At 44.7% G+C, this 72,089-nt stretch overlaps 1 protein-coding gene across 2 annotated transcripts; it reads right to left on the minus strand.

The window, feature by feature from the left end:
* Window positions 1-12,811: 12,811 nt before the first annotated feature.
* On the minus strand, window positions 12,812-48,243 carry LOC144797582 (cornifelin homolog A-like). Of its 2 annotated transcripts, none has more exons than XM_078668250.1 (4): window positions 47,939-48,243; window positions 23,835-23,953; window positions 15,816-15,994; window positions 12,812-13,308 (listed from the first exon to the last, which is right to left on the minus strand). In XM_078668250.1, exons 2-4 carry the CDS (start codon window positions 23,944-23,946, stop codon window positions 13,147-13,149), a joined length of 453 nt encoding a protein of 150 aa, XP_078524376.1. In that variant the 5' UTR covers window positions 23,947-23,953; window positions 47,939-48,243; the 3' UTR covers window positions 12,812-13,146. The 2 variants fall into 2 exon arrangements, with proteins under 2 accessions (XP_078524376.1, XP_078524374.1); XM_078668248.1 differs by lacking the exon at window positions 47,939-48,243 and adding an exon at window positions 45,290-45,426.
* Between the last annotated feature and the right edge of the window lie 23,846 nt (window positions 48,244-72,089).

Genomic DNA, 72,089 nt, shown 5'->3' on the forward strand with positions numbered 1-72,089 from the left:
AAATGTGTTAAGCAGCAAAGCACGTTTGTCCGCAGTCCTGGCACCAGATGGCACCAATGGATTGGTGCGTGACACTCCGAAACTGGTCTTAGGATGCTTGTTTCCAGTCCAGAGAGGACCTGGCCTGTCAGTTCGGGCGAGCAGGGTCAAGACTGGTTTGCATATGGCTGGGCCTGAACTGTAATGACACGGTGAGCAAAAAAACAATGGATTTAGGCCAAGATCTCTGTACTGGGGTGAATGTTTGCCATTGTGCAGCATTCTGTCCATCAATTTGTTCTTTTTGCATTCATCACCCCGAGTGGTATGGGTATTCCCCGACGTGTGTCCTGTGCTCTCCATGCCACTGGAATCAAGCTATCCTGGCTGATGATGGGTGAAACCCTAAAACCGGTCTTAGGATGGTTGTTTCCAGTCCAGTGAGGACCTGGCCTGGCAATTCGGGCTGGACTGTTCCCATGAGACACAGGGTCAAGGCTGATTTGCATATGGCTGAGTCCAAACTGGAATGGCATGGGGAGCAATAAACAATGGATTTAGGCCCAGATCTCTGTACCGGGGTGAATGTTTGACATTGTGCAGCATTCTGTCCCTCAATTGTTCTTTTTGCACTGCACCATACAGTGCCTGTCTCAAACTGATGTTAATGTTAGAAGTGGGATTGCTATAGTACACTCCTCCCACATACACACCAACACACACGTGAATTAACATTATTAATCACAGCCTTTCACATGCAGATTGACGTTTCTTCGTCCACACCAATGTAAATCTATTGCTATGTGTTTTTCTTTCCTTTCCTTTTTTTAGCGTTGGATTATTCCTTTATTGTGAAACATGGGCCTGAGAACATGTCGGCCCGCTTATTTGGCTCAGCAGTTTTTGGATTCCCAATACATTGCTAAGTGTGTAGCTTGTTTCCTAAAATCATGTTCAAAAACTCGCTGTAATTCTTGAGTGTTCTAGTTTATTTTATTTTTTCTTTGTCTGCCAACGAATCACTGTTAACAATTGGATAACTGTTTTAAATCGTACTTTGTCACTGTGAGTTTTTTATGCACTGCAGCGTTTTATCTTTGTACTTTTTATGGTTTCGCTAAGATGTAACCGAATAAAAGTTTTATGAATTGAATATCCCTTTGTATTCTCCGGTTTCAGCTTTTATATCATTTACACTTCTGAACTCCTGCTATGTTAACCTTTTAAATTACATATCATAGCTTTCCTCGTGTGGTTCTCTGTTTCCTCCTCCTCAACACCAGGGTTTTTGTTTCTCGTCTTCATCAGTCTTTGTTCATTAAATATATCCTATTACAGAGTGGCGCCCTCCTCCTGTGATGTGACGGGTTTCCTCCTCTATACAATTTTGAATCCCTCTCTCTGCGTTACTCTCCCGTTGTCTTGGCGACCTCTTTAGTTTTCTGTTCTCAGTAGTAGATTTAAAGATACACGCTCTACGTGCGTTTCTCATGTTTCCTCATACAATTCTACCGCTTTTCATGAGTCTTGTTGTTGCTTTCACAATTTTTCTGCACTCTAGCTACATTTTTTTAACATTTCTTCCCAAATTTTACTTTTCACCCACAATAATTGCCCTTCCTTAGACATCATATAGAAACGTGAAATGTATGTGTGAATGTGTGACATAGTTCTGGCGTTCATATTTGTTTTCTACGGTTCTGCCCCCCTCTGAGACTTCTCCTTGACAAAACAATATTACGTTCATTCCGGTGCATGCGCACATTTTTTCTCTTTTGATTATGTGGTTATAATTTGATGTCTGTCCTTTATGGCTCTAAGGTGTGCATTTGTTCTGCCGTTTGACCTTGTTTTCAAGTGTCCTTGCCACCCCTGAGCCTCACCTTAACGCTTAGCGCTTCATATACGTTTCTGGAAGTCTTCAATTTTCTCCAAAACAAAACGACGGCGCCAAGATTTTCACATTTACAGAGCCGCTTGCATTTCCATCTGTATTTTGAGATGTGTTTTTTTGTTATTCTTTTTTTTTTTTTTAATAATTATACTTTAGACACCATAGCTCCTGCCTGTAAAAAGATTTGTAGCTTTATTGTTCAATCTGCGCTCCATCTGTGAGGAGCGTCTCAGGTGCTGTATTCCCTGTCCTGTGCTGCCATCTTGAGGAGATTCCGCGTCACAGCGCTCCCTCGTCCCGCCTCAGGCACAGGGGCGCTTGGAAAGCTGAGTCTAATGCACATTGACGGATGCAGGAGGTCTGTCTTTGCTCTAGTGTTATGAGCAGGGAACAAGTCCTAAACAAGCATTTGCAATGCAATAGGTCTCGCATTTGGGAGAGTTAGTGGTATTGGGGTTGTAAATGATAATGGGGCATATTAACAAGGAACAGGGAAAATTAACGCTAAGGGCGCTTAGCGTTAATTTTTTTATCACCCGCTATCGCTGGATAATATCGCCTGGTTATCGCGTTATTAACAACGCTAACCACCTAGGCGATAAAAAATCCAGCGATAGCGGCATTTTGGGAGGTTATCGGTGGTAATGCAGCGATAACCCTACAAGGATAGGGATATCCTTGTTGATAGCCCATGGTGGATTTAGCCATGTAATCCACCTCCCATTGGATTACATGGCTAAGTCTTAAAATTAGCAGATGTAAAAAAAGCAGCGTTAACCGTGGTTAGGCTACTTTTTTTGTCTCTAACAGGGTTAGCGTGAAGCTTGATAACAGGAGAAATGTCGCTAAGCGACATTTCTCCTGTTATCAAGCTTCATGCTAACTATTTTGCTCTGGAACGCCCACTTTGCATCTCATTAGAGATGCAAAGGGAAGCGTAGTGGAAAAGGGTGCTAACATGCGATTTTGCATATTACCACCCTGTTGTTGATAGGGCGATATTTTCATCTCCGCTTCTTTGGCTTTTGAAGCCAAAAAAGCGGAACTAAAGCCCTTGAAAATATGCCCCAATGTCTTTTACCTATTTGTTTTGGTTTGGAGTGGAGTGAAATTATATGGGTTGCATTGGAATTTTTAGCTGAGTAATTGTGTGGTGTTAGAGTTGTGGGTTAGAGTAAAATACATAAGGGCCCATGCATCAAGTTAATTACTGGTTGCAAACGAGTCGATTCACAGAATCGGCCCCTTTGCGACGGGTAATTATCCATTTGGGATGCATCAAGCCCAAAGCATTTTGCAAAATAGGTAATCTCAAAAGTTATGTTTACCTATTTTGCGAATTTAGTTAGGGAATCACAATTTGTGATTCCCTAATTGCAATGCAAGAAGCAATCTCAGAATGCGACTTTGCATTAAGGAATAGCAAATTACCAGCAACTTCAAGTTGGTCATAATTTGCAATTCCTTAGAAAAGTGCAAAAAAATAATTTCCAAGTGCCATGTGGTGCGCACACATGCCCACTGCCAATTTTGGGGGTGCATCAGGGTGGCCTTTTAGCCCTACTGGCACCCTTGAAATTGCATTCGCAATTTGCGATTACCTATTTAGTAATCGCAAATTGTGAATGGTTTCCCATTCAGTCCCATGGGCCTCTAGACCTACAGGAATGAAGGGGAAAGCATTCCCTATTAGTGAATTGCAATTTGCGATTCGCTAATAGGAAATGTGTAGGAATCGCTATTTTTTAAGCAAAACCTACATGCATAGGCAATTACGATTCCTTAAGAGCTATTCCTTAATAATCACTATTAAGGAATCGCAAATGCTTACCTTGATGCATGTGCCCCATAGTCATCTAATTAAGCTTGTTTCTTAAGTCCCTCAGATTCTCATGGGACAGCAGTCCAACAAGCATCATGTCCTTTACTGCCACATCCCACGTCCTCTGGAAACTGGTGTCCTAGCCAGGGAAATGCTGAACTTTTGTTATTTCCAGGGATGTCTTTCCCACCTATGGCTCCTTTACACAGTAAATCTTAGTGATGTTCAAAATATTGACTGCTGTATTAGCATTATTGAATAATTTCACCACTTTTTTCAGAACAGTAAACATAGACTACAATCTGGTGCCAGCTGGGGCCTTAATCATGATCCAATTAGCCATTTTCTTACTAATGTGCCTATCACTGTGGAATGACACCTGAACAATTAAGGCGCACCACAGAGTCCTTGTGAAGAGTGACACTCATGGTTCATTTGGTAAACAAACAACAGAAATGTAAGACTCATTGGCATGCCTATCACTACTGGATGACCCTTGGAATCTGAAGGCACACCTAGAATGTTGTAAAAGGTGTGCCCATCACCGCTGATAGATAATGAATGATCTCCAAAACAAAAAACAAACTTTATTTCCTATAATGGCCCCTTCAAACATGAAGTACAGAGGTGGAATCCTGATGTCAAAGCCGAATATCCTCTTTAGAAAGCCTAGTGCACAAGTCACTGTCCTCGAGGAAGTCTGTCTCATGCTGGCAGTGAGTAGTACACTGGAACATGTGACACGCCAATCTGGGTAATGGGCTCTCCAGTGATGTGTGAGCCTCAATGGAGTGCTCTCACTTGAGGCCGACAGTTGTTCTGGCTCTGTATTTAAAACTTACTACTAGTACTTCTCGAAAAATGTATGTCCCAGCGGCCTTTGCGAGGACCTCCAACACCTCCACAATAACCTGCCGTTCCTGTTTCCAGGGAGACTCTGGCTCAGGTAGACACACTTGACTCCATGTCTTGTTACGTCTACCTGCAGTAGCCAAAGGCGATTTTGAGGAGCAAAGTAGGCTTCAAGCAATCCTATCCCTTGTCACTAGTGTGCGCCCGAGCCGGCTGGAGCCGTGAACATGCACATCGCCTGTCCGGGCGCGTGCACAGCTTGTGAGGGGAGGGGAGCAGTGCGCCCGAGCCAGCCAGAGCCGTGAATGTGCACATAGCCTGTCTGGGCGTGTGCACAGCTTCTGTCCCCTTACACCAAAAAAGTCACAACAATAGATCTTGCCAAGGCGAGCAGTGCATCGCTAGGCGAGACCTAAAAAAGAAGTGGGGGGGACTAACTTAGTTCATCAGTATGCAAGTGGCAATGCAGTGCGTGGCATCGCAGTGCGTGACATCACAGTGCGTGACATCACAGCACATGACATCACAGGAACTGGCATCACAAGAAATTACATCAGATCTTAAGCCCTCACGTATATGGTTGGCGTGTGTATCATGAGTACATTTGAGCACATTATTTCGAGTATAATTGCAAACATCCTGATTTAGGCAGAAGATTCACACTTTTGTACGCTACACATAAAATAATGTTACCTTTTGTCAGCATTAAGCTTTCTCTAGCCATAGTACTTTAAAAGAAACAGTGATATTTAAATTATTACAACGCCTCCTCAGGGGTAGTAAGCGCTATATAAATGCTATTTATTTTGTGCAAATACTGGGAAAGATCAACACATCTGACATTCTTACAGTGAATAGTATACATATCTCCTAAACAGGGACTGAACAAAGTGAAAAGCTGCCTCTTTAAAGCATGTGTAAGTGCTAACAAGGTGTGAGCCTTTGTTTCCCCTCTGCTGAATTTGCACCAGGTGTGAGGCTCCTGACAGCTGCCAGCCAGGGGACTCCATCAAAAGGAGGCCTGATGACCCCTGGATTCGGTCTTTGTTATGAGCCCAGCAGGAGTCAGTAATAAGAGAGCCTGTCCCCCCTGCACGTTGTTGTAGATCGAAAGCAGATAACAATGTGCAGGTGCTGCTGAAAGTGTCCCGGTGTTTGGAAATTACACCGGGACGAGCTCAGCATCTTTTTCAGTGGGGCCCAACATCTTGGCAGGGTGGACTGCGTCCACCCTGTGAAAAAAGTGGGGGAACGCTGTCCAACCACGTGTACCCCCGAATTGTGCCCTGGTAATGAGATATCGCGCGTGCTGCGCCTCTGTGTGGCCCAATGGCACTAATGGACACTGGGAACTCGCTCACTGAGGAGTGACCATAATAATCAGTTGTAGTGCTGTAGTTTCAGTGCTGTACTCTTCTTGTGATGTAGTCCTTGTGGAGTTGTACTGCTGCACTGTCGCATTTGTAGCGTTGTAGTTGGTGTGCTGGTGTCGTCCTCAGTGCTGTAATGTAGTAATTGTGTCCTTGTCTTGTTATTGTGGCGCAGATGTTGTCCTGTGGTGTTACACTTCTAAATCTGTAAGTGCAGTGTTGTATCGTTATGGTGTTGAATTGTGGTTGTAGCCTTTTAGGGTTGTATTTGCAGTTTTGCTGAAGTAATGATGCAGTATTGTTGTTGTTTGAGCAGTACTGGAGTGTTGATTGTGCTGGTTTCGTATGGTGCGTTGGACTGTCAGTGGTAGTGATACTAATTCATAGTTACAGTCGTGAAGTTGTAATGCTGTGATTACGTTGCTCCCCGATGGAGTTATCCACTCGCAGCAACACCCCGCCCCTGCAAGATATGCTTAAGGGACCCCCGCACTCACATCAGCAGGGGCTATGGGGGGCCCCCTCTAGTATGTGTAAGCCTGCCCACTTACACCGCATAGTATGCGGGCCTCTGTTACGCCCCTGTCTCGGTAGTATTACTGAGTGGTCGAAGTGGGCGGGATCAGAGGGGCACTACGTGCCCATACTTTTTTAATTTAAGGAAAAACATACCCCTACTTTCTGTGAAAAGAGAACCGTCCCGGGACGGTTCATTCTGAGAGCGGAATTGCTTCAGCTGCAGTGTAAGGCAGGGAGTCTCCTGTGCTGTGAAACAGAGGGAGGGGCAGACAGCTAAACAAGCCTCCTTGCCAGGGTGCTGTTGCCTGAAAGAAATGTAAATGCACACAACGGGTCAATCTGCAAATGTATAGGGTGCCTGGGAGCCGGAATTGGCTTTAATTGATGGAATCACTTGGCACTTCCTGATGACACAGATTTATACTTTTTGAGTGTTATTGGGAAGGAATTACCAGCTGAGCTGTGAAGTGTGGGCTTGTTAGGCCCCTAACTAGTCTCCACTGCTCCAACCAGGAGTCAATTCCATGGCTCTCTGGTTACAGACACAAACCTCTGCAGTGCATTCATTAATAGAGCTTTCACAAAGTGCTATAGTGCCTTTTCCACTGATTAACATAACTTTAGTTCAGTTTACATTTAAGCTGTGTGTCATTTTATGTGTATATACCTGACTATGAAAGACCTAAAAAAGTTACAGAATATTTTGTATTTTTAGCCGCACCTTTGACCCTGCTCCCATTGTTCACAGCATCACAGTTCCCTTACTGTTTTTTAATGCACTTCGACCTCTGGCATTGCTACAGACTACAGCGCTTGCCTTCCACTTTTGTGACGTTTTAGTACCCAGGAGCTCTTGTGTACACCCTTAGGGGTCGATTAGGATTGCGGTGAATACTCATCCTCCGGGCCAGCGGAAGCCACCGCCGGCCCGGAGGATGCGGATTCACCGCTGCGGTAAATGAAAAGACCCCCCCCGCCACATTAGGATGGCTGGGGGGTCATCGGCAGATGGGAAGACCGTCTGCCGCTTTTTCGCCGCGGTCGCCTTCCGACCGTGGCGGAAAAGCTCTAATATGGTGGCGGCGTCTATCAGACACCGCCAGCTATATTAGGATGAGCTTCAGGACATGCCTTTCCGTGGCGGCAACGCACCCACGGAAAGGCATACGGTCTTTTCTTTGGGGGCCCGTTGCAGGCACCCAGGGTGAAGGGGGAGTGGGGGGTGCACATGGGGGGTATCTATTGTAGCCCCCCTGCATTTGCATGCACAATGTGGCAGGCACCGCGCGGTGCCTGACGCTTTGTGCATGCAAATGCACAGCATGCATATTTAACTTTGCGGCGGGTGCTGCTTAAAGCAGCACCCGCCGCAATGTTAAATATATAGGGGTGTGACCGCCAGGGTGACGGTCACATCCTAATTCCACCGGAGGGACCGCCGCTGCCCCTGCGGATGGTCCCTCCACCTTCGGGGGTGGCTGCGTCCGTCCGCCATCCTAATAGGCGCCTTGGTCTTGTTTTTCTGGAGTGTGTATTAATGCACATTTGTTCCTGTCAGTGCAGTCTCTGGGGTGCCCAACGTAGGTCCAGGAGTACAGGATCCAAGATAGGCTTTCAGGACATTAACATGAAATAAATGTACAACCAATGATCCCAGTGGGCCCTACTTACAGGGTCAGTGGGTACCCTGAGAGTCTGGCATGCGATCTGGATTGGACACCCCCTGTGTCTTTGTAGAATTATTTTGATATTGGATACTATAATAGTCACTGCCCACTGCTAATCTCATCCCATAATGCTTTGCAGGGCCTTTGGTTGGGATTGTATTTTTGCCCAATAATAACTGTGCTTGGGGTGGTCCTAAGAGGGACCACCACTGAATCGTTCAGCAAGATGTGCTCTTTGTTTTCAAGGCATCTGCTTGGTTCTCTCCCTAGGTTAGGGAGGATCCCAAAATCATCACCTCTCTCACTGCTTGCTAAATTTTCATTTTCACTTTTGTGAAATGACTCTATGCTGGAGCCTGTGCACAGGGTTAAGAAGTATGATTTATGGCCCTGAAGCCAAAGTAGGATTTTCACATTTGACCTTGCTCAGATCCCACTAAAAAGCAACTTTATGATCTCTGCCTTTAATTTAGTGCCACCTAGTGGTAGCTCTCTAGGGTTGTTAGTGTTACTCTATCTGGCTTCATAGAAGAGTTGGTCCTGAAAGTGGTCACCCATGCAATGGCTGCATTGATGTAAGCAGATGTGCATGCCAGGAGGCAGAGCCAGAGCAGGGGCATGGACGGTCCTCTGCTGCCCCCCTCAGGTGAGATTGATGCACTGCACATTGTGAGGTCACCAGATACAGGTCTGTTCTTTCCCAGGGCTCCTCCGAGTCTGTGCAAAGGAGCTTCCGGGAAGTATTACACTGGGAAGGAGAAAGATGTCTGCACATGCGCAGGCTGAGGCACTTCTGCAATGTATGTAACCCTTCCTGCCTGAGCTCTATAAGAGAGAAGGGCCATTGAAGGTGATTTAGAGTGGGGCAGAAAATGCAAAGACACCAATTGGTGAAGAAAGAGTTCAGTTTGGCTCTGGAGGCTCCTCGGTCGTGGCCTTTCTTCCAGCTAGAGTGTCCAGCTCTCCATTATCACTTCGCAGAACACGCAGGTCACTGAGGAGACCCCTTTTTTTGCAGTTTTTATTGAGCGCAAACTCGACCTGAAGGTATTGGAGCAGTTTACATGAGCACCAGTTGCATTACAGATGGACACATTCATTTTTGGTAGGCATGGAGAGATTAAGTGATTTGCCCAGAATCACAGAATGTTCAGGGTCATTGCCGAGACTCAACCCAGTTCCCAGATTCGAGGTCGCCTGCCCTAGCTGTTAGGCCAACTCCTCTACAGGAATCACTGTAAAAGCTGCTAGTAAGTCTTCACCTTAAAAAGAATTGACAAAATAGTACCCGGGCAGGGGAGAATGGGCCAGTTTCCTGGTATATTTACAATAATGCAATTTGTTGCAAATGTATAGCCTTTGCAGCAAGTAGCAGCATGCTGCAGGCATGAGTCCATTACTTTAACTGACTGACTGATTCTAGGCAGATCATATTCTGCCAGACTCTGTCCACTGATCTGAAAATATGTCAGCCCTCTGACCCAGGCCTAACGAAATAAATAAACACCAAGCTGCATGCTCCCAGGGCAGGTCCATACCATGGGTATTCATTAACATATTCAGGACTATTTTAAGAAAATTAATTTTCTTAAACCCTCCAAGTCACTAAATTAAATTGAGCCCAACCCCCTGTTAGCTGTGCAACAGAGCAGGCAGGCTTAATTTAGAGCAATGTTTAAAGCCTTTATTGGGTACCAACACAAAGGATAAAGTCAAAATACAAAACATTTATAAAAAAAAATGAATTAGAAAAGACTTTAAAAGTTAATAAGCAAAGTGACACCAAAATGAAAAAAGTTCCAATAAGAGGAACCAGAGATAAGATGTTTTAAAGCTTTTAGTAGAAATAGCGCCTAAAAGCAAATAGCAGCAATGCTAGTCAGTGGTTGCATAGATTGGGACCGATGTGCAATTTGATGCTCTCCGCGATGAAGTGTGGGCCGCATACATCAACCATGGTTATCCTAGTTAAAGATTTTACCATCTGACTTAGCCATTTAAGTCCTAGTCCACCAGGGAATATACTTCTATAGCCCCCATGCACCCTACCTCGTGGACTACAAGGCACACATAGGGATGACTGATTTTTAAAAGGGAGGTCTTTACTTGTCATAAAGGATCATTTTAACAGGTCGCACTGCAGCAGCCATGATACACAGGGTAGGCCTGAAGCCTTGTTTCCTTTGTCACTGTACTGGATGGCACAATAGGTGCTTCAGTCCACTAGAGGCACGCACTTTCCAGGCTCTGGGTGCACCTTGTACACCATGTACTAGAGAGTTATTGACCAGTTAAGTATACCGATCAGGAATAAGCCAATTCAACTGTGTTTAAAGGGGAGAACAGACACAGAACTACTGGTTAACAGGGGTAAAATGCACAAAGTTCTATAGCCAGCAAACAAAAATAGGGTACAGCAAATGCAAGGAAATGGGAGTGACCACGCCGAAAATGTGGATTTCCTACAGCTGTTTAGCAGAAATTGGCGGGATCTGCATCTCAAGAAAGTGTTCCAAGCGACATGGTGCAGGACCATTCCTGTGCTGCACCTCCTTCCTCCTACCCACAAAAAGGGACCTCTTTCATAGGCTGGGAGAGTGGGAGTGGTTTGTCCTTTCCTTAGAGAGAGTCAAAATGGGAGGGAACCAAAGGGGCACAAGAAGAAAATATATTGCAAGAGACTGGGTTGAGCAAAAAACCTTTTGCTGGAGACATGTTAGAACAGAAAATGCCTTGCAGGAGACTGCTTTGAGCAGAAAATGTCTCGCCGGTGATTGCTTTGAGTCAAAAATGTCTCGCAGGAGACTGCTTTGAGCAGAACATTTCTCACCGGTGATTGTTTTGAGACAATAATGTCTCGCAGGAGACTGCTTTGAGCAGAAAATGTCTCACCGGTGAGTGCTTTGAGTCAAAAATGTCTCGCAGGAGGCTGTTTTGAACAGAAAATGTCTCGCCGGTGATTGCTTTGAGCTGAAAATGCCTCACAGGAGACTGCTATGAGCAGAAAATGTCTTGCCGGTGATTGCTTTGAGCCGAAAATGCCTCACAGGAGACTGCTTTGAGGAGAAAATGTCTCGCCGGTGATTGCTTTGAACCAAAAATGTCTCGCAGGAGACTGCTTTGAGCAGAAAATGTCTCGCCGGTGAATGCTTTGAGTCAAAAATGTCTCGCAAGAGACTGCTTTGAGCAGGAAATGTCTCGCCGGTGATTGCTTTGAGTCAAAAATGTCTCACAGGAGACTGTTTTGAGTAGAAAATGTCTCGCCGGTGATTGCTTTGAGACGAAAATGCCTCACAGGAGACTGCTGTGAGCAGAAAATGTCTCGCTGGTGATTGCTTTGAGCCAAAAATGTCTCGCAGGAGACTGCTTTGAGCAGAAAATGTCTCGCCGGTGATTGCTTTGAGTCAAAAATGTTTCGCCGGTGATTGCTTTGAGCAGAAAATGTCTCGCCGGTGATTGCTTTGAGTCAAAAATGTCTCGCAGGAGACTGTTTTGAACAGAAAATGTCTCGCCGATGATTGCTTTGAGCCGAAAATGCCTCACAGGAGACTGCTTTGAGCAGAAAATGTCTCGCTGGTAATTGCTTTGAGCCGAAAATGCCTCTCAGGAGACGTGTTTGAGCAGAACATATCTTGCAGGAGACATTTTCTACTAAAATCACCCTCTTGCCGATATATTATGTAAATTTTGAATGAAAGGTCTGTCCTCACTTTTTATATTCATATGAAATACTACAAGGTAAATTCCGTGAAATTTTGTCTGATTTTGTATAATTTTTGTCTAATTATTATCACAAAATGTCATGAAACTTTGTGAAATTAAATTTCGCACAGACCTATTAAATGACTTTAGCTCCATAGGGATTCTCTCTTTCGCGGCTGTGGTGTATTATTTGTGTTTGGTATTTGTTAGAATGGACCAAGGCAGTAATGGTGCATTCACTTTCACACGCAGAGAGGCACACACAGGCACAGATGTCCACAAAGACCAATTCACAAGCAAAAAAGTTTGACATGTCGGCAGTCATATGCACACCCATGTACAAAAGTCCACACACCAAAAGATACACAGCTAAGGAGGCACACACAGCACATCCGAACACGCAAACACTACAGCACACACGCACACACACTTCTCGCCAGGGCCAATGCTTCCCTGGTTGCTGGTTGGTCAGCACTTTATGCACCACACAGGGCAGCTTGGTGGTGTTAACCTGTTTGATGCGGGTGTCGGCCAATGGCCGTCGCGAGCACTATCTCGGTAGTGTTGCGCACATCCATTGGCTGTCACGGTCCTGCCCGTTTCTTAGAACGTTCTGCACTGGCGCGGAACGTTCAAAGCAGTTAAGGCGTTAAATGTCCTCCAAGAGAATGGGCCAAAAAATTGGAAAGGAAGCACTGAAGAGTCAGGAACCGCACAGCATTTGTCCAGGATACTCTGGAACAGTGGTTCTGAACCTGTGGTCCGGGGTTGCTTACAAAAATTACTATAAGTAACCGATTAATAAAGTGCATATATAAAAAGAACCAAAATGTACCAGCGAAAATTTGAAAACGTTTTGTAAATGTGAAGGAATTTGCAATTGGAGGCTAAAAATTAATTTAGTATCCTCAGATTGATTCATGGGAGCAGGTCAGGTGCACGAAACAGAATATAATATGGATGATGAGGGGCCTCACTTGAATTTAGAAAAGCTCCAACCTTCATATTAAAATGGTATAAAATGTTTCATCATTTATGAACCAGTGTGCTTGATGAATTCTTGTTTCTGTATTTTTTGTGTATTGTTTTCCAGTTCAAATCAAGGAAAATGCTTAGGCTGGGGTCCCCGGCCTCCAGTAATGACCCAGTGGGGGACACCGGATTCGGATAATGATTCAGTGGCGGTCCCCAGGTTCCAGTAATGATTAAGTGGGGGTCCCCAGAAGTCAAAAGGTTAAGAACCACAGTACTAGAATATTGGGGCTTGCTTTACAGTAACTGTGGACCGGATTTTGGAGAGCCGCGTTGGATTCTGTGCCCTCCAAGTGATTCCGATGACGGCTACATGGGCGCCGGTGTCGTCATCAGTGGCACGGTGGCCATAGTGGTCTGGGCGGTGACCACGTTGTAGTGGCACTTTCTCTTCTTGACCTCGCGGGCCATCTGGCACCAGGCACAGGAGTAACTGCAGCAGAACACGGTACAGTCACTGCAGATGGAGCCCTGCAGGGGGCGACAGAGGAGGAAGGGGTAAGAGACATCGTTTTAAAGCTTAGAACCCTAGCCACCCCTCCCCCACATCATTTTGCACCACCTTGAGATGAGGGTCCCCTGCATACTGCCTGTGCAAAAAGTGCAGAGACAAAGGTGGGTGGGACTTTCATCAGAGAGTCTTCAGAACAAAAAAATGACAAAACTAAAGACATGTTGTAATTCATAATTAAAAGTGTTCTAGGCTAAGCCTTAAAATATTTGCAGATATTTTTTACTAACAACCATAGCGGTATTCAACCTTTTTAAAGCTGTTTCATCAACTAATAAAGAATATTTGGATCAAGAAGCCCAATTTCTGCTTAATATAATTTTGCCTCCTTTCGCAAACAATCCCAACCCTTTAAACCCCATTAATTAAGTTGTATGACTTATATTTAGCCTACAACCTTTATTCCACTTTTCAGTTAAGAATGAAACCTTATTTTACATTCCTGAACACATTGTTTTACCATCTCTGAAACAATTCATTTTGTTGAATTTTTCCAAATAACTTCTACGACCTTTTACCTAACAGTGCTGTTTAATAGTCAGAATAATATTGGTTTAAACACAATTTCATTCCTTTCCTTTCATCTACTCTGACACTCGAGGATATATAACAGAGATAAAGGGGCATATTAGCAAGAACCTCGTTAAAATTATCGTTGTTTTAGCGGCAGGAAACTGCAGCGAAAACGGCGCTAATGGGCTTGCTAATAAGCGTTGTAGAATTCCAATAAAGGCCCAGGTTAGATGTGCAGGACATCTAACCTGGGCTTCTATTGGAATTATATAACGCATATTAGCAAGCACAGTATCGCCGTTTTAGCGTCAGTTTCCTGCCGCTAAAACAGCGATAATTTTAACGAGGTTCTTGCTAATATGCCCCACTGTTTTTAAGTGAAGTACTCTTTGTCCAATTTCCCTCAGAAAAATACATTCAACATTCTAAATTTTCTATCCCCAGCAGAGAAAAATTGATGATCTGAAAACAGGTGAACTATTTTGACCCCCCCCCCCCATCCCCTAATAATGGAGCTAGCCCTCTGCCAAGGTTGAACTCTGCCTGCTCTGTGTCCTTCTAGGGTCCCATGAGTGAGTAATTACCAAATTACTTTCAGATCAATACCAGGGGAAAACAATTGACCTCTGAATTCCATCACAAGCATGTGGGTGGCCAGAGAGCTCTGAATGGTCATTGGACGGGCAGCTGATGACCTCACAAGTCCCCGCCTCTTGGTCACTGTCATAAACAAAGCCATATGCGGTACAGTGAACATGTATGTTTATTCTATGAGGCGCTGCGGCCATTTTAAGACATGGTTGTGCAGGAAACAAAAGTAGGTGTACTAGTACGCAAGACTTTGATGGACTTATGGGGACAAATCAGGACATGGGGTAACGGGGGTCTATCGCGTGATGAAGCACTGGTAGCTTTGATGGCTCCTTGGCACGTTCCATGCTTATGATGAAGGAGCTTCATGACTGGTGCCACGTGGGTATTTAGTGGTCAGTGGCACTACCACGACATTCTCTGAGAGGACTGAGTCCCTTGACTGACTGACGTCATTGGAGACATTTAATGACTTAGATGATGCGTTGTGACAAGTTCATGACATGTGGCCCGATTCACAGAACTAACTTACTACAAAATGCTAAAATTACTACAATTTTGGTATTCACAGAAGGCACTTACTCATTTTAGTATTCACAGAAGGCACTTACTCATTTTGGAATTCACAGAATGCACTTGCTCATTTTGGTATTCACAGAATGCACTTACTCATACTAACTTTATGTCTGCACTCGGGCCAGAGGTTCCGGCCCAGTGGTGGAGATTCCGGTCCCATGGTGGAGATTCCGGCTTGATGGTGGAGATTATGGCTTGATGGTGGAGATTCCGGCTCGATGTTGGAGATTCTGGCCGGTGGCGGAGATTTCACCACTGGCCAGAATCTCCACCACCGGCTTGAATCTCCACCATCGGGTCAGAATCTCCACTTTTGGGCTGGAATCTCCACCATCGGGCTAGAATCTCCACCTTCGGGCCGGAATCTCCACCACCAGGCCGGGATCTCCGGACCGAGTGCGGACATAAAGTTAGTATGAGTAAGTGCATTCTGTGAATACCAAAATGAGTAAGTGCTTTCTGTGAATACCAAAATGAGCAAGTGCCTTCTGTGAATACCAAAATGGTAGTAAGTTTAGGATTTTGTAGTAGGTTAGTTCTGTGAATCGGGCCCATGATGTCTTGGTTGCACTTCCAGGTGAACCCATGGAGACATTAGAAAGGATGGACAGGGGCCTTGTGGGGACCTGTTGACTGAGTATTTCGTGGAATGAACATGTGGTGGAAGGTCTTAGAGAATCAGTGCATTGTGTGAGTCCTAGACATAAGGGTGTGTTTTCATGCCCCTATGTGGGTAGAGCAAGGGGACCTCTTGACGTCAGTGGAGTCCAGGGCGCTCTCACCGTACCTTTATTCTGTATCTCTCACGCAGGGTCGCACGGATGGCCATGGACGCCGGCGGACAGAGCGCCCCGCATCCGACGTACCCCACGCAGCTTGGGTCCATAAGGGGCAGACAGGCACACTCCCCCATGTCCATGGCGGTCTGGCACATCAAACAAGGGAAGCACCATATTGCACAGCAGCCTAAGAGAGATGGAGAAGAGAAGGTGACAACAGGCAAAGAAGGGTGCACAGGGTCACCTGCTGCTCCATGGAGTGGACAAGGTTGTTCAAGGTCATTGGAGCTCTGTTAAGGAAGCCAGGCAATGCCATAAAAAGAAGGAAGATCAGATGTACAGAATCATAACTTTTTCATCATTATTATGAATTACAATAAGACAACATATGCACTCTTCAAAAATAGAACACTTTTTGCTAAGATTTATATGCAACTCACATTCTTTTTTTTAGATTTTTTCAAAATTTAAAACTAATTGCACGTGCTCTGTGATGGTTATGGAAAGATCAGGGCTGGGGCGGGAGAGTGCCTGAGACTGCTGCTATTGGGGCTTCACCGCCCTCTCCATTGCGGTCTTTTGAGCGCCTCCATGGGTTGAGGGGAGTGAGGGTGAGCCCAATGGTCCCTTTGGTCCTGGGTGGGCTGGGTGGGCTTGGAAATATGGTGCATTAATGCCAAACAACATCCCTCCTAAGGTTGGACCTCTGTGTCCTTCCTCTCTGCCTCATCAGTATCTGCACCTACCTGGCTCTTAGCGAATATAGGATGTACATAGTCGTATGTGAATAATAAAAGCTCTGATTGTTCGGTTTTTTGTCAGCGTGCTCTGGTGAAGTTTGTGGGACCGATGTGTGCCTTTTACTTGCCTTAAGGTTGTGAGTACAGACTGCTTCTAGGCACTAGCCTTCGCCTCTTGATTCTGCTAGCGGTTTGCTCTTGGGGTCTGAATTGTTGCAGTGCATGTTTGGGCGGTTGGTTGTCTCCAGGATTGATGGCCCACCAGCTCTGTGGTGTTATGCTTATGTTGTGACCAGTATTGCTTTTTCTGCTAATTACTTAGAATGCATAATCCCAATAGTCAATATAAGTATCAGCATTTTGTGTTTTCATCAATCAGTGGGGTAAGCAATTCACAATATTTATTGGTTCTTAATGATTATAAATACTTGCCTTTCCACCTTAGACATACCCTTTGTGCCTTTATTTAAGGCCTGCATGGCCCAATGCCTCATCTATGAAATCCTCAGGCTTTTTTAAACAAGTAACTAGCATATTCTTTGTGTTTTCACAACTAGCACTGGTGCAGTGAATCACAACTAAACCCATTCCAAGATGGCCGACGTGTTATTTGCAATGTAAGTCCCATCTTCATTTTCACATCTTGAAAGAGGCAAAGGTTATTCTGAGCTTGTGAAAAGGAGACAATGCAAAAAGACCCAAAATATTTCAAAGAGGGCCCATCTAGCATTCTCTCTCAGAGTAGAGCCTGACCAAACACCCCCCTCATTCCATAGTAGTGCCACTGGCTAGATACTAACTTTATGTATTGTATATAAGGGAAAAGACGCAAGAGTCCTTGCTGCAGTGACTTTTCACCTTGTATTCCTCTGATCCCTTTTAATTAATAGTGCCTTGAAATCAGCTGCTTGGCTCTAAATATTGTTGCATTTATTACATTGATGGAATAAGGCTCAGTTGGTTTACATACGTAGTGCGTTGTTAAATTTTAACCGTCCCTTGTTATAAAGTGCTTGAATTATGGAATGCTCATGTTAAGAGCTTAATATATATTTTCTGTTTTCACGTTGTTGCTTGCTGCATATTGTAAATGTGCCAGATATTGTCATCACATTCTGTATTTGCACCCGGTCCTGCTCAGTGCTCGAGGTGAACGTACGGTGCTCGCTCTCCCAGAGTGCCTGGTTGGTAATGGGATGTGCAGTACTGAACCCCTGCTGTGAAGTGCTGGTGTTCCCCCTTTTAAGTTAAAGAAGTGCAGGTACTCAGTGCCTGCCCATTTACAATACTGGCCTTGCTGCCTTTTCTGCTCACCGTTTTTTGATTTTATCTTCTAGAGTCACTTAAGTTATGAGCAGGCTTCCCCCACAACTAGAGGAGGGGTGCCCTTTGGTGCGCCACGGGCTGGAGTCTCAGCCGGCACAGGAAGTGAAGACGAAGGGTCGCCCGGTTATGTCATCAAGAGGCCCCACAAAACCTCTGGACTATTTAACCCTTTGCGTGCTGCCGTCGGCGGTTGGCCGTCGCGAGCACTCCCTCCCCAGTGCTGCGCACGACCAACGGCCGACGCAGCCCAATCCACCCTTTAGAACGCCCGCACTGCGGCGGAAAAACCACATCGGTTAAGGCGTTAAGCCAGCACGCGACGCAGAGCTTCCTCTTTGTCCCATTCATCACACTTGCTGCGGACCAGGATCAGCTGTCGCTGTCAATCACCCACCCAACCATGAGCCGGCGGTATCCTTGGCAGATAATAAAGGGGGATACACAAGAGTTCTGATTCTGGGACTAGGCTGCCCCCTTGGCGGGGTATGATTTGTGTGGGCACCGTGCAGGTGGGGGGGGGGAGTTTGACCTGCTGGTGGTCCCTAGACTCTCCTGCCCTACTCTGTGATGCTGGGTTTTTGAACTTTTTGGGGATTACGTCTGTGTTCAGGTACCCCGGTGGGCTAATGCGCTATGCAGTGCCCTGTTTTAAATTTGTGGTTCTTCTCCGGGGTTGGAGGATATGGAGATGTGGATAAGTTGTCTCAATGATTTTTCTGTAAATTTCCTTTAGGAAGGGTGCATGGATGTCCTGGGTGGAACTGGGGAGGGGGCTGCTGCAAGGTGGGGCCTGCTGGCACACTGCACACAGTGGATATCACAACAGTGTGCTGGACATTCTTGGAATGTGCTATATGATATTTGACTTGTGTATTCATCTTCCATCTTGCTTTTGATATCTACGGAATGAATGTTTTATTGATGCATACCTGTTCTTTGACGGACTTCGCCTATAAGCAATTTTAAAAGTTGATATAAATAAAAAGGCTATGACTTTGAAAACCACAAACTGGTTCTAATCTCTGTTCTTGAGCATTGCAGTGAGAGAATGTGGGGCGAGTTCCACGTGTGTGCGTACCATATTTCATATTGTTATTGTTTTTGGCCTGTGTTTATCAGTTTCACTGGATCACACAGGTAGTGTGACTGACACTCGTTTTTAAGGGTCACGTCTTCTGTTTCAGTGATTCACTGCCTTTACTTTGAATCCACAGTTCTAAAAGTGTGGTAATCACATGTAGGTGTTCACACTTTAGTTTGTTAGCCTGAACTATATTCGCAGTGCTTAATTTGTAAAAAAGAAGTGCAGGTGCTGAAAATTTTGCCAAGAAGGCCACAGCTCACTTCTTCCTCTGGTGAGCCCCACTTTCAACACTCTCACTGCCTCAGTCTCTATCTTCTAACATTGATCTGTTGTCTGTCTCCTAAGTCTTTGCTCTAAGAGTCTATCCTCTCACCTATCTAATCATCTTTGTCACACCTGGAGTCTTACTTTATTCCCTGTATTTCTGATTTGCCCTCTATTCATTCTAGCCCTGCCCTTTTTCCGCTTCACTTTTATCCATGCTCTGCTCTCTCTCTCCTCGATCCTGGCTCTTAACTATCACTCTTCTAGCAGTGATTAGCTGTGTCTCCGTTGTATCATTTGTCTGCTTTTTTCCTCTGTCCTGTCCTTTACATCCTTTCATTCTATCTTCTCTCTTCCTAATGCTCTCTTCTTCACATCATGACTGCTTTCTCTTTGTATCTGGTTTGCAATCCTTTTCTTCTACTTAGCTCCGTCTTATCTCTCTCCTCTCCTGTTGTTTCTTTCTCCTCTTTACTCCTGCTCTCTCTCTCATCTATAACACTGCTGCTGCCTGTGACCCCTGTCGTCAGCCTGTACATGTCCCTGCTACTTTGAACTCTGTGTTTTCCTGTTGTCATTCCTAAAGAAGAGGAAGATGACATGTGTTTTATTTTCTTACCTACACTGAGTGAAAAATCAAAATGTACACCAATTGAAAATGCTTTTTTTGCATATATTAATCAGTGCAGTATAACTGGGTTATTTGCAGAACAGGTAGCTGCTCGAGCACAGCAGGTGATGTCACTGCTAGTGCTGCCTGTAATTAGTAGGTTAAGGGATGGCGACGGCATCGGCATCCACTGCTCAGCTTGCTGTGACCCTGCCTGCTTCTGCACAGGCATTGTCCCCAGCAGTAATGTTGCCAATGCCAGTAAGTATGGCTGTGGTGCCTACTGGACTCATGTACGCTCAGCAATTACCATGCTGGGGTGCAGCGCACAGATTCTGAAGGTGACGCCATGGCGCACAAAAGTTGTGTTGGGCCACAGCCGCATCGAACATTTTGAGGATAGCAGCAATGCAGGGCTGCAGGATATGCTACTCTGGCTACACAGCAAGTGGAAAGTCCACACGTACTTTCCTTTATTCTTCCTCAAGAGCCCTCACTCTCAAGTTTCAAATGCGCTCTCGCAGCTTCCTTGCCTCAACTCCGCATGAGCCAGCTACAATTATCCAATGGGAGGCTTAGGCTCAGGCAGTGTCAGGGTGCAGCAGACTCTGGCAATAGAATGCAAGACATAGTTTGTCGATGACTTCTTGGATTTGTGATCAGCGTGATGACATCATCACTAACGTGGTGATACACAATCATGCCTGCCTGGACAGGCCTATGCTGGCCTGTCTATGAACATTTACCAGCCAGCCACCATGCAATGTGTGTTTTTCTTTTTATTTTGAACTTGAAGAATTAATTTTGAGACCACCACCTGCAGGGTCAGAAATGGTAGCCCCGGCCCTGTGAAAGAAGTGCCGGTGCTGAGCACCTGAAAGCACCTGCTCAAATTAAGCACAATATTCGTGTTAATGTGATAGAAGAAAGGGGGAGCACCAGTGTGTGCACAGGGCGCGTCTGTGACACATAATGATGACTGAAACCAAGCATGTGTTTTTTTTCTTGTGCACCTTACTGAAACGTTGTACGTAACACAACCAATCCACAAGAAACACAAAACTACTAATCTTCAATTGCAGTGTAGCGTGCTACTCGACGAAAAGCACTTCATTGCCTGGTCAGAGGGCATAAGTGCTATAAAAGTACACTTATGATTACAATGATAATAAATCCCCAAGGGTTTATACAATATGAGCTAGTTAGTTTGGTCATTTTATAATTGTATTACTAGGTCACTCTAATTTTAATGATCAGTATTTTTTTATGTCATTTAATTTAAATAGTTGTTCTGAGAAATAAGCAGTCAAACGTTCGGAAACAGTATGTGTCTGTTAATGTTCAGAGGTTACCAGTGGTCCACGTCAATGATGCCGTGAGTTGATGCTGTCGTGCATGTTTACGTGCACACAGGAGAAATAGTGAGTACATCCTTGTTCATTCCCAAAGCTCTGCTCATTTTTGGGTAGCAGACAAAATGCAGCACATAGATGCTGTGCATTCTCACAAATCCCCAAGGAAAACAAAGACCCCTGGTAATGCTGCTTACGATAGGCGTGGCCATAGCCGCTGGCCCATGCAGTGCTTATAGGGCAGTATATGTTCTTCTGTACCTACAGCCACACACTGGGAACCATGGTTTTCACTTAAGGATGTTGCCTTGATCCATGGGAGTCAGGGGATTGAAGGGTGATCAATGTGGGATGCAACAAGGAGGAGGAGTGTAAGACGAGAAGCGGGCTTGGTGTTGTCGATGTGCTCCCGGATCTTCTGTATTTTTTCACTAAAGAAGACATAGGTGGAAGGTGGTTTGGCGGATAAGATTGATGCAATGCTGGATTGTCTAGAAGAGCTTTCTTCCTATAAAGTTCTTGTGCACCTTTAACATAGTCAACTTATTGTCTTACAACAGTCCCATTTAAAAACAGTATTTCTTGTTCTTCTAATATATACTGAGCAGATAATTTAATGTTCATATTTATATGTTGTGCATCTGCTACCTTTACATGAAAAAGAACGGCCACTTTCATTTGGTGATTGATTTCATTGTATGAAAGAAGCAACCATATTTTCCCCTAATGTATCACACCTAAATTAAAATTATACTTTAGCAAACAAAGTGTATAAGGGAATCCAATAAAGAAAAGAAAATTCTGAAAAAATCAAAAATAATATTTGACTAGATGCTATCGGTGACATAAGGTCTTCTCTAGATCCTGTTGGGTGATCCTCTGGTCAACTAGAGGGTGGAAATCATGTGCTATGCCACCCTGGCAGAGGACAACCCCTATATTTAGAGATCCCTGCCTCTCCCTAGTGGTGATTCTATTCTGTGAAGGGGGCTGCAGCCACAGTGTCTCCCTTCATAGCACTGAATGTTTGCCGAGTCGCTGCCATATTTTAAGTGTCTGCTCACCAACTATTTTTTTCTTAAAAAGCCCACTTCCGAATCGGGAGTTTGCTTTCGCGGAACAAAAAGCGAATGTCATTGGCACGCATTGAAAGTTTTTTCCTGCATTTGGGTGGGACTACCATCACTGTGACCCAAAGGTCCTGCGGTGAATGTGTCAATGGGTTACAGGTTCCCATTGGTGGAGCCACAGAGGCTCCATCGGCAGTGACCAATCAGCTCCTCCGACTCTATATAGAGCAGCTACCTCTTTAAACACTTCTTGACTGCATCCTTGCCAGTGACCATGTAAGGTGCTCCTCTGCCTTTTGGCTGGACTTGCTCTATATGTTTGCCACATACACACATAAGTACATGCAGCAGAACTGTGGGTTAGGCGGGCAGTATGACTATCGGTTTACGGGTGTGAATGTCGATAAAACACAATATTGAAGATAAAATATCAACAGGTTAGCAAGTCTAGATTTTCGATACCTGACTCCACATATATGAACCTGCACAGTGTATATACCTTCAGGGTACGTAGGTGTAGAGTTATGAATAGTAAATCTATACTTCCCTATACGCACTTACTTTTCGATATTTTGTCCTTCGATATTCTTGTACCACAATATTGCGGGGGGGGGGGTGATGATCAGTGGTGCAATCTGGTTCACAGCATTGCTTCTGCTGTACCAAGTCCTAAATGAGTCCCTCGATAATGCGTGCCATTAAAATACTTGCTTTATTATCTGTATGAGTGATAACATTATAGATGCAGGGATGTATTTATAACAACTGCAATGTACAAAAGAAGAAATCATAAATAAATTTCTTCTAAACATATAATAGAAGTATTTGTATAGACTTTTTTTGGTATTAGTCTAGTTTTAGTTCTGACTTTGAATATCTTCAGTATAAATGGAGAGTGTAAACATTGCGTAAAGCATATTACAGCCATATGCCTCGTCCAAGAGGATACAACGATCATCACATGATATTTTTGCAATATTTAAAGATTCGCAATATAGATATATCACAGTCGCAGATCAGTCGTTTTAGTGTGCTTATAGTACACTTAATGTACTCTTATGCTCATGTTGTAATTAGTTATAGTGTAAGTGTATTTTATGTCTAACTAGCTGGGTGAATTGTAAAGCTGTAGTTGTCGACTAGCTCCAGCATTAGAGCTAACCGGTTTCAATTGTAAATCAACCATTAGGTCCTTGAGTGAACCTCATAGTAAAATGCCAATGACGTCTAACCCAACATTGCGTGGGAACTTGGGTAGGTTTGGTCAGATCATCATTAGGATGGCCAAGTAAGTTCTCTCTTAGTAAACATCGTTGATTCTTTCCATCGATCTGATTATTGAAAGTGAGGAGGTGCCCAGCTGGTGGTAATGCCTGTCCACCTACGATCCACTTACTGCTAATTGATGATATCACTCAAGGTATGCGCAGTATGTCTATAGCACCCTTGATGGATACTAGAGTTTGTCTATAGTGGTCACTTCTTGGGAGATCACATTTCTCATGTGCCCTGATACTGTGGTCCCTGCCTGACCCCGTCCAAGACCCGTACTTCTGTCTGGTCCATGCCGCAGATACCTACATATCCCGCAGTCCTCGCAGCAGTCGTAGAGCCCGCTACTCCACTCGCCTTCATTGATGATGGTCACCGTCTTGGTGACGACTGTTTGAGGTTGCATCGTCACGGCGGCCATGGTGATCCTGCAAAAGAGGGACCAAGAAGAGAGGGTTGTGTGTCAGTAACTTTCTGCTCCACTCAAACCCCCATGACATTGGATTGTAAACACTTCGGAAAATCACCAAAGGAATCGTTTCTTACTTTCAATTAATTTATTATGTCCTTGATTGTAACTTCACTGCATTCTGAGCATAGTTATTTGCAGCAGAGACTTCAAAGATCACGCAGCATAAGAAAACAAACATTACAATTTAATCCCTTCGCTGCTTCTGTCGGCCAACGGCCGTCACGGCCACTACCTCCGTAGTGCTGTGTATGTCCGTTGGCCGACATGGCCCCGCCCACTCTCCTAAACCACCACACCGCGGTGGAATTGCCTTCGCGGTTAAGCGGTTAAGACACGTTGATAAGTAAACTCGGTGAAAAGATGGCAGCTAGCAAGATGTTAACGTATGAAGAGACATTCTTAAAAGCTTAGAAACAAAGATTGTACACCACGGGAGCAAAAGAGGCAAAAGTTAAAAGCAGGAGCTTGGATGGCATTCCCATCCCTCCATCTGGCTTCATTGGAATGACCCTTAGTCCGAGCTAAAGGTGGCAGAAACTGCGCATGCTCAGTAGTTGAAAGTTAGGAATGTGAGCAGCTCAATGGTAGTGGGGTCGGTATTTTGCTAACCTTGCCTTCTCAAAAACCTCTCCGCTTCTTCTTTTTAAAAAAATACTGGGTAGGAACCAAATATCCAGACTGCAGACTGGAATCTGAATAAAAGGCAAGTAATATGGTCAGATGGTCAACACGTGAACATCTGGAGAAAGATACTTACAGATGGCACAATAAGGTGCCCATGTGGCTGCCTGGCAGAGTTCCATGATGGATACCTGGCTATCAAAAGCTTTAGGAATAGGTGAGATTGCCACTGCTTGTTTTATAAAAGAGAGCACCCTGCATGTTGTAGCTCCTACAGCAGAAGACCTCCTGTAGCACTCTACTTCTGGCTTGAAGTAGGCAGTGGAAAACTGCCAGAAGTGAACGCATGAGAGTTGCATTAGTTGGGAATATCCGCAACTATTGTCCCAGTGCTAATTGTCTATATTAATAGGTGTTATCTTAAAAACAAAATGGTCAACAATTGGAATAGAAGGGTGCTTCACTGGTAGGTTGCATTAGGCTTCTTCTGTGACTGTTTTCATCCCAGTGCTCCAAAGTCCTGCCTCCAAAAAATGAAGGGGCATATTATCAAGAAACAGCATTAAAATTATCGCTGCTTTAGCGGCAGGAAACTGCCGCTAAAGCGGCGATAATGGGCTTGATAATTTGCCCTTGTAAATGCCCAGGTTCTGGTGTGAACATGGGCTTCTATGGGAATTCACAAGCGCATATTATCAAGGCCATTATCGCCGCTTTAGCGGCAGTTTCCTGCCACTAAAGCGGCGATAATTTAATGCCGTTCTTGATAATATGCCCCGTAGTCTGCCAGCAGTAGATTCGAGGATCTGACGGAGATTTGCGGCAAGACTGTACTGGGTAAAACAGCCACAAGGAGGTGTCTGGAAGAAGTCAAAAGAGACCAGCACAGCAGAGGAGGAGCTTAACGTGCAGGACAAATCGGTAAGTTAACAGAAAAATAACAAGCATTGACAAAGCCAAAAGGTTGAACCCTTGCAAAGCAAGTGCCAAGCTTTTGACTTTGCCAATGCTTATTTGTAAAGCGGTGATTTAAAAAAAAAGTAAATGAAGAAAGAACTTCACATTACTGGAGAAAAGCAAATAAAATGCATTAAGGCATTTTGAAAATGTACATTAAATTCAATGTTTTCAATCTTTATATTGTTTCAAGCAGGACGTTCGGATGAGAATTTAAAAAAGAATAAAGAATTTAAAGAAAAACACTAGCCAAGGTCAAATTTACTTTACACACGACTTAGACCTGAAGTGAGTGGTCCAGCCATTTGGAACTCTGTAGCAGCCCAGGGATCAGATTTATGGGCCTCTAGGAGAAGAGACAACTCATTTGTAGTCGTGCTAAGTACGCTTTCTGTTTCAAACGCCAGCTGAATGTGAGCCAATGCCAGAGCTTTCATGCAGCATGGGGAATGGAAGAGATAAAACAAAATCAATCAAATAAAGTCTGCTCTTTAGTTACCCCCGGCAAAAATACACCTGCTGCTGGGCTTTATGGGGGAGTTGGGAGATGTAGGGAGGAACACGTGAGCTCTGGAAGGAGGCAAGTCAACCAATCAAAAAGATTGTAACAAAGCTATGTTCTGGTGAGGGACAAACACAAGAAGACCAAGGGAAGCCATTGAGTGAGAAGCAAGCAAATGAGATTGACAGGAAAGGGAACCAATGATAAGCAACATGCAGATCCAAAGCCCACTTTAAATATTGGGAGTGTACACAATAGGTCTTTGACAACAAACAACTAGAAGCTGCCTTTAGACAAGACCTAAACTGCACACACCCTGGAAAGCAGTTAAAGGGGTAAGCCAAGGTTATAAAAGACAGCAGAGGCATAGCTTACACGTGTGGAAGGAACTGTCAGCTAGCACCGAGAAGAACAGCAAGCACCAGAGCACAGCACACAGACTGAGGTGGAACCAGGGAGAGACTGTTGACTAATGTTCCCGTTGAGGCTCATACTGCAGCAGAATATGCACATGGGAATCCAAAAATGTAGCCCTTATTTGCATATCACAATCATTTGTGAATATTTGCTCGGTTTCCATTAGGGGGCCTCTTTGGTATAAAAGTTAATTAGTCTGTAAGTCCAGTAACATTGGTTGAGACTAGAAGCACAATTATCCCTCTGCAGTTCCACATCTTGCAAAACTTAGAAAGATAACTACTCCAAACCATGTGCTGGATTCTAACTATTGCACAAATCAGAAGTCTATTTCAGAGACAAGGAGGAAGTGGATAGGCAGGGATGTCTTGAAACAGATCTTCCAAAGTCCTTTCTTTCAGATCTAGCTATAGTAAATATGAAGTAGAAAATGTCATTGATAGGGCAGATTAAAGTGGCAAGAAGTTTGTCTAACATTTAGGGCCTGATTCTGATGCGGTTAGGAAAGCCCCCTAATGGCATTTGTTCCTTCCAAATCTAATTGGGAACGTGTCTTCCTGACCCAGGGCCCAATTATGATGCGGTTAGGAACATATGCTCCCATTGAAGTCAATGGGAGTCCACGCAAATAGTATCTGGAAGCATCGTACTCGGTCAGTCGGACTCTCCCGATCCGAGTGGGTTGGAAACCATTTCCAAACCCATTCGGTCAGGAAGCATTTCCAACCTGCATCAGAATCGGGCCCTAAATGTTAGACATTCATCCATTTTATCGTATACTGTGGCTTGGTGAACTATTTTTTACCTTTTATATGCTGGTTTACTTTTATGTGACAGGTTGAAGTGCATGACTGCGTGTACCGTCATAACTCAGGACTCGAAACACTTAATCTCATTGATTGTGGGAAGCGATGAAACATCTGACCTTGCTTCACAGAAGTTATGTCTTACCTAGCAGGTAGGAGATATTAATGTTCCAAAGTCACTAGGTCTGAGAACAAGGTCTTGTTGCCCTAAATAAGAGGCTACAGAAATAATTTTGCAGCAGACTAATTCAATATTTATGAAGCTTTTGGGTGTCAGTAAAATTGATGAAAGAGAAATTTCACACAGCACAGAAAAAGGTGAGCTTTCCTCAGAGAGCTTGTGCACCTGTGCATCCAATATGCACGTTGGAGGCACTTTGAGTTACATGAAACATAATCCATAAGTTCAATTCACAACCTGACACCGAGCATCAGTTTGATCCCAGACTGCCATAGCAGGTTATATAGCATGCCCCATTGCTTAACCATTGTCACTTTGCCTTGGTTGTTGGACAAATTTCAAGACCTAAATGAGAAGTTTGATCATGGATATGGATCAGGTATTAAAAAGCTGTTAGCTCTGGCCTGTAATAGTATGTGGGACATGCTCTAGACTCCCATTACTCATCCTTTTGCAGTGGGGCTGCGACTCCTCCTGCCCGTATCTCCGATCTGTGATGCTATGTGGACCATGCGCTATACTCCCATTACCTATCCCTATGCGGTGAGGCTGTGAATCCTCCCGCCCATAGGGACAGTACTGTGGCAGTATATGTGCTATGCTCCTATTATTCATCCTTAAGCAGTGCGGCTGGGGCTGTGACTCCTCCCATCCCTAGCTCAGATCTGTGATAGTATATGGGCCATGCTCTATACTCCAATTACCTATCCTTATGCTGTGGGATTGCGCCTCCTCCTGCCCCTAGCTCAGATCTGTGATAGTATGTGCGGCATGCACTATATTCCCATTACCTATCCTTATGCAGTGGGGCTGTGACTCCTCCCGCCCATAGAGACAGGACTGTGACAGTATATGGGCTATGCTCCTAATACTCATCCTTATGCAGTGGGGCTGCGACTCCTCCCACCCATAGCAGAGGCCTGTGTTAGTATATGGCACTGTATCTGATTTCCACTTCTTCTCACAGGATGGCACAGTGATATATTTAATTATTTACAGACCTTCCAACCTCCAACAAAACACTCACTTTGTGAGATGAGGGAACCAGGAGGGAGTGGGGTAGCAGCTGGGGCAGGGCTTTCAGCCCATTATCTCCCCTGCCATTAAAGAGCTTCTGAGGGGGCGTGGCCATTGGGAGGGGCAATACTTTGTGCAAATCACTATCTGTGAACTACTCTAACACCCCTAAATAAACAAACTAAGGCTTCAAAGGCTGCTGCTACCAAGGTCCTGGGGGAGTTTGCAAATCCCTGATGGACATCAGCTGTGCTCTTCCTCCACACAATGTGAGTCGGAAAGGCTCTCTGCAGCGGTTTCCAGCTAGTTTTCTCTGTCATCGTGTGAAATTGGCTCCTTACCGGGTGACTGTGTGAATGTAGCCGATGCTGTGCAACACTCTGTGGCGGTGCTGGGACAGAATATTGAGTACAAAATATCGAGTTGCACAAATATGGAGTCATTATTATCATGGATCAGAAATATCGACAGCAAGAATATCATGGTCAAGAATATCGACTTAAGGTAAATAATATTGATTTTAAAAAAATCAAAGTGTGTAAGATCGTTTGCAAAACTATAGTTGTTAAAAATATAGTTTTTTATATTGTGATGTATTTTAGTATATATTTTATATGTATGTGATGTATGTATTTGTATAATAATTGTTTGTATTTTTAATATATGTGTTAAGTTTTTAGTAGTTATAATTTTTTTTACTTGAATTTTGCGCTTTTAGTTCCGTAACGGGTTGTGGGTTTATAGGGGAAAAGAGTGGGAAGTAATTTTATTATATTATATTTATTAGTTTATTTTGATTTGAGTTTTGTGTTTTTAGTTCCGTAGCAGGTTGTGAGTTTATAGGGGAATAGGTTGGGAAGTAATTTAGTTATGTTACATTTATTGATTAATTTTTATTTATTAATATGTGTTTAATTGAGATGTTATAGTGTTAAATGTGTAAAGTAATTTATTATTAAATAATTAATAATTGGTTGTTAATGAAATTTAATGAATTAATTGGTAATTAATTATGGTAATTGTGTAATTAATTTTAGGTGTGTGTTGTGGTGTTTATAGGTGTAATGGGTGGGAAGTAATTTGTGTTTAACTAGTTAATATATAGTTGTTAATTAAAGTTAATTATATGATATATTTTTGGGGTAAGTGTTTATTTTTGTGTGTGTTGTTTTTACTTTCAAAGCAGTGAAGTGTGGGTATTAACTATATTTTAATTATTTAAATATTAGTTGTTATTAGTAATAGAATTTAATTTTAAAATAAGTTTAAAATGTGTTTTATTATTTTATAGTTTAATTTAGGTGTGTGTTGTGAATATTATAGTGTTGAAGTTTGTGTATTCAATTAATATGTATTCGTTTTTTTAAAATATATTTTTAATTGATTATTAATTATGTTAAATATGTAAATAAATGTAATTAAAAATGTTGAAATGTTTTGTTATTGGTGTGGTGTTATACAGTAGAAAATAAAATAAAGGCATTCATGTTTTAATAAAACAAATTTGTTTGGATATATTTTCTAGTTTAAAAGAATTCTTTTTTGTGAATGTATTTATTATTTTATTTTGAGACACAGTTTCAAATAACGGCGGACACAATGACCGCACTACGCTGTGTAGTTCCCTTGTTGTATGTTACTATTCTCAATCTGGTTGAGTGTGCATAAGCTACTTCAGCACTTGCCGTCGTTGGCTGCCAACTGCTGCGCAGAAAAATGAAGAAGCCAAACTTTTGGATTGGTGCACCACTCGATATTGTGTCCAATAAATCACAAAGTGAGGGGCCCCCCGATGTCGGATGTGAGGCAGATCTGCGGGGGAGAGAACAGTAAATTACATAAAGGAAGAAGTGGATCTGCCCCGTATTTGATCAGGTATAGGCTCAGTTAGAGTCCAAATTTTTTTTAAAAGTCACCCATTTTGGCACTCAACAATACATCAAGGCCATATGCAATTTAGACAGAGGCATTTTTATAGAAAATATATCATTTTTATTTTTATTTGCTTCATATATTCTTTTATGTATACCACAATTCTACAAAATCATTTTTTGAAAAATTTCACGATAATAGGGTAAAAAACATATATATATCTACAACCCATCAACCTTCCAAAATTCAAGCTGCAACAAATTCATACATCGCAAACAATCATACTCATACAAGGCTCATTCATACATTCTACTCAGCCTGAACACACTACCATCTATCCCCGGCCCATGGCCGAGAGGAATATTCAGGATGTTCTCAGAGCAATCTATGCCAAATTTTATCTGAGTAGAATGTATGAATGAGCCTTGTATGAGTATGATTGTTTGCGATGTATGAATTTGTTGCAGCTTGAATTTTGGAAGGTTGATGGGTTGTAGATATATATATGTTTTTTACCCTATTATGGTGAAATTTTTCAAAAAATGATTTTGTAGAATTGTGGTATACATAAAAGAATATATGAAGCAAATAAAAATAAAAATGATATATTTTCTATAAAAATGCCTCTGTCTAAATTGCATATGGCCTTGATGTATTGGTGAGCGCCAAAATGGGTGACTTTAAAAAAAAATTTGGACTCTAACTGAGCCTATACCTGATCAAATACGGGGCAGATCCACTCGATATTGTGACCAATGGTGGTCAATGAATCAATAAGTCATATGGTATTAAAGTCTTGAGCCATCCGCTTCTATGGTGAAAGTAACTCACCATAGAAGCGGACGGCTCAACACTTAGCATCACTCCAAGATTCAGCGCACACAGAACCTTAACAAGGTGGCCCGTGCAGCTCGGATTACTACTTCCAGCCCCAGTCCCTCACCTGGGAACGTGGACTCATGCCCTGAAGAAGTTCACTTCATGAACGAAATGCGTTGGCTGGCAATTTTGTGAAAATAAAGGATCACCCAAGACTTTAATACCATATGACTTATTGATTCATTGACCACCATTGGTCACAATATCGAGTGGCGCACCACTCCAAAAGTTTGACTTCTTTATTATTTTATTTTATATAATATTTGTAGGTTTTTGTTATATGTAATTCATATTTCATATGTGTTCTTTTTATGTTTAATATTTTTGTATTTTATATTTTAAATATTGTTTAATAATTGATATTATTTATTTTTATTTTTAATATTATTAGTGTTTGAGTTTGAATAGTATTTTTTTTTCTCCGTTATCCAACACTTTCCCTACTGTTGCATTCACTGGAGTGGTAAAAGTAATTTTTATCTTTACGCTATCTTGCACTTTCCCTACTGTTGCATTCACTGAAGTTGGAGTAGTAATTCTTACCTCTCCACTATCCAACACTTTCCCTACTGTTGCACTCTGTGGAGTGGGAATAGTAATTTTTACCCCTCCGCCATCCAACACTTTCCCTACTGTTGCACTTACTGGAGTGGTAAAAGGACGTTTTTACCCCTCCGCTATCCAGCACTTTACCTACTGTTGCATTCACTGGAGTGGGAATATTACTTTTTATCTCTCCAATATCCTGCATTTTCCCTACTGTTGCACTCACTGGAGTTGGAATAGTAATCTTTACCTCTCCGCTATCCAACACACACTTTCCCTACTGTTGCACTCAGTGGAGTGTGAATGGTAATTTTTACCTCTCCGCTATCCAGCACATTGCCTACTGTTGCTCTTACTGGAGTGGGAATAGTAATTTTCACCCCTCCGTTATCCAACATTTTCCCTACTGTTGCACTTACTGGAGTGGGAACAGTATTTTTTTCCACCCCGCTATCCAATACTTTCAATACTGTTGCTCTCACTGGAGTGTGAATAGTATTGGCCAATTTCAGATTAAATATCTTTGATAGTTTAATGTTATAATTTATTATAGATTTTTTATATATTTTAAATTATTTATATATATATATTATTTTTATATAATAATAAACACAAATGAAAGATAATAGTTTATTAATTATTTTAAAGTATATATATATATGTATCAATTATGTGTGTGTGTTTATTTTTTTATTACCTTTATTTGTTATATTTTGTAAAGATGCATATTAAATTTAGTTAATTATGTTAAAATTAATGTTAATATTTAATGTATAATACTTTATTTATATATATATATATATATATATATATATATATATATATATATATATATATATATATATATATATATATATATATATATATATATATATATATATTGCGCTCTTCACCATCCCAGGATCCCGGGAAAGAAATGACAGCACTCGGAGGTATCTTACTCACACGGTAGTTTATTAACTACAAGTACGCCACAGACGCGTTTCAGCACTAGGCCTTCGTCAGTGTGTTTACACATGAAGAAACCGGTACACTTAATATAGGTAATTACGTACACAGGTACCACCTCTCAGTTGATATCAACAGAGGACTACAATCCTCCCAGTGCGCGCCATCTTGTAATGGTAAGTATATACATATATACATGTCTATCTACATATTAGCAACACCCTGTATTGCGTGTTCTCCCTATAGATAGGTAGATGTGCGTATTTGCGGGAGAGAATTTGTATGTTATAACATATATCTTCCATATAATGTTTAATACAGCCGTGGATCGGCAATGGTCCTCTTACACTAATGAGAGGTGACCTACTATATACAACCTATGTACAACATATTTACAATATACTTGCTCAGATATGCCCATGTTCAGGCAACCAGCAGATAGCGCGAGGTGCCAAAGACTACGTGGATATCCCACTAAAACTATCCAGTTAGTGTCATTCTGGCATAACTCAAATGAATCAAAGAGCCCCTTGATCCATTAAATCGCCACTTATTTGACAGTGAGGGTATATGTATACATTGGTTCCATCCCACCCGCCGGGTGGGGACAATGGAGCCATTAGCGAGATTTAGGGGTTTTTTCAATTCATCCTAGATATCTCCTCTTGTAGGTATATACCCACATATACTTTATATACGAACCCCTATATCTAAGTGACAATATATACAGTGCTATACATACAGAATTAGATTTCAAAATACAGAACAGATCCATAGAAACGGAGTACACATAGGTATAGCAATCATCTATTTACGCTTTGCCTAGATGAAAGACCATTTCTTCTCCGCTATTCATCCCTTTCGGCCACTTAGTAGAGAGGTCTATGATGTAACGTGACTCCAGCCTACGGAGACGTCGCAATTGGTCACCCCCTCTAGCATTAGTTTTGATGGTATCAAGCCCAAAATACTGAAGCTGACTGCGGTCCCTGTTATGCTTTTCGGCAAAGTGCCGGGCGACCGGATAAGCCTGGTCGGCCTTGTCAATGGCCCTTAGGTGTTCCAGGATCCGCAACTTGAGCATGTTAATAGTGCTCCCTATGTAGCGGAGGCCACAGGGGCAAACCAAACAATACACTGCTAGGGGAGTACTGCAAGTTATGAACTGTTTTATATGCAGTTTTTTGCCTGTCTCTACGTTCTCCACTGCAAGAACTCTCCTACTTCCTGCGCAAGCTTTGCATTTACCGCAGGGAAAGAACCCACTCATCGATTTTAAGGTGTTACTTTTCGGGAGTGGTTTTTCTAGGTGGCTGGTCACTAGATAATCTCGAAGGGATCTCGTTTTGTTGAATGTTATAAGCGGGTGGGTCGGTAAATCATCTTTGATGATACTGTCAGTGGTGAGAATGTGCCAATTTTTGCGCATCATTGACCTAAGGTCCTGTGCTCCAGCCGAGAAGGGAGTTATGAGTCTGAATTTCCCTTTCTCATCTTCCCTTTCCTTGATGGCAGGTTTCGGAGTGATTAGGGAGTCTCTAGGGATAGCCCTTACTCTTTTTAAGGTGTTGTTCAAGATGGATTTTCCATACCCTCTCACTTCAAATCTTTTCACACAATCCTGTGCTGCCTTATCAAAGTCCTCCAATCTTGAGCAATTCCTACGGAGCCGGAGTAGCTCCCCATAAGGAATGCTCTTGATTAGTTGAGGGGGGTGGCTGCTGCTGGCAAACAGAGTGGAATTGCCTGCAGTAGATTTTCTATGTAGAGCCGTATGGATCTGATGGTCCTCTGCAAACACTTTTAGGTCTAGGTATTCTGCAGATGAATCGCTTACAGTCCCTGAAAAGTGTATATTGTAAGTATTCTCATTCAGTTGGTTAATAAAGGCTTGTGCTGTTTCAAAGGAGCCCTGCCACACGATGAACAGATCATCTATATATCTGTACCACCCTTCCGTTTTACCCTCCACTCCATCCACCATGCAGCTCCTGGGTACCTGCTCCTCCCACCAACCCACGAAAAGATTCGCGTAGCTGGGAGCGAAGCAGGTACCCATCGCCGTACCCGACACCTGTCTAAACAGTTGGTCCTCGAATAAGAATATGTTATTGTTCAAACAGAACTCGATGAACTCGATGATCATGTCATTGTGGGTTGTAAACCTCAGTTGTCTCAAGTTCAGAAAGTGTTGAACAGCTTCGAGGCCCTGTCGGTGATCAATGACGGTGTATAAGCTCGTAATGTCAAGTACGATTAGCAGACATTCATTGTCCCAATTGATATTCCTTATGGAATTCAGGAAATCCTTGGTGTCCCGTACATAGGAGGGCAATGTCAGGACCAAGGGAAACAAAAATTTGTCGATCAGTCGGGACATGCTTTCAGTAAGGCTGCCAATCGATGACACGATAGGACGGCCTGGGGGGTGAAGGCTGTCCTTATGCAGTTTTGGCAGATGGTAGAAGGTAGGTATGAGGGGTTGAGATGTCCGGAGATAGAGAAATTCATCTTTGCTTAGCATGTTTTGATTGTGCCATTTCCCTATAAGTTTATCATAGTTCCGGATACTCTCCAAATACACCTCGTTGGTACACTTTACATAGAACTTGGTGTCAGATAATTGGCGCAATGCTTCGAGTCTATAGTACTCCCTGGTGAGGATTACGACATTGCCCCCTTTGTCTGAAGGTTTAATGATGATTTTTTCATCCTTCATAAGACTTTGAAGGGCCATTTTTTGTTGCTCTGTGATGTTATGCTGTATAGGATGATTACCTTTCCTGTACCTCATCAGATCTTGAGTCATGGCTTCAGAAAAGGCGTCTATAGAGTCCCAAGGCATTTGTGGAATGAATATAGATTGGGGTTTGTACCCACTTTCTTCCCGATCTTGTTGAATACCCAACGCGAGTGCTCTTTGTCCTCTATCCGAGGTCTCAGTTGTATCCTGTATGTTACCCTCTTCACGCAGATTTTCTAGGACTTCTAAAGCTTCCATTTCTCTGCCCACGAGGGCATCTGTCGCTGTTAATCTGGTTCCCATGCCGCTTGTTTCTTTTAGGTATATATATATATATATCATACTCCACTCCTACAAAGAACGAGTAAGGCCACAGCAGAGGAACGATTTGGAAGCGCTTTATTGGGCTGCACAAACAACGGAGAGTATGTTCTCTTCCTATGGCGGATGCATTTCGGCGTTCTTCGCCTCTTCAGCGCCAGGTGCATGTGCTTGTGTGAACGGGTGTGAGTGGGGAAAATATGTCCTGCCTTCTCACCAACAGACCGCAGCTCCTCCCACTACGTTGACCTCACGATGCATACACCTCTTGTAGTCCGCTTGATGTTCGGCGCCTACAAGATCCAGCATGCCACAGCAGTGCATAGGTAGGTATCGCAGGAGTGGAGTGGAAGGGGGAACATTTGATGCATAGTCTGTGTTTATAATTCAATGTCCAAAAGTACATGTGCGCAGCTGCCCTTCCTCCAGTCCCCGTCCCGCTTCAACCGCCGCAGCTCAGGAATCCTTTCTATATATATATATAAATTCATATTTTTTCCATCTATAATTTTTACATCAATATTTTTGATTCAATCATTTTGTACTTACCTATGTGGGATGTGAGTCAATATTTTAGTAGTCTATGTTTTGAACATCGATATTTTTAACATCGATATTCTATCAGTGAACTCTTTTATCTTAAACCTTTTTGCACATTTTAAAGCAACTTATCTTCTACTGTGTGTAATGCAAGTATAAAATAATAACTTACATATTCACAGTGCTTTCTCTCACAGACTGGGACCTACCACTAAACGTACACAAGTCTCTATACTCCACTGCACCAATCAGGATTTAATTATGTGGCTCTCTGGTGCAGGGCATTAACTAATAGAGGCTTCATAATGCGCAACAGTGCATTTCCCACTGATTAGGTTAACAAACATTTATTTTTCATTCAAGCTAAAAGCTAAAATGTTACTGAATATTTTGATTTTTATAGTCACGCCTTTGATCTCCCAACGCTCACTCACTCCGCCCTATTTGAGCGCAGCATCACGGTTCCCATACGTTTTTAATGCGCTTCAATCACTGTGCACATACACACGTCATTTGCTGCACAAACATTCTCTCTTCCAATCCAACCCTGATCCACCCTGCTGCTCATGCCTTCCTGCCTATTCTCTCACTTACTTCTCTAAAATAGGTCTTAAATCTTGCATCCATGATCCAACTTCTCTTTAAAGTTTCACTCACAGACACTCTCTTTCTGACTTCCCTCTTCTCTCTGGTCTTTAAGTGTCTCCAGCTCCAGCCCCTCCTTTCTGCTCTATGCTCCTTCTCTCTTTAGGTCTGATTCCATTGCAGCCTCCACCCACCCCCCTCCTTCCACCTCCTCCTGATTTAAGTGCCTTGCAGTGCTTGCCCTAATCTGTGTTACTTCCTCCCTCTCTCTGTGTGTTCCTCTTCCTCCCTGCACTCTGTTAGGGTTCTTCTAAAGTCAGACCTTCTCCCTGATACCTTCTGCTCCTCTTTCTGGCATCTCTCATTGGCCCCGCGTGCACCCATGTTATGTTCCTTTATTGTGCACCATTATAGAAGGCATGTCATTGTTCCCTGGACCCTTTGTTCATGAACCATCTATAAATAAAGTAAAATGAAATACATCCTCACTGACTGGATGTGGGTCTCACACCTTGAGGCGCAGTCTAATCCCCTGGGCACTGGCTCTTTCTAAGCTGCAGGTACTGCAACACATCCCCCTCAGCTGGAGCCCGTCTAGTGTCTTGTAATTGTAATTGTAATCGTCTTTTATATAGCGCTAATCACCGGCAGGTCTCTAAGCGCTTTTGGAGGAATTGCCACACAGTCTCCCTCTTTTGCCGTGAGTGTCAAGCCTTAGCAAAGAGTCTGCTTCATTGGGTCCGAGCTTCAATTCTTGCAGCAGAGTCTCACTCCTTGTTAGCAAGGGTGGCTGTATTTTTAGCCTAGTCACATATATGTGATGCAAGTCACACACCTTGGTGCACTATAACTCTTGTTTGGAGTTGAGTTCCACACCATGAAGCGCTGACTCACTCAGTGGGATGGAGTCCAAAACTTTGTTGGAAAACACTGCAACCATTACCATCACCAGCACTATCACCATTAGCATTCAAATTACCACCACCGTTATGAATTCCATCTCCACCACAATTACCACCACCAACACCATTATCACCACCAGCATGACACCATAATGACTACCACCGCCATTGGCACCATCAAAATAACCACAAACCTTACTACTACCAACATCGCCATTACCATCACCAACACCATTACCACCACCAACACTATTACCTCCACCAGCATGCCACCATAATGACTACGGCCACCATTGGCAACACCAAAATAACCTCCAACCGTACCACCACCACTACCAACATCACCATTACCACCACCAGCATGCCACCATAATGACTACCACCGCCATTGGCACCATCAAAATTACCACAAACTTTACTACTACCAACATCACCATTACCATCACGAACACCATTGACACCACCAAAATTACCAAAAACATTACCACCACTACTTCTAACTTCACCATTACCACCACCAACACCATTACCACCACAGGCATGCCACCATAATGACTAGTGCCTCCATTGACACCACCAAAATAACGTCAAACCGTACCACCACCACTACCAACATCACCATTACCACCACCACCATTACCACCACCAGCATGCCACCATAATGACTACCACCGCCATTGGCACCACCAAAATTACCACAAACCTTACTACTACCAACATCACCATTACCATCACGAACACCATTGACACCACCAAAATTACCAAAAACATTACCACCACTACTTCTAACTTCACCATTACCACCACCAATACCATTACCACCAGAGGCATGCCACCATAATGACCACCAACACCATTGGCACCACCGCAAATACCACAAGCCTTACCACCACAACTTACATCATCCCCATTATCAACATTAGCAACACCACTGGTACCATCAACACCACTTAAACCTTCACCACCACCTAATTTGAGGATAATTGACCTCTGAACTCTTGGGCGGGTGTAGGGAGGGAGTTCTATATCTGCCAAGAGACAATCCCTGGACCCTCATTGATCCTTTCTGACCTTGATGTAAGAGTAAAAGCCCCTGCGGTAGTCACCCAGGGACGATAGTAAATTACAGCATCTGTTTTTCTATACCAAGTTAAATTGATCATTGTGAGCTGAGAAGACAACTTTACGGTGTCTTGTTTTGCAGGTAAGAGGTTAAAATACATATTCAATTCTTTACAAAGGTATATTTTGAGGCATTTCTTTATAGTTTTTTCCTTTACAGGCCTGATTCCTCTGCACTGCATCCTTTTCTCTCCCTATCACTACATTTAGTTGGTTTGACTTCATCCCTTGACCCTTGACTTGGAGGTCACCTGGCCCCTCCATTAGCCCATCTGACCCTCTGTGATGTTGGAATTCAACTCCTCTACTTAAACACTCATGCTAGGGTGTCCTGCCAGGGGGGCAATATGAAGGATGGAGAGGGTGAGGGCATCTTTCTGTGCCGTATTCCATGTTTGCACCTTCTAGGGTTGATAAGGCCTAGGCCCTTAATTGCTGCTCCATCACCCTTACAAAGTCCTCCCTATTCCCTCCTTGACTCACCCTCATCACCTTAAATCTCACCATGACCAACTCCTTCCACAAGATACTGTTTACCACCTCCTGGTTGAGCTCCACCTCTGTGGTCCTTGTGGCTCTCCGCGGAACCGCCTCCTTGACTTCGGTTCTGGATGTACCTGCCATCCCCCTTCCGGGGTATCCGCTGAGATCCCCGCAATTCACTGATACTGGGTTTTCTCTGATACTGTGGTGTCTCTATTTACCTTGGGTTGTACCATCTTCACTTCTGGGAGGATCCTATAGACCCACTATTAGTGGATCACATATACCTATTATTGCATGGGTATATGGATTCACTACTGAGTTGACCTATAGACCCGTTACTGGATGGATCCTGAAGACCCACGATAGGTGGATTCCACAGACCCACTACTGAGTGGACTTCATAAACTCACTACTGGGTGGAACCCACAGATCCAGTACTGGGTGCATCTCACAGACCCACTATAAGTGGATTACATACACCTACTCTTGTGTGGGACACTTATACCTACCAGTGGGTGGACCCACAGACCCTCTGCTGTAATGTCTGGTTTGTTACTTCTCGCTCTGGGGGCCCCACAGACCTTCTGTGGGGCACCTGATCACCCTTCGGGTGCACCACTGCTGATCCTGTATGGATCAAGCCCAGCACCTCACTTCTACCTGCCCATCTCCCAGAAGATGTAAGCTCAATGAGGTCATTATGTCAGGTAGGTGCGACACTCTCTGCTCCATACCATACTTCAAGCAGCTACAATTTCAGTGCACTAGGTCTGAGGCACACCCATGAGCCTCTGACCCCACACTAAGGGCCCCATTAGTATGGCGGGCGGATAAAGTCTGCCCGCCATGTCCCCGGGAAACGGGACCACCGCTGAGGGTGCCACAAAGGCAGGTTGTGCCTTTCAATGCCCAACGTGACAGGCACCGCGTGGTGCCTGCCACGTTGTTCATTGAAATGTAGGGGGGCCATAGTTACCCCCATGTGCACCCCCCAGAGTCCTTGGGGGCCCGCAACGGGCCCCCGTAAGCAGACTCCACATGCCTTTCCGTGGCGGCAATGCGGCCATGGAAAGGCATGTTCCCGCCCACATTGTAATATGGCTGGCGGTGTCTAACAGACACCGCCACCATGTTGAACCCTTTTCCGCCCGGTCGACTTGATGACCGGACGGAAAATCGGCGGACGGTCTTTCCATCCGCCGCGGACCCCCCCAGCCATTGTAATATGGCAGGGGGTCTTTGCTGCAAGGATGGCGGGCGGATCGCCCCTGCCAGGTTGGCGGTGACTAGCGCCGGCCCGGCGGGGACGATCCGCCCGCCATCCTAATGGGGCCCTAAAACTCTTCTTACATAATTAACAATATAAGCAACACAACCAGCCGTTCATAACAAGTAGAGAAGCTTCTTACTTAGCCACCCGAAAAAGGAATTCAAAATAAATCATTAACCATAGAATTAACCATACCAAAGGCATCCAAGAATAAAGGGAACCTGGGGTATTTTTTATCTTTTAGACCCCGTTAGGAATAATTTTCAAAGAGCTCCATGGAAGATGGTTGGGCTCGTCCTGGTTTATAGGGTCCAGGATGAGACCCAATGATGAAGCATGACACAAATAGAGGGTGTGAGGGTCCCTAAACAACCCTTGTGGGTCGCCCACCCTTCTGGAGAAACAGAATCGAAGTCAAGAAGGTGGTAGAATACTTTTTTTGTGGTAAAACAGGGACCTTAGCCATGACATTCAAGAACAGAGGAAGGTAGGTGATCATTGATAAGAGCTGCAACCCATTGGAGGTCTTCTTTTCCTGGCACAGAAAGGAGGGCACACCCACCGATGCCAAGCACAAGCGATCTGCCCTAACAACACCAAGGTGGTACACGCATTCTGCCCTAGCAACACCAAGGTGGTGCATGCATTCTGCCCTAACGACACCAAGGTGGTGCATGCATTCTGCCCTAACAACACCAAGGTGGTACAAGCGTTCTGCCCTAGCAACACCAAGGTGGTACAAGCGTTCTGCCCTAGCAACACCAAGGGGGTACAAGCGTTCTGCCCTAGCAACACCAAGGTGGTGCATGCATTCTGCCTTAACAACACCAAGGTGGTACAAGCAATCTGCCCTAACGACATCAAGGTGGTACACGCGTTCTGCCCTAGCAACACCAAGGTGGTGCATGCATTCTGCTCTAACGACACCAAAGTGGTGCATGCATTCTGCCCTAACAACACCAAGGTGGTACAAGCGTTCTGCCCTAGCAACACCAAGGTGGTACAAGCGTTCTGCCCTAGCAACACCAAGGTGGTACAAGTGTTCTGCCCTAGCAACACCAAGGTGGTGCATGCATTCTGCCTTAACAACACCAAGGTGGTACAAGCGTTCTGCCCTAGCAACACCAAGGTGGTGCATGCATTCTGCCCTAACGACACCAAGGTGGTACAAGCTGTTGGAGGACACCTTCAGAGGAAGTGGGCTCTTATTGGTGCATCCTCGCTCATTCTCCTAGCAGATGGGGTTTGCGGTAACCTACTCACCACTAAATGTTCTGTCAAGTTTCCTGAAACTGAAGGAAAATGTGATCTATTTTCGTGCAGCAGCTCAGCTTGAATTAACCCCAAATTATTCTTGAAACTTTAATGTGTGATGGGACCTTCAAGTAGCAGCTGGATGAACCGAGGGTGATGGTCGGGTGGCACTAAAAAAAAATACACTTACCTTCCTGCACACCACAACGTCCTCCTCCTTCGGTCAGCTCTGTTCAAGGCAGGCTCCAACGCAGGACTCAGCCAGCTCCTTGAATCAACCCCAGTGCTGTTCTCACCAGCATGAGAGAAGCACCAGGATTTGAGGAAGCGGCCTCTCTCGGGGGCATATTTACGAGCCCCTATCACCACCACGTGATAGGGGCCTCGCCTTATTTACAAGGCAGCGTTAAGCGTGGCTAAACGCTGCCTTGTAAATAAGGCCCCCTTTCACGCTATGGTTAGCGTGAAAGGGGTGGGCAATGGGTGTTGCGGTCGGCGTTCCACCACAACACCTATTGATTTTGATGCTGTCCCCTATTTACAAGGGCAGCATAACTAGGAGGCAGCGCCTAAATTAAGACCAGGGAAAATCTGGTCTTAAATAGGTGAATTGAAGAGATATTCTTTATTTCTCCTCGTTTTTGCCATTTCCATGTGTGCTCCCTTGCGCAGCACACTTAGAAACAGCAAATTGCCTATGATTGTTCGTGTGCAGGAAGGTCCACCTTTCTGCATATAAACAATCATTTAAAAGAAATGCAATTTTGCAACTTCTGTGTGTGCTGCATTAAGCTGCACACATAGAAGTTACAAAACAGCAAATAAAGATTGTTTATGTACACAAAGGGGGACGTTCCTGCACATAAACAATCTTCCCCCCAATGCAGACACCCTTACACTATGGTGCAAGGGTACCTGCGTTGGGGCTATACAGATGAACTAAGGGCCAGTGCTAGGGGAAATGCAGGGTTGTGCCACATTCTTGTGAATAATGCACATCCATGCGTTTTCAGAATGGAGAAGTGTGGCGTTGACAATGTTTACTTAACGCCATGCTTCTCCGTTCTGCTGGAAATGTGACCCTGAGTGCTCTCAAGAGAAGTGGAGGGCTGCACTTTCTGTAACCCAGCTGTTAGAGAGGTTAAAAAGGCACATGTCTGGCTGACCATTGCAAGACAGCCGGCCAAAGGTTCATGCACATTTTAAACTTAAGCCCACAGCTCCATGCTGCCACTCGGCAGCACTGGATCACCCCATCCTTACACTCATTTTGGGACGGGTGGTTGCTGAAAAATAAAATGGTAATACATAAAGATTATTTTTCAGCTGTGACCTGGGGCTTTTCTTTGAAGTGAGACGCTCCACCCTCAATGCTCCTGGACCTGTCTTATTTCTGCTGAAAACGTTTTTCATCACGTCTCTGCTTCTGTGCAGCAAACGGGGCTGTGTTGGTTACCGGGGCCTAAAACTGTTTCTACCCCGAAAGATTTGTCAGGGGGTCTCAAGTCTTGGACATTGCGGCTCTTTATATGCAGCATCCCATTGTTCCCTGTATCAAGGCGATCTGCCCTAGCGACACCAAGGTGGTACATGGAATCTGCCCTAACGACACCGAGGTGGTACATGCGATCTGCCCTAACGACACCCAGGTGGTACATTCAATCTGCCCTAACAACACCAAGGTGGCACATGCAATCTGCCCTAACGACACCCGGGTGGTACATGCAATCTGCCCTAACAACACCAAGGTGGTACATGCAATCTGCCCTAACAACACCAAGGTGGTACATGCAATCTACCTTTACAAAACCAAGGTGGCACATGCAATCTGCCCTAACGACACCCGGGTGGTACATGCAATCTGCCCTAACAACACCAAGGTGGTACATGCAATCTACCTTTACAAAACCAAGGTGGCACATGCAATCTGCCCTAACGACACCCGGGTGGTACATGCCATCTGCCCTAACGACACCCAGGTGGTACATGCAATCTGCCCTAATGACACCCAGGTGGTACATGCAATCTACCTTTACAAAACCAAGGTGGCACATGCAATCTGCCCTACGACACTCAGGTGGTACATGCAATCTGCCCTAACGACACCCAGGTGGTACATGCAATCTGCCCTAACGACACCAAGGTGGGCACGTCAACCTATGTAAAGTACAAGCCATCTGCCCTAAAGACGCCATGGTGGTACAAGTGATCTGCACTAACCAGGCTTGGCTCACATACCAACGTCAAGTACCAGCGATTAGCACTAATGACACCATGGGGGGCACCCCCACTAATGCCAAGAACAAGACATCTGACCTACCAACAAGAAGGTGAGCACACAAACCGATGCCAGGTATCAGTGATCTACACTAACAGCCAGCCTTCCCTCGCCCCAGGCCAGAGAGCCGGGAACCCCAGCTAGTGCCATCCAAAGAGCTCTCCATAGGCACAGCCACCACTGCCACCCAAGGCCTGCCCGCGCACAGTATCAGGGGATCCTGGCAATCCGAAGGGCCCTACTCCCAAAGACATAATGCGCCTTGGGGCAGAAAGCTCTGCCTGTTCCAGCCTCCAGAGCTCTGCCCCCACAGAACCATGGGTCCTGGAATAGACAGCCGGGTACATCTCCTCTACCAGTCCCAACTCCAAGATCCTACCCTCACGTGGGTCAATGAGCCCTGGCACAGAGAGCCTGGCACTTCTGGCTACATGATGATCCCCGGGCTCTGCCCCGACAGAACCATGGGGACCCTTGGAACAGACACATGGGTGCATCTACCAGTGCCAACTCCAGGTTTCTGCCCTCACAGGGTCATGAACCCTGGAGCGTACCGCCTGGTACTTTTGGCTCTGCCCCCACAGACCATGGAGGACCCCAGAACAGACGGCCGGGTACATCCACCAGTGCCAGCTCCAGTCTTCTGCCCTCATGGGGTCATGAACCCTGCCACAGACTGCACAGCACTTCTGGCTGCATGAATAATCCCCGGGCTCTGCCCTCAGAGAACCATGGGACGTTTGGAACAGGCAGATAGGTACATCCACCCAGGACCAATGACCCTGGCACAGACTGCCTGACTGTGCCAGCCCCAGGTCAGTATTCCTGGCACCTACATTGGTACAGCGCACATCACCAGCGCCACATGAGCTGTTTTCACTGGGCTGGAGCACTGGCATTGCCTGGCATCACCAACCACAAAGCCTCATCCCTCCAAACACCTGCACACACCATGGACCATAGCCGCGCCCACCGCTGCAGGTGCCAGCCAGGCCCTGGCAACACCCCTGCCTGGATAAGTGTCCATGAAGTGAGGGGCTCTCACCTGCTGACGTGGAGACGAGGGGTCCCTGTGAGAGCTGAACTGGGAGCCTGGCGGTGCAGTCTGTAAGATGTGCCCACCTGCCCCTGCCACTAGCCCTACAGGGGCACCCGCGTCACGCACTCTGCACCACCCTGCTTGGGGGAAGAGTGGGGGGCACTGCCAGGAATCATGGGGTGGAGAGCACGTGCTTCCTGTGCAAAATCAGCAGAGCATGAAAGAGCACACCTCTGGGGAGGGAACCGAGAGCCTGGGGGCGAGGGGCATCCGCTCCTATACTCACATGCATGTCCCTGGGGGCAGGGGGTGTCAGAGAGACCCCCCGGGGCTCACACTGCGGGTGTCTCTGCTCAGAAAGGGTACTAGCAGGATGTCTCAGCTCTGACAGCAGCAGAATGGACAAAGTTTCACCTCACACCTCAAAGTGAGCCTAAACAAGTGGTCTTCAAACTTTTTGATGCTGAGACCCCTCATCAAAATTCTTTAGGCGTGAGGACCCCCTCCTGACAAAAAATTCTAGAACCTGGTAGTCCTTATCATTGACAACCATAAATGTTCTCCAGAGAAACCGTCAATCTGTGGTTGCGCCTCACTAGTTCCTGTTTTACATCCAAATATAGCAAAAAGCAACAATAAGCATTTGCAATGCATTCTTGTCTCGCATTTGTGAAAGCTAGAGTTATTGGTATTGTTAATGATAAATCTTACGTATGTTCATTCGGTTTTGGTGCAGTGGATGTGTGTTGTCTGTTGTGGAATTGTGTAGGTTGTGCAGTATTTTTGTGTTTTGGAATTATGTGGTATGGTTAGTAGATAGTAGTGGGAGTTGTATCGAATATATTTAAAATATTTTGGATAAGGAAGGTAGTTTGTGTGAATGAGAGAAAGTATTTATAAAAATAATGGGGCATATTATCAAGAGAAGTATTGCCGCTTCTTTGGCACATAGCGCCGAAAAAGTGGAAATTTTATTATCGCACAATTTACAACGACTCGCTACCATGCAGTAGCACGAGTTACCTTGCGATAACAGCCGTTCTTTTACCCACTTTGCATGTTAGCGATAGACATCGCTAATGACATGAAAAGTGGATGTACCTTAGAAATACTACGTGACAAACCCCCGCTACCACAGCTTCGCATTATTTACAACGCTGCACCGGTTAAGCGAAGCGATGTCAACAGTAGTGCTAAGCCCCCTTTTTTGCAGGTATTTAACTCCCGCTAATAATCTTACTTAACCATACTATGAATGAGAGGTGGATTGGAAGGTTAAATTTACATCTCCCGATTACCAAGCCTTTCATTAGCGCAGTTCCCAGATCGCTGGATTACGTACGCTAATGATACTTATCGCCGTCTATCGCAGGATATTACATCGCATGTGAAAAAAGCATTGCTAATATAATGCTGACAGGGCAATGTAATCTAGCGATAGATGGCTATAATTAAAAATGCCCTAAACGCGTTCTGCGATAATTATCGAGAGTTGTTGTTAATGTGCCTCAATATTTTTTAACATATAAATAGATGAAGAAGACACATTTCTAGATGTTTAAAGCTCCTTCTGCCCCATAAGCAAACTGTTCCTTATACAGTACCCTGAGATCTGCTCTTAGCCATGTAGATACCTGCATCACAAGGGCATTCTTGAAAGCCCTGTACCAGCCAGCCACACTGCATACATGTTTAAAGTCATGTGATGTAATATCAGTTAAATGGTGGTTCTGGGTTTATGTGGGAAGGGTCAATGGTGGATGGGGTTCAGAAGGCAGGGGTCACGAGCCAAGGGAAGTTTTGGGGTAAACAGCCCAATAATTAACCTTTTCAGAGCAGAAACAAATATAACTCAGTAATTTGACCATATGATAAAAGGTATCTTTCAAATTGTTTACAATGTCATACTAATGTCAGAATTATGCTATACAACTATCACAAGACAATCGTAGCATCTCTACTTCTCCTGTCCCAACAGCTTATCAAGTTACTTTTGTACAATAATCTAATGCCATTTATTTGCTAAGATTGAGGCTTCCACATTTCGTGTCAGTTTCAATTATGTTCCATGATAAAATTTGTTTGCATGCCCATGTTGACACATTTCGGGGCTGATTTACGACGTCTTGCGCATCTCTGCTAATCACCAGATATGCGGCAGAAGAGTTGCGACGCATCTGCCCACCCGTGCGCCACCATTGATGCACCGCATTGTAAATGTGGCGCACTGTGGTGCTCGGATGGTCAGATGCGTGACGCATCCCCGGTGGAAATGTGGCGCATTGCTGGAGTTGCGTCGCAAGTGTGACGCTGCTCCAGCAAGGCTCGGGGGTGCCCCATCTCTAACATGCTGCGTCAATCCTTAGGCCTGCTTGAAGCAGGCGCAGTATTTTGCCGCAGCATGGTCCTAAAAGTGACTGAGTGAAATCTTGTAGAACGCCCCCCACCCGTGCAGGATCGCCTTCTTGTGGCGCAGGGCTTTACAACGTGGCGCATCTCCAAGATGCGCCACGTTGCAAGTACTCTGCACCATGGCACTGGATTTGCGCCACCGCTGCGTCACAAAAGTGATGCAACGGCGGCGTAAAAGAGGTGCAAAGGGCTTGTAAATCTGCCCCACAATTTTTAATTCTCTATAGAAAGTCTGTCTCTCACCTTGGTTTAATGAGGGAGCGGTTTTGATATCTGAAGCAATGCTCAGGCTTTCTGCTTACTACCGTCTGCGCTTGGGGGAAGCGGCCTCGCCGGTCCTATTGCCTTGCACAGGCTGGAGTCTGCCCACTGGGACCACGTGTGGGAGTTGGGCAGAGAGCAATGAGCCTCATCTGAGCACACAAAGCGAGTGTTTCTCCTTTCCTGATGTGTTCCTTCCCGAGCACCACAACATGTGAGTGGCATATCCAGAAAATATAGCTTCTGCAAGTGGCATCGCTGGGCGGGGCCTGTGCCCATCTATAAGTGTCCTGCCGAGATAGGAAGGAAAGATCCATAAGCGCTGATAGAAAGAGAAGCACCATTTCCCTTTTCTTGTAAAAAAAAGTTGATGAGGAGAAACCTTTGCTCAGACAGCTTCATTGTGGGTTAAAATGACCAAAATAGTGATATGAGATTGCCACACAATGCGCTGTATTCAACAGCATACTTAATTGCTGCATACTTCAGTCATCCCCGCCACATCATTTGGGCTTCCAATTACATATAATTCCAGTGTTCCTGTCATATTGTGCTGAGGCACCATGCCAGGGGCTTGCTACCTTCCTCCATGTTCTCAACACACAAAGTTAAAAAAATTAGTCATTTATAGAGTGTCAGAAATCACCTTCCAGACTCCAGAGACGCTGGTTTCCGGTTGTGAACTTTCCCCTTGCAAACCATAGGTAACAGGTGGGCTAGTTGAACTGAAGCAAAACAAGACTACAGTTCCCAGAATCCAGTGGGCCTTCAAAATCCGTGTCCTGGAAACATGGTGCCTTGAAACTTTGGAGACAGGTGGCATGCCTGCTGGCTGGAGAACAGCGGATGTTGGAGCACCTGTGGCAGTTTTAGGGCGGTGCGACCGGTGCCAGTGCACCTTGCGTCAAGGTAGGGGGACCGCACTCCGAAACATCTCAGGTCAAAAGCACCTGCTGCAGAGCTCCCTATGTAGTCAGCAACCTCCAAACAACAAAAATGTAAAAATAACACTAATAAAGAACGCTCCACTTTAAAGAACACTGGTTAAAACAGAAAGTTCACAAAGAAGTGAGAGTTATTAATACTCCAGGGTTTAGAGAACAATTGATTTATCTGGAGGGTCCTGATGAAGGTGGTCTACATTGCTGTTTCTTTCCACCGAAACGCGTTGGCCAAATCATTGTAATAATCCTACCCATCTGGGTATATGCTGGACAACAGATAAAGAAAGAAATTAGGTTGTTTTGTGATTTTGAGTAATTTAAGTGATGCATGGGAATGAGTGTGTATGAATGGTTGTGAATAGGGCGTTCTCTACCTGGAATCAAATTTATGAATATGTTGTTTTTTGTAAAATTGTGTATAATAACGTAGACTGAGATGAAAACAAATGATTTTTCAAATGAGAAAATAATATGTTTTTTCATGTTGTATTAAGAAAAAAGAAATTAAATGAAAGAAAAATAATTTAAATAAAAAACAAATGTAAAAAAAGTAAAAATATTGTGACGTGTTGTTGCCCTGCAAATTAGAAGTTATACCCTGAAATAATATTTTAAAGGTCACGAGGGAGTTCTGTTGATTATTGTATTTATTGCTTTTCCCCTCTTTCTCCCTGACCTCAAAGCAAACTTCAGAGGGGTCCCTCAAAAAAGCTACTTGGTGTGGGGGGAAGAAGGCACGGATAACAGGACGGCGGGCAGGGGAGGAGAGGAGAAGGCATGGACAACCGCAGGGAGGGAGGGGGAGAGAAGGCATGGACATTGGTACAACGGGCATTTAACACACCGGCTGCACCTGCTGCAGCGTTATCCAGGCTGTTTTAAAAGTGGAAGGGGGAGTGCCACTAAATGTAAGCGAAGCACGTCGTCCGCCTAATGGAGAAACTTAATAAAGGAAATAGTACACGCCCTGTGTAAAAACCAAGTAAAGGGGCCAGTAGGCGAGGGGGGATACAAATGACGGGATGGATTTTCTAAGGAGGGACTAACAAGCCTTATAGTGTATCAGAAGACAACATTTAAAAAAGACAAACACACAATCCAATGAAAAATAGGGCCGGGGGAGTGGGCAAAGCTTCTCTCCTTACTGAACTACCACAGCTCTTCACAGAGCAACTCTTGTGCGCTGGCTCACGGTCAACCTAAAAAGGTGACCAGTACAGCTTTCTACAGAGCGGCAACACCTTTTGCTGCTTTTTAGTAACTTTTAAACCTTTTGAGTAAATAATATTTTTTTCTGAAAACCAGCAGATACTGCGGCAGATAATGGATTATGTGGCACATGCGGCATATCTATAATTATGCTAAAATCGCTGCGGCCACACAATCACATAATTCCAGTGGCCCTTGGTATAATAGCTGTAATGCATGGGCTGCAGCTTTATTGCACAGCATTAGAATAAAACCAGGCTATATTTCATGGGATGCTGATGGCTTGGCATTTACAGCTGCGTGGAACTGGAGGTAGCTCAACATCTTTCACCATCAGGTAGCTACAAATAAAATAACGTTCAGCTTCAATGAATAATAAATATATTTTTTAAAGTTGTTACTCAGTGGGAAATGCGCTATAAAACATTATGAAACCTCTATCAGTTAATGCACTGCAAAAGTCTATGTGAAACCAGAGAGCCACAGAATAATATCGTGGTTGGTGCAGTGGAAATAGTGACTTGTGTATTTTTAGTGCTATGAGGTCACAGACTGTGACAGAAAGCACTGTGAATATGTAAGTCCTTATTTTATACTTGTATTACACACAGTACAAGAGAGACCACTACAATATGAGCAAAATGTTTTATGATAAAATGGTTCCAAAATATAGGGGCTTATTTATAAGCCCCTTGCGCTGCCGGTGCGTCATTTGTTATGATGCTCTGGTTACGCAGAGAGCCAGACCCATTTCTAAGAGGCCACGTCAAAGTCACTTTGCGCCGCTTTTCATGGCCTCCTAGATATGGTGAAAGGCAACGCAGCGCAAGTTGGTGCGTTGCCTTACACTGCGTCACGGGAGCGTTTCATGGGCGTTGCGGTGGGTTTTGACACCTTCCTAGATTTACAAGGAACTGTAGACCTGAGGATGCATCAAAACTCTACACTGCCCCAAGGGACGCGTAACGAGGAGAATTATCATTATTTCTCCTCAATTGTTTCCTCTATCTATGTGTAGCACACATTGAAAGAGAAAGAGGAACGAGGAAAAGGTCTCCGTGGGTTTTTCTCGGCAGGAAGGCGTGCCTTCTTGCACAAAAACATTCCTGCCAACAATGCAGACACCCGTGCACCATGGTGCAAGGGCACCAAATTGTGTGCCGGCAGAAAGGATATAAGCGTACCGTACATTATGAATACAGTGTATTCCTGCCCTTTTGAATTGGCATGGGACAGTGCAGAAAAAATACTCGCGAAGCTGCCCTACACCATTTCATTGTAAATGAGACCCATAGATTTTAGTAGTATCCAGACCCTATGAAATGCAGTCAGACATTCTCAGTGATAGTACGTGCTTTGTAAATACAATTCCAATTAAAAGCAAGCACTTAACAGCTCAGTAAACTCTGTGCACTACCACTCAAAAAGCTTCAAGTGATTTGGGGCCATATATATCAAGATACCCATTTGCCGATTCTAAAATAGCGATTTTTAAGAAATCGCTATTTGATAATCGCAAATGAGTATGTATGTACAAAATCGCATTTTTTTTGTGATTTCTTAAAATTCCTTAATTGCGATTAGCAAATTGCGAATCGCAATTAAGGGAAACGTTCCCATTCATTTCTATGGGCCAGGAGGCCCATAGGAATGAATTAGGAAATTATTCTCAATTTGCGATTCGCAATTTGCGAATCGCAAATTGAGAATAATTTCAAGGGTGCAGGGGGGTCCAAAGGACACCCTGTTGTACCCCTGAAATATGCATGGGTGCACATGTGGCACACATACATGCCCCAAGGGCATGTATGTGTGTCACATGGCCCTTTGAAAAATGCAAAAATGTGAATTTTTCAAGGAATTCACAATTTACCACCAACTAGAAGTTGGTGGTAATTTACGATTCCTTAAAGGCATTTTGCAATTTTTTTTGCTTCATGCATTGCATTTAAGGAATCACAAAATTTGCGATTCCTTAAATGCAATTGCAAAATAAGGAATCGCAAATTTTGCGATTCCTTATTTTGCACCAGATTTTGCTTAATACATACCATGTAGCAAATTCGAATTTCGGCCTTTGCGAATGCGAATTTGCTTGATACATATGGCCCTTGATCAATTAACTGCAACAGCACTCTCCTGAGAAATCGGAGCCAGGCAGACTGCTAAACACACCTTTCTGCCAGTGTGCTGCTGGCCTGAAAGAAATTTAAATATGCACAACAATTTAATCTGCAAATCCTTTACATTTGCAGATAAACTCATTGTGCACATTTGCATTTCCTTCAGGCCAGCAACACATTGGTAGAAAGGTGTGTTTAGCTGTCTGTCTGGCTCAGATTTCCCAGCACAGGAGAGTCCCTGAATAACACTCCAGGGAAAGCATTTTGACAACTGGAATCAACCGTCTGGGATGTATTCTTTTAGCAAATGAAGAGTGTGACCCCCTTCCCAAGGCTCCACACCCCCCTAGGGGTCGCGCCCCACAGATTGAAGACCTCTGGCCTAAAATATAACAACCACTGGCATAGACAATAGGTCTCTCTTTTGGGACCTCTTGGTTTTACCAATGGTTTTAGTCATGCTATGCTGCACAGCGTCAAAAATGCTGTGCAGAATAGCTTTTTCAAAAGGAAAAAAAGCCATATGCGATCAGCTGCGTTATTTAGTAGGCGAGCACACCACGTATGCACACGCTTACAAAACTACGCAAACACTTTTATTTTGGTTTGCCAATCGAGTTGGATTGGTAAACAAAACAAAAAATATTAGAGTGGGAGAGAGCACTAGGGGTGAGGGGTAGCAACCTGGTGGAGGGCAAAACATAGGGTGGGATGGGGGAAGCAACATGGGGGGTCAAAATGGAATGGAGAGGGGAGAGAGAGAGAGAGAGAGAGAGAGAGAAATACGTTGAGGGAGCAAATGGACAATAGAGAGCGCAACGTCAAGGTGGGTGAGAAGCACACTGGGAAAAATCAAATCTGGGGTTGGATAAACATGAGGGAAGGGGGAACCACATGGGCAGCGAAAGCCGAGGGAGATCTACATGAGGGAGACAGTTGGAAAACACATGCTCTCTCTTAAAGTTCCTGGAGATAGATCAACAGAGGCGAAAGGCCTGGTTATCTCTTCGCACCACATCTACAAATACACAGGAGGGTACTTTACCACACTTTAAACTCAACAAAAGGCGAGAATGCAAGATTCCAACAGAATGGATTTTGAAAAAAATAACTTATTTTTGTTCCATGCCACTTCACGCTTGTGTGAATGTTACTACCATCATCATCATTTGTAGCTTGAACTGTGCCAGTGCTTGCAATATCGATCTTCCTGAGACAGCTATTTACAATCTTCAAGGTGTTCATATTATGACAGTATGACTAGTGGTGAATTTACAGGAAATTTAATAGGTTCTCCGAAGCTCCCTTTAGGCTGCACTGGTTGCCAGTTTCTAGAAAGATCCATTATATGACACTTTGCTTTTTCTGCAGAGTCTATTAAGAAACAGGCACCATACTGCTTATGTTGTTGCGTTCAAGTTTAGGCTATTGGCACTTCCCTCCTACTGCCGGTCCCCCATTTAAGAAAGCATCGATGGGTAGGTAGAGGTGAATGTTCTCTCTCCTTTAACGCTTCCTGTGTTTGAAAAACACTGAGGGGCATATTATTAAGGGGGTTTATCTCCGCTTTTTTGGCTTTAAAAGCCAAGAAAGCGGAGATAAAATGATCTCCCTATTACCTAGCTGTCGCTAACACCAGTTAGCGACAGCTAGTAGAAGATAGCGACCATCTTGGGCCCCACTTTGCATGTCAGTGATATTTATCACTAATGACATGCAAAGTGGGCGTGCCAAGATGTTAGCGACTGGAAACAGTCGCTAACATCGCTATCTCCTATTACCAACTTTTGGAGATATTCACGCTAAGCGCGAATATCTCCAAAAGCTAACACCTGCCCTGAGCAGTTCTTAGCCATGTTATCCAATGGGAGGTGGATAACATGGCTAAGAGCATTAGCTCGGTAATGCATGAATATCGCGGACTTTTCAGCGATATTCATGCATTGCGGCCGTTTTTTATCGCATTTGCGATTAACCTTGGTAATACCAAGGTTTATCTGCGGTAAAAATCGCCGCAGCTCAGCGGTAACATTTTGTCTCTAACCAAGCAATAGCGATAATTATCGCTATTGCTTGGTAATATGCCCCTCAGTCTTTTGCCTGAGCAGAAGAGGACCCTTCTATGTTTAGGAAAGCTCTTAAAAATCAGCTGTTTTATTGGTTACCTCCACATATTCTCTGATATTGTTGGTCAGTTCACCACTGAGATGCCATGGGGAATTTGTTGCATTTTATGAGTAACAACTCAACTCACATCACATCTTGCATGTAGAGGTTTTAAATATATTTTGTGGGTGCAGTCAGACATCAAACGCAGGGCTGTAAATTGTAACATCACAAAATAAAATGATGGACAGAGTATTGAAACTTTTCAAACACTCATCCTAGTCACAGATCTGGGTTTAATCCATTGTTATTTTGCTCGCCACGTCACCCCATTTTGCAAATCATGTTTGACATTGTTCAGCATTCTGTCTATCAATTGTTATTTTTGCATTTGTCACCCGCACTGGGAGAGGTATTCCCAGACATGGGTCCCGTGCTCTCCATACCACTGGAGTCAAGCTATCCTGGCTGATGAGGGGTGATACCCCGGAACCGGTTCCAGGCAACTTGTTTCTGGTTCAGGGAGGAACTGGCCTGGCAGTTTGGGCTGGACTGTCCCATGGGGAGCAGGATAAAGACTTATTTGCATGTGGCTAGGTTTAAACTGGAATGTCATGAGGAGCAAAGAAATGATGGATTGAGGCCGAGATCTCTGTACTAGGGTGAATGTTTGACATTGTTCAGCTTTCTGTCCATCAATCGTTCTTTTTGCATTTGTCACCCCGATGTGTGATGGGTATTCCCAGAATTGGGTTACCTGCTCTGCATGCCACTGAAGTCAAGCTAGCCTGGCTGGTGAGGGGTGTTACCCCAATACCCATCCCATAATGCTTGTTTCTAGGCCAGAGAGGACCTGGCTTGGCATTTGGGGCTGGACTGTCTCCATGGGGAACAGGGTCAAGACTGAATTGCCTACGGCCCGGTTTAAAATGGAATGGCATGGGGAGCAAAAAGATGGATTTAGGCCCAGATTCCTGTACTAGGGTGAATGTTTGACATTGTTCTTCATTCTGTCCATCAACTCCTATTTCTGAATAAGAAATTAAGCAGGATTGGTGGGATTTGTTTTCTGTGGAGATGGAGCGTTGTCATTTGAGGGATAGCTCAGGTGTCTGAAGCCTAACCAATGAGAAGTCTAATAGACAGCTCAAATACATGAAGCCTGAACAAATAATTTATATCTAACCAGAGGCCTTTCTCTGCCACCTTGAGCAAACCTCACTATGATCAGGTTCTCAATGTCTGCATTGTAAGACAAGTGTAGAATGTGCTTCAACTTATGCCTTGTATTTTTTCTCTGGTATGTTGTAAATGCCGAGGTAGGACACAAGGACTCCCATTGTGTAGGCTTTTCATCACTACCCACCTTTTCAAGCTTGGCAACAAAGGGCACGTCAAACATTATTCTGCTGCCAAACTTCTGTTGAAGCAAAGTTCTGGTGTTGGGTGTATTGGGTTACCAACACAAAAGCATTGTACATTGAAAACACTACTTTGTGCACAGCTTGTTCCAGTGTTATAATAACAAACTGGTCACCATGTTGTCTGTGTTGTGTCTCGTTTGTGGTTTATTCAAAGTTGTCCCTTCCGTTACCAAGTTCAGGGTAATTAGTATACCAATTTCAGACATTTAGGTACAACAATTATAGAGAATATTTAGCAATTCTTGTCAAAGGAAGTTTGTAATTTTTTTTTAAAATGTTTGTATTTCATAATGCACGTTGCCCTTGCACGATGTGAAAATAAACATTTATTCCAATAGAAGCCCATATTCTGTGTCAACTATTGGAATTCTCAAGGGCATACTATCAAGCCCATTATCGCCTCTTTAGTGGCAGTTTTCTGCCGCTAAAGCGACGATAATTTTAGCACTGTGCTTGATAATATGCCCCAGTGTTTTTTTTGTTTTTAAAACATTCGTTTTAACTCAGTTCAACACCAAACTATAACGTTACTTTAACCTTTGCTTTTTTCATTGAATATCCAGGGATTTTTTATCATAAGCTAAGATCTTATTATTATACTTAACTATAGCGTCACTTTAACCTCTGTTTTTGTCAGTGAAGTTCTCTTTTTTAATGTAGGCTTTCTTTTTCTTTTTCTTCGAGAAGTAATTCCCCACCCCCCTTCAAGCGCCTTGAGACCCTCTGGGTATGTAGAGCGCTATATAAATTTATTGACTTGACTTGACTTGACTTTTTAAAATGTGTGTTTCAGTGAGTTTCTGGGTTTTTTGATCATATTCAGCCAACACCCCCACTGCGTATGGCCTTCGGCTATGCGCAACAGGAGCTTGGCCAGACACATCTCTGCGAGTAGCCAACCAACTACGGCCTACTCTCCACAGTCAGTTTGCTGCATTTGCCCCTGTTCCTCCTGCCCTCCAATCTCTATCTGTCTGTGCCCTTGTCCCCTTCCTACTACTGTCCGTGGTGAGGTTACTACCCTGGACCTGCCCACCTACCCCTGCCCCCACTCTGCATGTGTGTGCCTGTTCCCTCTCCCTCCCTGGTCATTGTGCTGTCACTGCCCCTGTGCTTTCAGTGCCGTCTGTGGCTGCCCCACCCTCTCCTGCCCCTGTTCTTCATGTGCATGCCCCTGCCCCCTCCCTCCCTCCCTAATCTGTTGTTCTGCCCATGTGCTGCCATTGGCCTATGTTGCTATCCCTGGTGTCTATTGCCCCCTGTTATCCTTGTGTGTGCCCCTGCCCCTTCTCTTCCTGCTCTGTTGTGTTGCCAGGGCCCCTGTGCTGGCCTCTGCGTTTACCCCTCCCCCTCTCTTCTGCCCCCTGTTCTCCATGTGCATGCTCCTACACCCTCTCTCTCTGATCGGTTGCGATGCCACTACCCCAATGCTGACACTGTCCTCTACTGCTACTCCTGCCCCCTCGTTCTCTGTGTGCAAGCCTCTCCCTCTCCTTCCCTGCTCTGTTGTGCCTACACTGTCCCTGCCCTCTGTTCCTGCACTCCCCCCGTTGCCCTGTTCTCTCTGTTTATACCCCTGCCCCCTCATTCCTGGGTCCATTGTGTTGTTGCCACTGCCCTCTGTTTTTGCACCTACCTCTCCATCCTACTCCCTGCCGCCTTGGTCTCTGTGTGCATACCCCATCTCCTCCTTCTATGGTCTGTTGTGCTACCACTGTCCCTATACTGCCACTGCCCTCCGTTTCTGCCCTTCCCCTTCTCCCCTGCCCTGTTCTCCCTTACCCCTCCCTCCATGGTCCATTGTGTTGTCGCCACTGCCCTCCGTTGCTGCCCCTACCTCTCCCTCCTACTCCCTGACCCCTTGTTCTCTGTGTGAGTGCCCCTCCTCCCTCACTGGTCCCTTGTGCTGTCACTGTCCCTGTTTTGCCACTGCTCTCAGTTGCTGCCATCCGTCTCCATGTGTGTGTTCGTGCCCCCTCCTTCCCCGGTCTGTTTTTGCTGTCCCTGTGCTGCTGCTGCCCTTCATTGCTGCCTAAGCCCCCCTCCCCGCTCGACCTCTGTGTGTGCCCCTCCCCCTCCTTCCCTGAACCATTGTGCTGTCACTGCCCCTATGCTGCCACTGCCCTCCTTTGCTGCTCCTGCCCCCTCACTCACAACCCCAATTCTCTGTGTGCGTGACTCTGCCACGTCCCTTCCTGGTCTGTGATGCTGCCACTGACCCTGTGCTGCCACTGCCTCTGTGATGGCACTGCCCTCCTTTGCTGCTCCTGCCCCCTCACTCACAACCCCAATTCTCTGTGTGCGTGACTCTGCCATGTCCCTTCCTGGTCTGTGATGCTGCCACTGAACCTGTGCTGCCACTGCCTCTGTGACGGCACTGCCCTCCATTGCTGCTCCTGCCCCTCACCCAAGACCCCCATTCTCTATGTGCATGACCCCGCCCTGTCCCGCTGGTCCATTGTGCTGCCACTGCCCCTGTGAAGTCATTGCCCTCCATTACTGCCCCTGTGCTGTCACTGCCCTCTGTTGCTACCCCTGTGCCACCACCTCCCTCTGTTGCTGCTCCTGTCCCTCACCATGACCCCCATACTCTGTGTTCATGGCCCTGCCCTGCTCCTCCCTGGCCTGTCATGCTGGCTCTGCCCCTGTGCCACCACTGCCCTCTGTTGCTGCTCCTGCATCTCACCCATGACCCGCGTTCTCTGTGTGCATGATCCTGCCTCCCTGGTCCATCGTGCTTAGGCCTGGGCGGTGTTACCGCTGCTGCACTATGCTGAGTTTCACAAGCCGTGGAGTGTGTTAAATCGCATTGTTCACACTGATTTTTAGCAATGGGTGTTTGTCCCGCACTGGAAAATCAGCACAAACAGAATTATGCCCAGCGGAAGAGGGCACTGCTTCTTTCTGTCGCTGGAGTAGATTTTCTACTTGAGCGGCAGCTTCCTCATTCAGAACAGATGGTTTCTCAACGCGAGCAGTCGTGACCATCCGCGACCGCCAGCGTTGAGAAATCTTTCGTGTATGGTTGTTGTCGCTTTTTCAGAAGTCGAGCTTCAGCTGGTGCTCCTGCTGAGTTCATCAGTGCCTCCTGTTTAACTTTCATTTCTGTGAAGTGGGCACCCCTGCCACGGTACCTTGGCTGTTCATCTATCAAAGAAGAGTCCACAGCGAAGAGTCCACAGCTTGGTTCTTCTGTCCACCCAACTGGACTTCTTTCTATTCTGTTTTTTATTCTTTTAGGAGTTGTGGTAGTGCAGTGCCCCAGGGGCCACACTCCCAGGTACCTGGAGTGTTTTTTGGACAGTGTGTGGCAAAAAATTAAAGAGCTAGCACAGGTCTTGATATTGGTGTCGGAGGCCAACTGTCCTTCCTACCTTTGCAGAGAACACAATCTGCTAGCCCGAATATGTGGCCTTACCCATGGGCTTCATGATGCTAAATTCATTAAACCCTAACATGAATAAGGACCCCATCAGAGGGCATCAACCTCTCCTTCTCGAGGAAGGCATATGTCTGGGAAGAAACGTCATGTTTGAACCTTTTGATGAGGGTAGCTGTCTCATGTTCATAATACTCTCTCTTACGGAGGCCCACAGCCATTTCCTTTCCTTCCCTTGCCTGGATCTACGCACATACAATTCAATAAAACATTATAATTAAGGCTCCCAGTTTTCTGTTTTTACTGATTTTTACAGATAATGAAATGATGTGCGTAGAAAGCTTCAGTAAAAGTGATGTAGGGTCAACATGTTTCATGCCTCCATGCCCAGCAGAGTTTATGGCATTTCTTCAGTGCCAGTTATATATACCTACCCTACAACTGATTGGGAACAGAGATAGTGCTGTGAAGGAGTCCAATCACACAAGGTCTACTGCACCTGCTGCGGTACAGGACAATCGAGTTCCGACCCTATAAGTGAGGTAACAATGCCCCTTAGGTAGGCCCAAGGGCTGTGCCTAGCTGCAGGGGAAAAAGTGGACCACGTGATTATTGACCCATGATCTACCCTCCACTGCTGACCTACAGGTCCCGAGTCAATAACCACGTAGCACTATGTCTGTTTCCAATCAGTTGTAGCTGAAGCTATCCAGGCACAAAATATCCTATGACAGCTCCCTTGTTTTCACTTTGTCAGGATGACCACTTTATTAAATAGTCTCTTCGGTACCCCCTTAGACTATTTTAAATCACCTACACGCAACCCTACACTCACATCCTCACTTGTACTCAAAGTTATGGCTAAGATCAGGCTATCTCCAATAAAGAGTCCTCAATGAGGAGCCCGTCGGGCATTGCCGCGATGGCCTGATGAGGAGCATGCCCTATGATGAAGCATGACACCCTTCTCGGTGTGTGAGGGAACTCCCTTCTCATCACTTGGATCCCTCTGATCTACCCTAAGGTCCTGACTGACGGGCCTATCCTCTTCCCCCTGAGGAACAGCACCCTCCATTTGTGTTAAATTTGAATTACCTTATTGGGGTCTGGATCAATCTTTTCTCGTCTGAATTTGCAACGCATTATGTGGTGTTCATCTCCTCAATGTATTTGCTTCTTCCAAACTTCTCCACCACTCCCAGACAGAAACCACCCATGCTAGGCTGGACGGAGGCCAGCAGCGCCCGCTAGCGGTGCTCCGGTCACTTTGGCGACTAGCGCCCTTCCAAAGAGTTCCACTCAGACTTCCGCTCCCATGAAGCCACAGCCAATGAGAGAGCCGCAGCGCGAGCCTAAGAACGTTTACAGCACCACTTCCTGCATCACCCTTCCTGGAAGAAATACAATGTAGCTTCCAGATACTGGGGCTTTCGCATGACCTGTGTGCAGCCACCACTCTCTGCACACAATCACCTGATTTCCATAAACAGTCATCATTACACTGTACCGCTTGCACCATATTCTTGTGCCCTGTTGCACTTGAGCAGTCAGGAGATGCTTTAGTAATTCTCGTGACGTATTACTGCGCAGCGGGGTGTGCTCCTAGCACACGTAGTGCACACCACGTGATCACACAGTGTACTGGAATGCTCAACTGTTTCCCCGTCAGCTCATAACTAGATGTAATCTTTGTTACAACCCCTGCCAGACCTGATTTCTCTTATGATACCCATGGCCTGGAGCTAAGATTCCTTTCACATACCAGGTCATGGAAGAGGTGCCATTGAAGTGCCGTGTGGCACTTGTGCTTTCTTCAAACACTGGCCGGTGCACTGATGTGTCAGCTTCGCACAGGTTACGCACGAGCAGGCACACAGTGCCCAAAGAGCTAAAGGAGCTTCAGCCCAACCCCCAGCACCTCCAAGCCACCCCTCCCCCGTCATGTGTCTCTGTGCTGTGTGGCTGCTGTGGGCTGGGATGGCAGTGTCTGGAGTCTTATCTCTGAAACCCCTGAGTTTTTCACAGGTCTTTAAAGGCCATTTGCATATTTACATACCTTTGTAAACTGGTTATCAAGGTTTCGTTTTTTTCTGGACCCAGTACCTCCTTGGCCTCCACTCTGCCTATTCCTTACATTTGTATTTTACATTTACTGCCATAGAGTGAGAATACAGTTCATGAAAAGGAATATAAAGTAGGGTTGCCAAAAGGAAAATGCAAGCCAAGTGTTGTTTAAAGAGCCTGCAAAGACCTCCTCTTGACACTAAATAGGGCTATAAACAAAAGAAAGCATGTAGTAATTTCTAATGTGACTTTCTGTCTTTGTTCCCTTTAATTATCAGTCATGGATCATTCAGGCAGCCCTAAAACACAATTAAAAGTGCTTTCTATTTATATTTAATGTACAAAATATGTAGAGATAAGTGCTGAAAATACATCTTTAGGTGACTGCTTATTTTTTTAACATCTAGGACATCAATATAAGGAGCTGGCATCCCTAATCACAAGACTGGAAGTTTGTTGCAGGTCCAGCACATTAATTATTTCCTCCACCCTCGATCCCTTGACCCTAAATAATGCCATAAAAGCAGGGCACAAGTCAGGGGTACACACGGGTACATGGCGTCCACCCACTCTTTTCACAAGGTGGACACTGCCCACCCTGCCAAGAAGTTGGGCCCCACAGAAATATGCTGAACCCGGTGTAATTTTAAGACACCGGGACACGTTCAGCAGCTCCTGCTCGGTGTCTGCTTGTGATTCCCAGCAGCAACGTGCAGGCGGGGAGGGGACTTTTTTCACCTCCAGGTGGGCTCAAGTTAAAGGGCCATCAGGTCTCCTTTTGTTTGAATGTCCTGACTGGAGGATGCCTGAAATCTCACACGGTAATGTAAATGCCACAGGGTTATACAAAGGCACACAGCTTGTTATCTCTTCACAAGTGCTTTATAGAGGCAGCTTTTGACTTTGTTCAGTCCCTGAATATAAGAGAGGCATGCACTGTTAGAATGTCAGGTGTGTTGGTCTGTCCCAATTTCAATAACACTTTTTTTAAAAATTTCTTTTATAGCGCTACGCAACGCAACACAGGGTGTCAGAGCTCTTTCTGTAACATACACATATACATTGACAATAAATCATGTACATGTGTAAATCAATGTACAAGGTTAATTACATGAATACAGTGAGGTTTACAAGATGTAGGAGTCACATGTCCTTCATACCTCACGGTGGTCTTTTATAAGGATTACAATTTATGAACTGCAGGTAACAAAAGGATCTCTGTGTTAAAAGCAATAACCCACTTTACTACCTGCATAAAATAAAAATCTGTCATCTACGTGTTAGATGATGTGCTTTGCGGGAGGCACATTTACCTTTTCTACTATTTTGACTAAAATATGGGACTTTACAAAACACATCTCTCCAGCAAGTGAATTAACCACCAGAGTTATCTCACCATTATCCAGAGTTATCTCACCATTATTACTATTCCTTGAGATTTACTGGGCACCTTCACATCAGATACTTTAGCCCAATCAAAAATTCCTAAGAATATATTGGCTGTGCCTACAATCTTGACAGAATAATGGACAGGTCATCTGAAGGAGGACTTATTATTGAACTGTGATACAAGTACTAAATTTATGTAAAAGAGTTTTTACATAGCCGTACCTTTTTTGGAATAATTGATTGTTATAGCTCAATACATTTAATATTTGAATCTGAATTTATGGATTAGTGCTCAGGGTGGAATTGCATGTGAGAAAACAGAATTATGTCCAACCCGTTGCTATTGGTGGGAAGGCAAAGAGACCCTTTTCTTGAAATAGCCCTCACTCAATCTAATAGTGACATGCTTCATCATAGGGCTCACCCGACTACTAAAAGTCAGGGTGGGATCAACCGTTTTTCAGGGAGCACTTAAAGATATTGTGTATGGGGGCGTACTGTTAAAGATAAAATTCCTCACCCACTCCTAAATAATTCTTTAGTAATGGAGTGGGAGAGAATGTTAAAATATATCCTATAGGGTGGCTAAGGATGTGATGGTCCTATGACTCTTACTCTAGCACCAACATGCTTCAGCCCTTACTATCTGGACTAAATAGGTCCTGAGCTTTCATCAGGGTGGGATGTAAAGAAGTTACTTTGCCCAAAGACTTGCGTGTGTTTCAACTATTCGTTTCCGGCACTCTTGTGATTAAAAATTGGAACAAGCCTAATACTTGCCACTGGTCATGGTGAGGAATTAGCCCTGTAACTCAGGGCAAACCGGGGAGCTCAAGGATGAGTAGGTCCCTGCAGGGAGTACCTTTGACGAAAGTGTGACAATAAGGCCTCCCTCCTGCGCTCCTTCTGAGAATCTGTTGCTCTGGTTCCAACAGCTATTTCTTGGCCAGATCTGGGATCCAGCCAACCCACAGCGAATTTGTCCAGGTGTCATTTATCGACATTAGAATTCAGAAGCACCCACACTTTGTCTGTATTCCATTCCGTGTGCCAACCTACAGGCAGAGAAGCAGCTTTCTTATTTTCACTTCCTGTCAGGCCCAATGTCAAGCCCAAAACAAAGGTCTGATTTAAAGGGCCATCAGCCCTTTTTTTAAGTTCAAGTATAATCCTGGCTGGGAGCCATCAGGAGCCAATTACCTGGTTGCCAATGCAATTGAAGGAAACAAAGACAGGGAGTTTATCACTTCATAAATACTTGGAAGCAGGTTTTTGACTGCACTGTAAGAAAGCCACTTGTATCTGTGTGCTATTTACACAAATAATGACTTAAATGGCACTTGCTATTTTTTTTAAAATTCTTTTACAGCATTAATCATCCAAGAGTGTTTTACATCACACAGAGATGCACAATAAATCAGACAAGTGCGTAAATTAATGTACAGGAAATGTTACACAAGACTATGAGGTTTATTAGGTGTAGGAGTCACATATAACCCATGCTTGTAGACATTATATGTGAAGAGTCAATGATTGGGAGAAACAAAAAGTCAGGATATAAATTGTACAGTGTTTGTGGTTGTCTGTACTAAAAAGAGCTTATTACTTCCCAAAGGAAACTCCTTTGCAATCTTAGATTAACAATAGATTTAGAAAAAAACGAAAAGGATCCAAACCCATGACTTACAGTTTGCATGCAGCTCCTTGATGCCGGTAAATAGATGACAGTGCTATATTAGAAAGAGTGCAACTTATGATCTGGAAAGAGCAAAGCGATCTCAGTGTCAAAGCAGTAGCCCACTTACCTATCTGCACCAAATACAAATCTGTGTGCATGTTACCCAATGAGATTTGCAGCAGGCACATTGACCCTCAATTCTACTTTATTGTAGAACTGCATTAACAACAAGAGTTATTTTACCACTAATGTGCTCTCATCTGTTTTCAGCAAAATTGCTGGGAACAGGTGTTTTAAAGCTGTAAGATATTTTAAAATGCAGCCTTTTTTGGGCTACATCAGATTTACTGTTACATATATCCTTATTGCCAATTTCTCTGCAGAGGAATTTTTTTAAATAAATGTACACGCCGAGTGTCAGACTCTGCTTTTTAAGCTTCGCCCGTCATAATTCTACCCCCTTTCCTCTGTCACATTTTTACCCCCAACTTATGGGCTCCTGGAGTAATTTATTCCAATTTCAGCACTGCTGACAGCTGATTATGACATAGAAAATGTATACCCTGCATGCTTTTGCAAATTAGTTTAAAAAAAAAACGTTTTATTAATTTACAACAAGAATTGGATACCGGCACAAACAGTACAAAGTTACTGTAAAACTTTTCCCCTCCAATGCGAATATTGTCATTTTAACATCCACGGGTACACAAAATGAGAATCATTACAGCAAAGTAAATTAGATTTTAGGTCTCGCCTACGCAGCGCGCATGCGCTGCTTGGCAAAACGACCTTTAGTTATCGGTACGGCCTTTCAGCCGTGCACGTGCACGCGTTCCATTGTAAATGTAATGTAATGTAAATGTGTTGGACTTGTAAAGCGCACAGCTGCCCGTGAGCGTCCCGGCGCTGAAGACCGCTGGGGAACCCGTCCTGGCTTTCCCTGTGAGATGGTCCCTTCTGGGTATCGCCAAGGGGAAACCAGGCATCCCCAGCGTCTGTGGGGGGGCCGTTGTAGAGATGAGGCAAGCTAATGCCCAGAGTTGCCGAGTGTGACCCCTGGTTAGAGTAGGCACAGAGGCGAGAATTATCAAGTCCGCTGACCCTGGTCTACGACCCTGCCGCGTCGGGAATTGGCAACGCGTGCACGTGTGGTGATTCACTTGTGGAAGTGAGCACCGCCATATGGTAGCAAGTACCCCTACCGCAAGTAAATCATGCAGGCCCCCCTTCCCCCGCTGCCGCGTGTGGCATGCACGCTCCTCCACCTGCTGCCGGCAGCCGGCCGCGCACCTGAAAGTGATTCCCCAGAGCGAAAAATCAGGTTGGATGAAAGGAGTGTCTTGACCTCAGACGATGTGTTTGTTTGCTCAGGGGCTTTTGCAATTTAATCTCCACGGTATTGTTAAGTTACATTGCGTCTGTGCTTGGATTGAAGTTGCATTTATCCATGCTAGCGCTTCATTGACTCAGAAGGCGCAGACGCTCCTTTGGAGGACAGATAGCGCTATACTATGTAGGATATGCCTTTTGGAGGCCTGTGTGTTTATTGCTTGGCTATGTAGGGCATGTTTTTGTGTCGTGCGTGATGATGACCAGAGAGCTTTGGCAGTTGTGTAGCGCTCGCCTGCTGCTAGTATGTTGTTTTGCTGCTGTTTGTTGGGATTCTGTATTGTGCTGTGCCGCACAGCCTTCTCTTTCTAATTGAACGTTGGTACATGGTTCTGGGAATCATGGACAAGGGGCTGGGTTGGGCCTGGTGTTAGATGGTGTTGTATCGTCCGCGTCTTCATTTACGTGTGTAGTGTGTGTTTTTTATGACCATGCCGGATTGAAGGTGTAGATCTTGGGCCCAGCTGGCAGCCCGATGCCTGGGGCTGGGTTTATGCTTGCCGGCTGCCGGAAAAGCATCCTTGCGGTATGTGCCCCTCGGGTGTTGGTTTGAGTCCCACAGTGTGTGTGTTGGTGGCACGTGGGTCATAGGCAGTTGTTGGATTGCGCAGGCGTCTGCGGGTATGAGGGATTCGGTAGGGTGGAGTGTAGGAGGAGGGCAGGCGAGACTCATCGTCATTGAGTTAGCCATTGGTTGCGGGGTGGCTGCATCTCACGCAGGACGGGTTCAAGGGCTTGCAGACCTGACTCCCGGTGACATGCAGGATGCGCATGAGCAGTGCTTAATTTGTAAATAAATACCTGCTGGGGACCTTGTGAGTAGACCACAGTAAAATGCACCGCCCATTTCACTAGTACTAATAATTCATACTTTTTATACATTATAAATGAGTAATACTTGCCACCCAAGCTATTTTTCTAGCGTTGAGTGGCAGATATTAATCTATTTAATGTATTTAGAATTATTTTAAAAAACGTTGTTGTGTTCATCACAAAACTGGAAAACAGCACCACCATGTGGCTGGCTGGCCTGCCTGATTCCTGGTGTTGACAATTAAGTGCCGGTGCCGAGCACTGGAAACCACTAGCTCAAATTAAGTACTGCGCACTAGGCGTTGGGTAGGGGCAGAGAGCCGGCGGGGCGGTGTGTGAGTGAAGACTTGAGAGTGACTAGTTACTGCACATTGGCCTTGGACACACAGGCGTTTGCGGCACCAAGTAAGGTCCATGTGCTTTGCTTGGGTGGTCTTGTTTGACGTAGAATACCTGTTTATTATGCACGCACACACACTGCACGCACGCACGCACACACACACTTCTGAACGTGCACACAGGATGACTCACACACTCAGTTCGCTCGCAACACACACTGGGTGAAATCAACACACACAGACAAACACACCTCGCTCTGGGGCCTCTGCACAGGCTTGACTCAGTTCTCAGAACACCAACAGCAGCAATAGCTGGTAAGCGTTCATTCATGTCTATTGGTGACAGAGAAGTGGAAACTTATCTTGGCTTGAAACGCCCTCACCCTAAATTGTATGAGAGGAGATCCATAGTCAGATTAACAGCGCCTTGAGGGAAGGAGTTCCGCGTGTAGCACCTCTTTGAAAAGATGAGTTAGCATAGTTTAGAAATTATGGCCCAATCAGGGTGTGAAGCAAACTTGAACATGATAGGCCGACCTGAAGCCATAGTTCATAAATCGTTCAAAAGGACTTGAGAACCTGACTCTTCCATAAAGCAGATTACGTTGTTGGTCCCCTTAAAGGGCAAGAAACCCTGATGAACTAACCATTTTAGCATAAAATAACCCGTATTAACTTAATTGTATGTAAATGTATTTGATGTTGGTAGTCTGAAGCCTGGAATGGACCTGGCCCTTCTACACATAACTCTGTTGGCCGACCCTGCCATGGTTGAGTCTCCTTCCCAACATAGGTCCTTAAGCAGGGCCGGCTTTAGCGCTGGTGGCGCCCAGTGCGACAATCACTTTTGGTCCCCCCACGTCCCGCGACCACCTCCTTGGATTCTCTCACTACCACCTGCAAAAGTGCCCCTCATCTCTCCTATCATAAGATATTGCTAAGCACAGCGCCCCTCTGAGGTCACAGTGCCCCCTCCACAGGTCTGCGCCCAGTGCGGCCGCACCAGTCGGACTGCCCTAAAGTCGGCCCTGTCTGGAAGCCTCGCCCTCCTCAGTCTACGGAGACGTGCCTGAAGATCCTTTTCTCCATCTCCTTATCTTTATACCTGAAAAGTCCGTCCTGACCCTGAATAATCATTTCCAAGGACCTCGTCCCCCATAGACTTGTATTTGTTCTTCCTAAAACAAAACAGACATAAACTCTATTCCCAGCATGAAAGTTTGACTCAAGTGTCTGTGTCCAACTTCAAATACTAAAGCTTCGTTTAACTCCAAAAGCCTAGCTCCAGTTCCCCAGCCTAATCAGAATCTTAATCCCGATTGCTGAGGCTAAACCCCAATGTTTGAACCAAAACTAAAGAATTTTAGACATGTCTCTAAACATCAAAATTGGTCTATCATCCCACGCCTCTTCTGGAGTGCTTATATTGCAACCCATTGGGGACTCATTAAATTGATTGTCATTGATGCACTAAATACAGCGAGCAACTAACTGTGTGTTGTGTGTTTTTTGGTTGTGGTTTTAAATGATGCAGCAGGCTTTTTTAAATGATTTACTCTGAAATATAGCACAAATTGGTCCAGCACACTAATTTAGTCACAATTATTCAACAGTAACCATAATTTTTAAGTACAAATATAAATCATTCATAGCAGAATCAATGGTGTTGTTTGTAGTTCATTCTTTATTTATTCTTCAGTAAAAAGACTGTAGCCAACGCGTTTCGTCCTTCACAGACTTCTTCAGGGCTACAAATTACATATATACATATGGTAATTATTGTACATGAATATACACTATTTACAATTAAAATGACTTTACATTTAACACATTACCACACATTTAATTACATTTTATACGTTTTAAGTGTGTGGTCATGTGTTAAATGTATGGCTACAGTCTTTTTACTGAAGAATAAATAAAGAATGAACTACAAACAACACCAACTTATTTGAGAGTAAGACAGTTTCTGTTTTAGGAGATTTAGGGGATTTTTGAATCTCCTGTCCGTGGCACCTAAAGGATTATACAAAGCAGCACTCAGGATAGGTGCAATTGTGCTTAACCCCATTTCCCGGTCTCTTTTTTTAAATGATATACTCTGGACTCAAAATGCAAGCCAGACAGACCTGTTGGGTTTGACACTGTTTGTTAGGGACAGCTTTATCCCACCAGATAGAGATAGTGCGGTTAAAGGGACCCTGGCATTCCGGCCTTTGCAATTGGAAGTATGAGAGGGGAGTGCAGTGGCTTGCTTCCAGGTGGAATGCAGTCAGTGCTCATTCTCATGTTCAGTGGATGCAGCCTTCATCGGTGGTGCTGAGGGAGTGTCACACTCACGCGTATTTCAGTTCCACTGTCCGTGCACTGTTTGCTGTTCAGGCACCGACACCACCTAGTAATTGCCCATTACCCAGATGTATTGCAAGCGACCCTCAAAATCGCTGCTTTAATGAATGCCTGAAGTTTCAAAGGCCAGAAGAGTAAAACAAAAGTAAAACATTATTTTTCGTTATAAGATGCTGAAAAATGTCATGCCGAAATGAATCCTCTCTTGGAAAGGAAAACTAAATTAATTTAAATTGTCAACACTAAGGGCCTCATTTATGAGGCGGTGCGTCACTTTTTGTGATGCACCAGCAGCGTAAAAAATGTGCCTTGTTGCACCAAATTTACAAAGTGACGCATCTAGGTAGATGCGTCACTTTGTAAACCCCTGCGCTACATTATACCTGCGTCAGGTATAATGTATGCAGGGGGGCGTTCTGACGCAAGAAAAGGTCATAGAAGTGACGCAGTGAAATCCATAAGATTTCACTGTGCCACATCTAGGACGCAAATGCGTCAATATCTTACGCCTGCCTCACAGCAGGCGTAAGACTGACGCAGGCCCTTTCACATGGGGCATGCCCCATGTGAAAGGATACATTGCTGGAGTCGCGTCACTTTTCTGACACTCTCCAGAAATGCGTCACTTTTGTGCCATACAGATACGTCAGAAACACGGACGTATCTGTAACTCCTTGCGCAATGATGCGTCATACTGTAAATATGACGCATCATTGGTGTCGCAAGGAGGGCGCAATGAAAAGTGGCGCATCGCTGTTTTCACGCAGCGATGCGTCACTTTTCATAAATGAGGCCCTAATTATTTTGATCTACAAAATACCGTTTGGCGCAATTCAAGCTGCACTGTGCAATTAAGTTTGCAAGGTCACTGCTCGTTGGCAAAGAATCCTTGCTGTTTCTTGGCTACCATATTTAGAAGCAGCGCATTGCTGGAGTTGCAGCTTGTTTACGCCATTGGGTTTCGTTGGACCCTCATACAAAGACAATGTTTTGAAAGTGAAAGCCCGGGTTTTGTAAAATCTTATGTATCCAAAGGGGCCATAGTGTACATAGCAGTGCAGCTCCTGTAAAGGAAGCTGAGATACAGAGTATTAATGTTAATACTTTGGTGTACATCAATGCATTACTACTCTCAAGTGATCAGACCATGATGTGTGCATTAAAGTTCTACCTCTGTAAGCAGGGAGTGCCAATACCTCTGGCTAAACACTTATACCATCCCAAAGGCGAGATCTATTGGCTATGCCAATGCTTGTTAACAGTTTTCTTAGATGTGCCACCTTGGTTATTTACTAGAAATCTTCATTACTCCAGGTCCTGTTCTTCTCTGACAGAGACACTGCTCCTGCTCCCTCCCGGAGGTTGCATTGATTATATTTTGCTTTCTGTTGTGTTTTCACTAGACTTGGTATTTCAACAGGAAGTGATGTTACGATTTCCCTTCTATGGGATGGCTGGGTAAATGGCGGCCATCTTAGGGGAATTATTTTCTTTGCTGGGGAATATGTTCTGCAGTTTGGAGATAACATATCCCATGTAAGGACTGTGTCAGGGAAAACCAGGACTCAGAGTAATGAAGATTACTGGTGGGTAACCAGGGAATTCCAGTTCAACTAATAATTGGACCCTTAGTGCATAAAAATAACACAGAACCTTTAAAAACGCCACAAGGGCAGCAATCGCTATCTTCTGTGAACTTTGAGGGCAGACACATTTATTTGCATCCCCTGGATTTCTGGAAGGTTACTCCTGTTGGTTAAATTTAAGAGAACCAAGACTACATATCCCAGAATGCATAATATTCTCAGATCTGACCTGCCATCAGTGTGCCATGATTGTCAATGAATGGGATGTCTCCTCTCTGAGAGGCCCTGACAGTGCTCTCAGTGGGAATGCTCAAGCTCTGGCAGTGCATTAGATTTGGGATGTTTGAGTCTTTAACAGAGGAGCCTGAACACAGAGAAACCCAAATACTGCAGAGAAGTGGAACGTGTGATCTCTGATGGACCCTGACGTGGGGTGCTTTGGCAGAGAGTGCAGAGTACAGCAGCTATGTGGGATGAGTGAAGCAGACCAGAGGAGCCTCTGGTTGAGGCAGGCACCCACACTATCTATGGTACCCAATGATAACTGCCAACGTACCACAATGTAGGGGCGGAGGAACGATATATACCGCTATACCTATTCACATTGGGTCTTTTGAGGGTACCATAGTTTTTCCAACCAATGGTCTGGACTTGTTACAAGTGTCCATTTTTTCACTTGATTAACTCTGAAATTGTTTGGGGAAATAAATGGACACGTTTTCCTCGTCCCTCCTCTGATTATCCTTGGAGTATAATGCAGCCAGGGCTGGGCAGGATAGTCTACACAAATTGCGATCTGAATCTATTCAATGACATCGATAAGTTGATTTAGGGTAAGAAGTTAGACAGTAGATATGATTTGACTTCTCTTTTGAAGTCGTCGATGGAGGACAGTAGTCGAAGGTCCAGCGGTAAAGAGTTCCAAATCTTGGGAGCAACAGTCGAGAATGCTCTAGCCCCAGTTTTCTTTTTGATGGTTCGTTGGGGTTTCAGCTACAAAGTGAGGGCACTTCATGAGGATCTGCTGCCCCCTGATTTTTCTAGTTTTTGGGCCAGGTAACTGGGTGTGTTGAAGTGTAACGTTTTGTGCGTCATGCAGGCAATTTTCAGTTGGATTCTTTCTTCATATGCTAGCCAAATTAAAGTTTTTAGGGCTGGTGAGATGTTTGCATTTCTTTTAGTTCCGATGACAAGTCTTGCTGCTGCATTGAAAGTGGTTCTAAGTGGTGCTAGTTTGTATTTAGGTAGGCCACATGGTGTGGCACTACCGTAATCCAATCTGGGTAAGAATAGGGCTTGGATCGCTAGCTTTAGATCTTCATGTGGCAGGTAAGTTTCAGTT

Source organism: Lissotriton helveticus, chromosome 12 (assembly GCF_964261635.1).
Source record: "Lissotriton helveticus chromosome 12, aLisHel1.1, whole genome shotgun sequence".
In the NCBI taxonomy this organism is placed as follows: Eukaryota; Metazoa; Chordata; class Amphibia; order Caudata; family Salamandridae; genus Lissotriton; species Lissotriton helveticus.

What these genes read in the sequence shown, in the direction of transcription:
- LOC144797582 (XM_078668250.1), bottom strand. Translation starts at nt 23,946, where the DNA reads ATGGCCGCCGTGACGATGCAACCTCAAACAGTCGTCACCAAGACGGTG. An exon ending in CTGCGAGGACTGCGGGATAT is followed by an intron (nt 15,995 to 23,834) that starts GTAGGTATCTGC and finishes CATCTCTCTTAG; the next exon opens with GCTGCTGTGCAATATGGTGC. An exon ending in GTGAGAGATACAGAATAAAG is followed by an intron (nt 13,309 to 15,815) that starts GTACGGTGAGAG and finishes CGCCCCCTGCAG; the next exon opens with GGCTCCATCTGCAGTGACTG.